The following is a 72,089-nucleotide window of genomic DNA, read 5'->3' on the forward strand; positions in this document are numbered from 1 at the left end:
GTCTGTCTTAGCTTCCCAAGTACAAAACTGTTCTGCTTAAGTAGAGGGGCTTTGATTTTTGCTGTTTTTTCACAACCCATTCAGCCCTCAAGATGGCTAGTCACAAAACAGGTTTATAAAATGTTATCTGTTCAATGGCACTTGTTAACAAGACAGTATCTGTTCTGGAAAGAATATTGGTAACCCCCTTAGTTCATATGTTAAAACTCTAATCCTGGCTGGGTGCAGTGGCTCATGCCTCTAATCCCAGCACTTTGGGAGGCTGAGGGGGATGGATTGCTTAAGGTCAGGAGTTCAAGACCAGCCTGGCCAACATGGTAAAACCCTGTCTCTGCTAAAAATACAAAAATTAGCTGGGCATGGTGGTGGGCACCTGTAATTCCAACTACTTAGGAGGCTGAGGCAGGAGAATTGCTAGAACCACTGCACACCAGCCTGGGAAACAGAGCGAGACTTTGTCTTCAAAAAAAAAAGAAAAAGAAAAAGAAAATAAAGAAAAGAAAACCCTAATCCCAATGTGACTGTATTTGGAGGTTTGGAGGTAGGGCCTCTGGGAGGCAATTAGGTCATGAACGTGGAGCTCTCATAAATGAGATTAGTGCTAGCTCCCTCTCTTTCCACCATGTGAGACACACTGAGAAGTCATCTGCAACCTGAAAGAAGGCCCTCCCCTAACCTGGCCATGCTGGCACCTGGGACTTCCAGCCTCTGGAACCGTAAGAAATAAATGTTTGGTGTGGAAGCCACCCTGTCTATGATAATTTGCAGCTCGCGCTAAGACAGTATCCAAGTACTGTCATATCGTTTTGGCCCACTAAAATAAAATCAGCTCATGATTTCATAGATTATTATTCATAGTTCTGGTGTCCTAATTCAAACAGCTATAACTGTAATAGGGAGACACTTCAGACACATTTATTGCCAAGAGCCTATATATCCTTTTTAATTTTAGCTGAAGAAACACAGTTACGCAGGGAATGTACAGCCAAACAGTAGGTTCCTTAAGGACAGGGGCTATGTCTGTCTTGGCACAGCGTGTGGAAGGTGGTGAGCACTCAATGTTCATGACCAGATGGGTGAATGGTTAGGGGCTACCTGGAGAAAGAACATTACACACAGAAAAATAGCTGCATCGAATTAAGCAATCACTGAGTATTGCTGGGTTGGGGGTCTATTATAGAAAATCTATTTGATTCAACACTCACTGTTTCTTCTTGTTGGATAATGCTGTTATAATTAGTAGATTTTTCAAAGACGATGGCATCTCCACTGTGAAGGAACAGATAATAGAGAAATAATTTTAGTGAGACACCTGTCTCTGAGCAGAAGCATGAAGTTTCTTTTGCAACAAGGTTATTTGTTTGGGGGTATAACTTTTACTGAAAAACCCTCTGCCATGTTTCTATCCACATATGGTAATGATCACATGCCTCAGGCTTTAAAAAATCCGTTTCTGTAACTGGAACAACCACGCATTTATTTTCAAAGGTTTATTCCTTTCAGAAGCAAGAATATGATATCATCACGGGTAGAATTTGCTCTTGTGGGAAAAAAGAAATCATCCTGAACATGAAATCTCATTACTTTCTGATTTTGGTGCATTTTAAATGATCAATACAGAAGTGATAACCTCTGAGTTGATGGACGTAGTAGAACACCTTTACAGGACAAAGAAACTGGTAATTAATAATACAGATGTAAATTTCATTTCACGATGGCTCTTGAATTCATATACGATAATGGAGAAGTTTATGCATAATAGATTTAGTCCTATCCATGTGGTATGGTGCGTTTTTCTTTTAAGTATGGGCATTCAAGAAACTGTGAGCCCAGTCCACTTGCACCAGGGACTGTCCATTCTCAAGAAGCCAGAGGTGGGGGTGTCTCCTCCCACTTCCCTGCCTCTCAGCCCCAGAGTTGTGGCTGAGTTGAGGATAGACATGACATTGGTGGCTCTGTCCTCTCCAAGTCAATGCACATCATGCCTGGTGGTTTCAGCTCTATCTGAACATAAAAAAGGGAAGAGGAAGTCAGCAGCCTCTTGCTGTGCTTCTGGAAGCTGGACAATAGTCATCCAGATGGAAGGACCTGGGAGGAGACGGGAGGCAGAGGGGAGGTGGAGGAAAATGGCTTTCCTTCCACACAGGATGGTTCTATGTAATACCCAGCCTCTTGAAAGCCCTATGGTCTTGCTTCTGAAAGTTTAGGTCAGTCCATTCTCCAAACTAAGTCATAGAAAACTGGCTAGAATGCTTGATACACATCTGATGAATATTTTCACATAATGTTCTATTTCCAAACAGGGCACATAGATTCAGGGTCTGGACACAAACCCACTAGAAAGGCGCTCTTCATCTTTTAATAAGAGTTGTTACCAAAACAGAAATTTTACCTTGGACTTTCCAATGGCTGCAAAACACGGCATCTGTTTCACCTGAAAGAGTATATAGATAAGCCCTGCACATGCACACAGGGTGATGGGCAACACTAGAGGAGCCAAAGCCAAAGAATTTGAAGTGTCTTAGGAATTCCATTTGTCATGTGATGTGGACTGAGTTGCATCCTCCTCAAATTCCTATGTTGACTCCCTAGCCCTCAATGTGACTGTATTTGTAAATAAGATCTTTAAGGGGATAATTACGATTAAGTGAGGTCATAAGAACAGGGCCCTAAACCAGTCCAGGACTGGTGTCCTCAAAAGAAGACACCAGAAACTTGCTATCTTTCTCTCTCTCCGTGGGCACAAACAAAAGTGAAGACAGTGAGAGGGTGGCTGACTACAAGCCGGGAAGAGAGCCCTCACCAGAAACCAAATTTTGGGGCACCCTGATCTTTGGCTTCCAGCCTCCAGAAGTGTAAGAATATAAGTTTCTGTTGTTTAAACCACCCAGTCGGTGGTATTTTGTTCTGACAGCCCAAGGGAATGCATAATATCTCAATATACCTTGGGTAGGTGTGACAATTATGCAGTTTCTTCAGGTAAAATTTATAAACAGCCCATTGCCACAGATCCTGGGACATTATAGCTACAAAAACAACAAATAAATCAAACTTGGAACAAAGACTAGAATGAAATTAGGTGGAAGAAAATATCAGAAGGTGGAAGAAAATATTTCACAAAATAAAGGGCTCATAGAAAAGAAATGTAACCAGAAAAATATCGTCATCACTCTTCAGAGAAGTCTAAAAGTTACATGTGAAGCTTTCTTCAATTAAATTGGAGAAAGGGCAATTTCTCCCAATTCCACATTGTGTCAGCACGCTACTCCTATGTCTTCTTTGGAAAATGAATGCAAGACCACGATATGAATATGCTGAGCTCCATCCATCTATCCATCCATCCATCTATCCATCATCAATCCATCTCTCATTCATTCATTGGATATTTATTGAGTGCCTACTGAATGCCAGGCATTGTGCCAGGCCTTGGTGGATATAGCTGTGATCCAGAGAGACAAGGTCTGTTTTCACAGAGATTATAGCCTATGGGGGAGGAAAAATGTCAAACAAATAGTCACAAAGATGTTGAGTGAGGGTTATGACAGCTGAAGTGTTGGAAAACATATGTCAGGGGGCCACCCTATTCTCTTGTTAGTCCAGCAGTGCACATGTCTGTCCATCGGCAGCTTGATGAGCTCAGGAGAGATGCCTTTGTGACCAGTTAGCCTCATCTGGGTGGTGTTCCTCATATCACCATATGAGGATAGCACTTATTAAACAATTCTGAATGGAGACATTGATCTTCATGGGGCATTCCTGTAGATACTCAGAAACAGATATTTCAAACCTAGAATGTCTGCTTTCAGACTTGAGGAAGGACAAGGAAAACTTTCAGCTTTATCACTCATCCCTCTCCCTCCACCCTGACTCTGGGAGTTATGGAGTAATGAGTAATACTCATTACGACTGAGTAATGCTCTCAATTATTTTGAGTTCCTAAATGATATTCCCAAATTTCTGCCTGTGTTCAACGCAGAATATGGGTTTAATTCAACAGCAATTGAAAGGAAGGTGGCATCACCCTTCTCATCTTTATAGGGAAGCCTGAAGAGAGCTGCCTGCCATAGAGGGGCCCATGTGTAGCAGGAATCCTTATTGGGAGAGCTATGTTACTTTTTAGCATTTAATTGGGGGACTTTCTGCATTAATCTAATGGTGACAAAGAGAAAATATTTCAACCTCATGGAGAGATGGGATCATCTATGAAAAAGTCCTCATCTCTACCTGGCTGGACAAAGACAGCTTGTTTGTTCAAATGAATGGCAAGGCTGTCTCTTACACTTCTGGAATGCCCTAATTTAAGAGATTGGCTCACAACGTGCAGGTCAACATGTAGGTTTAGTGAGATCATATTTATTTTCTAAAATCATCTAGTTTCCGAGGCTTCTGCAAACAAAGATCCACAAAAATATTCAAGTGACAGGGGATTAAGAGGCAACAACATAGCTGGGCTACAAGGCAGGTGAGTAGAGAGTCACTGGAGACTAGCAAGATGGGGATTCATGAGGGTCCACGTTCAGGTCATCAGTACCCTGATGAGCTGGCAGATTCGGAGGAGTGAACACTGCAGGCATTGCCTGGCTGTTATCTGGCAGGTAAGGCTGGGCTAGGCTAGAAAGGGAGGCTGTGGTAGACCAGCGCTCCCCCACAGTGCAGTTCCCCATATGGGGCCACCACCCAAGAGATGCTGCAGGGAGCCTGAGACCAGAGCAGGCCTGTAGGTGATTGTTTCAGACAGAAGCCCTCAGAGTGCCCATTGGGACAGCTTTGTGTCTTTGGGCTTACTGCTCTCTGCGTCATTTCCAGAGTGTGGCTCTGAGTCAGGCCTTCGGGACATTTATCAGGCTGTGATCAAAAGCACAGTCATTGCTAAAATATGGTGCCAGGGAACCCACACACAACATCCACAGTTGGCCTTGTTGTGAAGGAAGGGCTTCCAGTCTAAAAGGCGTCTTCTCCACCTGCTCTCCGAGGCCTGTGATGCTTTAACAGTGCCAGATCACTAAGCCAGAGCAAAACACCAGAGCACAAGGCAGATCGTGACACAGGAGTGATCCCCAGGGGAGCCCATCCTCGGGTCATTTGCATTCCTTGGGAGCTGCCCCCTCAATTGCTGTTCCGCAGGGCCCAAGCCAATATCCTGCCTGGGATGTTAGGATACAATAACCACGAGAGAATAGAACTTGATGCTCATTGAAAATAAAAATAAATAAATAAATAAATAAGTGAATAAATAACCACTAGAGGGAAGGGTGGGGTCAGCTGGGGATGGAGGGAGGGGACCCCAGATGGGGAAGACCTGGGAGGGAGGAGGGCTGAGAAGTTCCCCAGCACAATGGAATGCGCCTGCTTGTTCAGTTCTGCAGCTAGCTGGCAACAATTTCTTTGAACAAGTCACATGAGCACCAGGGCCTCAATTTTGCACCCCTATAAAGGGAAGGATTGGAATTTGTCAGCGCCCCCCAGATCTTTTCCAGCTTCCACTGGAATACGAGGACTCAGAGGTACCCCAGGTCTTAAGCAATGGTCTGAAGGTTCCTTCTGGGCTTCACACAGTGGTAGTGGAGGAGGGCCTGGTTTCTTTTGGGCACCGGCAAATTGTCCAATTCACTCAGTACAGTGAAGACACAGACCGAGAACCGCTTTTTACTTTAATTAATTTTTACGATCGATTTGTCTAAAAAAAGTCAGGCATAAAGAGGACAGAGACATGATTATATGGCACATATCTCATCTTGTTTCTTTAATTTTTCCCATCAAGTCTTTCACATGGAGCATTAGCTTCATGTGCTTCTTGGCCTAACTACAATTTGCATTCACATTCTCAGGTTTTGACATCATTTGTCATTAGCCCAGACTTTCATTGACATCATTTTGGCATCATAACTTGCCCTTGCAAATCACTCTAACCGGTGCTGAAACAACCTGAAGCAATTACAAAGGTAAGAGGATAAAAATGTAATAAAACCTAGTTTACGGACCACACTTGTTCTGTGTCAGATTTCAGAGCAAAGGCACTTCATCTTCCAATTATTAGAGGCTTTCATTGCAATTCTTCCTCAGAGCACATGAAGTAATTATTTTGGTTTTGATTAAGAGAAGATATCTTTGACTTGATGAATATTTTTACATATGTTAAAATAGTAAATATATATATTCACATCGAGACATATGTCATTATGATTTCAAAAAACTAATATAATTTTGATTACACTAATAATATTAATCATTAAAATGTACTCAGCACTTACTCATCCTAAATGTTTTACTTGTTTTACCCTAGTTATCATGAACACCTGTGGGGAAGGTAGATAAGAATTACCCCCAATTTGCAGATGAAGAAGGACAAACAGAACTCCTAGAGCTGGAGACCTAGCGCTGCCTTCTGAGTGGAATATTACCTATTCTATGATTCTGTCTTTTAAGATAGAATCACATGTGTGACCAAGAAAATAATGTACACAAGAAGTAAAAAGGAAGATATCAATTTTTTGAAACGGAAAAGTACCAAGAACAATCTTGCTTTCCAATTTGGTCTTCTGTGTGTTGTGGTTTAGTTGTTTTCTGCATTGGGGCCACTACTGTTAAATCACTTAACTGTATCCTGACCCATTCGACTTTATGAACAACTTAACTGCAAAATGATGGCCTGGGGGAGACCTGTGGAAGTGTGGGAAGAGTAAGTTACCACATTCACCTTCTTGAGGCAAAAGTCAGCCACTGGGGGTCAAGCTTCACCGGCAGAGATCAGCAAGTGAGCGACGCTGTGAACAAATGATACAATTCCTGATGTGAGGGGTATTTGGAGCGGCACCTCCTTTTAAAACCTTCCTCAGCAAGGATGGGTGCCGTCTAGGCTGTTATTCTCCACACACGTATTTTAAGCTGCCAGACAACAACCAGGTAATACATATTTTAACGTTAGCAAGTTTTAAGCAGCCTTGAAAACCACAGGGTGGACAAGGCCAAAAAGCGTGTTGCAACTTGGACACCTTATTAGTACCTGAGAGGGAGGCCCTCTAGGGCTCATCGGAGGCCTTGTGGGGGGGCCCTGGCCCAAGGTAGACTCAGCCCCCACTCTCAGCCCCTCCAGGGGCCTTGGCTGCACACACAGAAGGAAAACAGCCTGCTGCTTGGGGCTGGAGAGACTTCTCTGAAAGAAGCACTGGTGTCTGACATCACCAGGCTGTGGTGTCCATTGCCGCCGGCTCCCTGTGAACCCGCTCGCCCCCAGCGTGATGCAGCCTGGAAGATGAGCCCTCTCCCTCTTTTGCTCCATTGGCAAAGCCAGTTGTGGACCCACGCCCTGCATTCCCCAGGCTTAGGCCCGCCAGGCAGCCCCCTGAGCTCATGGCTGGCAAAAGAACAAAGGCGTGGAAGAACAAAGGCACGGCGTGTTGAAGGCGCAGTTTTAGAAGCTTTTAAAGGCCTTTAATAAGCTGAGTTGAAAAAACTGACAGGGTGAGAGAGGAGAGTGTGTGTGTTTTGGGAGGGATGAGGGCGAGGCTTAGTTTCCACATATCCCCAAGAAAAACCTGAGACTCCCAATGGCTGATTGCAGACTTTACATGTCACAGAATGGGGGTTCATGTTTGAAAAATGACAAAAAATGTATCCTTGAAACAAAACCCAGGGATTTTGCCTAAGAGGTAGAGAATAAAGGTTAATTACACAGAGCTGTTTCTCTAGATGTGATATAATACACACACATATACACATGTACACACACACACACACACACACACACACACACATTCTCCACTCCCCTGCTCCCCTAGACAATAATAAAGTATTTTATACTTTGGCCTGGATTCTTCCGTGAATTTGTAGGCCAGCAATTATACCCAGATCCAAGCCTCAATCTGGTTGCCAACTAAACGGGATGGGAATCTGGGGAGGCCATTCTGCCCTGACGGGGGAGCAGGAAGGGAGGGAGAATGTTCTGGATTTTGTGAGCGATTCCACATAAACTTGCTATGAATGTTTGTATGGCACACACTGCACATTTATGGTCCTTTTCATTTAAAAAAATAGCCTCAAGCTGTTCATTTGTTTTAAAAATTAAACCTTGGTCTCTTCTTGGTGAGGACAGATGCTGCCTCTGCAGTTTTCAGCATGATTCACCACAATCCCCATCTCACCCCAGTGAAAACGAACACCCACACCCGCTGCTCAGCCACTCTTCAGGTGTCCAGTTAAGTGGACCACCAGTGCCCTGGTTCCTGGCTCTGGTCATGACCTCCCTGCTATATCTGTGGGCACTCTCCTCTCCCCTCCTCAGCACACGGGTGTGGAGGGAGGAGTGGGATGTGCAGGTTCAGGGGCCTGGGAATCAGAATCTCTAAACTTATGGGCCTTGGGAGCAATAGGGAGGAAATTAATTAGATTCTATGCTACTTTGGAGTACTTGGTGATAGTGAGAAAAGTCACTCCTTTGCGACAATCCTGGTTCATGGCCAAATCTCTCTACAATGATGCTCTTATTGGTGTTTCCATTTGTTTCCTTAACAAAAGATCGAGAAAGAAGAGGTAAAGACAATGAAATGCCCTTGATCAGCCTGTGCACAGCTCTGTGACTCTGAGTTGCTTTGGGAGAGGAGAGCTTCTATGTTCTACTCTAGGACGCTCCTAGCAAGGCAGCAAGGCACGCTCTTTTTAACCACATCCACTTTTAACCAAAACGAAATTCCAGTTCCTCCCTTAGGCAAATATTAGTAAGAGAGTTTTTGTAAATCAGTCCTCAATTGCTGCACACATAGAGAAATGCCCGCTTCACCCAGGCAGAAAACATTGGGAAAAGACCAACATACGCATCGTTGGTTAGTCGGAGACTTGCTTCTGGGTTTTAAACACAATAGAGATCGCACTCATAAAAGCTTTGTGTGAGAATGCACCCTGAGCACACACAGCTGCACACCATGGGGACTGACACCTCCAGGTGGGCAGTGCTATGGTCCGCTCTTGGCCGCTGGCCTCCCTCTGCTAAGGATCCCTCCTCTGGTTCTGTTAAAGGCAATGATGATGCCTGTGTGACCAGAGGAAAAGCAACTGTATGCATGGGTGAAAATGCCAGGAGAGTGCTTTGAAAGAAAAGAAGGCATTGCCCTCCAATCCTGAGAAGAAAGGATGGGTGTCAGTGAAAGAAACTCTGAGACCTCGGACCCCCCTGAGAAACGGGCAGGGGAGGGCTGTGGGATACTTCATGGGGTCTGCCATGATGTCTTTTCCTGAATTATAGTATTCTGCTTGATTTATTATTTGTAATTGAAATTTTTATGAAGATAATTATAGATTTACATGCAGTTGTAAGAAATAATTTAGGCTGGGTATAGTGGCTCATGCCTGTAATCTCAACAATTTGGGAGGCTGAGGCAGGAGCAGCAGTTGAGCCTAGGAGTTTCCCAGCCTGGGCAACACATAGACTCATCTCTTAGAAAAAATGTTTTAAAAAAAATTAGCCAAGTTCAGTGGCTCACAACTGTTGTCAACTACTTGGGAGGCTGAGGCAGAAGCATTCCTTAAGGCCAGGAGTTCAAGACCAGTGTGGACAACACAACAAGACCCTGTGTCTACAAAAAAATTTTTTTTTATAAATAGCCTAGTACAAGGGTGCAATACTGTGATCTTAACTACTCAGGAGGCTGAGGCAGAAGGATCGTGGGAGCCCAAGTGGTCAAGGCTGCAGTGAGCCATGATCATACCGTCACTGCACTCCAGCCTGGGTGACAGATACTTCAAAAAAAAAGAAAAGAAAAAATAGAAGGGAAGAGAAAAGAAAAGAAGGAAAAAACAAAATCAGAGAGATCCCTTTTACATCCTGCTTAGTTTCCCCCCATGGTTTCCTTTTGCAAAAACTGTGGTGTAATATTACCACCCAGATACTGACATTGAGACACTCCACTGATCTCAAATTTCCCAAGTTTTACTTAAACTCATTTGTGTGTATATTTAGTTCTATACAATTGTATCACCTGTGCAGGTTCACGTGTCCACCACCACAAACAACCACACCCATCTCTAGCTTCTCCCACCCCTAGGTCCCTAACCTCTGGCAACCACTAACCTGTCCTCCATTTCAGAAATGTTGTCATTTCAAAATATTTTACAATGGACTCATATGCTATACAATCTTTTGGGACTGGAGTTTTTCTCACTCAGCAAAGTTCCCTGGAGATTCATTCAAGTCGTTGTGTGTCAATAGTTTGTTACTCTTTTTTTTAATTTTTCATTTTTGTGGGTACATAGTAGGCGTGTATATTTATGGGGTTCATGAGATTTTTGATATAGGTAATGTGTAATAACCACATCGGGATAAATAAGATATCTGTCACCTCAAGCATTTATCCTTTGTGTTACAAACAATCCCCTTCTACTTTTATTTTTAAAATATACTATTAAATTATTAATGACTATTATCAATAATTTAATAATTACTAAATACAACCATTCAATAATTTAATTATTTAATTATTATTCACTATCATCACCTGCTAGAGAATATTAGGTCTCATTCATTCTTATTTATGCTGTTGCAAATGACAGGATCCTCTTCTATTTTATAGCTGAATAGTACTCCACTGTGTATATGTAGCACATTTTCTTTATCTATTCATCTGGTGATGGACACTTAGGTTGCTTCCAAAAAAACACTTCCCCTCTACTGTTGAGTAGTGTTCCACAGTATGGATGGATCATAGTTTATTTACAGTCACCTATTGAAGGACACCTAAGCTGATTCCAGTTTTGGGCGATTCCATATAAACTTGCTATGAATGTTTGTATGTAAGTTTCCATATGGATATCAGTTCTCATGCCTCTGGAATAAATGCCCAAGGTGAAATTGCTGGTTTGGATGGTAAATTGTACATTTCATTTTATAAGAAACTGCCAAACTGTATTTCGGAATTGCTGGACCATTTTACCTTTTCATCTAGTGAGTGACCTAGCCTCTCTGCATCCTTGCCGGCATTGAGTGCTGTCACTGTTTTTTATTTTATTCAATCTGGTAGGTGTGTAGTAATATCTCATTGTGGTTTTATTTTTTATTTATTTGTGTTTTTTGAGACAGAGTTTCACTCTTCTTGCCCAGGCTGAAGTGCAATGGCACGATCTCGGCTCACTGCAAACTCTGCCTCCCAGGTTCAAGTGATTCTCTTGCCTCAGCCTCCCGAGTAGCTGGGATTACAGGCACCTGCCACCATACCTGGCTAATTTTTATATTTTTAGTAGAGACAGGATTTCACCATGTTGGCCAGGCTGGTCTTGAACTCCTGACCTCAGGTGATCCACCCACTTAGGCCTCCCATAGTGCTGGGATTACAGGCGTGAGCTATCGTGCCCCGCCTCATTGGGTTTAATTTGTATTTCCACAGTGACTAACGGACTTAGTGTCCCTTCATATGCTTATTTACAATTGGTATATCATATGTTTATGTCTTTTGCCCATTTTCTAATTGGACTGTTTATTTCTTTTACTGTTGAGTTTTGAGCCTTCTTTCTGTATTCTAGATACTAATCATTGGTCAGCTATGTGGTTTGCAAATATTTTCTTCCAGTCTGTAGCTTGTCTTTCTCTGCTCTTCACGTGGGTTTTCTGAGAGCAAAAGTTTTGATTTTGATGTGGTCCAGCTTAATTAGATTGTGCTTCTGGGGTCCGGTCTGGGACCTTTTAGTGCAAGTCCCAATGATTTTATCCTATGTTTTTAAAGTGTAATATTATGTTTTAAAGTTAAGTCTGCTATCCATTTTGAATTAATTTTCATTATATGTTGTGAAGATTAGATTGAGGTTTATTTATTTATTTTTTTGCCTGTGGTTTTCTAATTGTTCAAGCACCATTTGTTGAAAAGCAGCCCTTTCATTGAATTAATTTTGTACCTTTGTCAAAAATCAGTGGAACATATTTGAGATTATTTTTTTTCTGAAATGGAGTTTCACTCTTCTCACCCAGGCTGGAGGGTAATGGCACAATCTCGGCTCACTGCAACCTCCACCTCCCAGGTTCAAGCAATTTTCCTGTCTCAGCCTCCTGAGTAGCTGGGACTACAGGCACTTGCCACGATATCAGGCTAATTTTTATATTTTTAGTAGAGATGGGGTTTCACCACGTTGACCAGACTGCTCTCGAACTCCTGACTTCAGGTGATCCACCTGCCTTAGCCTCCCAAAGTGCTGGATTACAGGCATGAGCCACTGCGACCAGCTGAGTGGATCTATTTCTGTATCCTCCACTCTGTTCCAAGATCTGTGTGTCCATGCCACACTGTCCTAACTGCTGTGGCTCTACAGTGAGCCTTAATGTAAGGAAGAATGTTCTCCTCCCATTTTATTCCTTTTTGCCAAGTTTGTTTGAGCAATTGCCTTTTCCATATAAATTTTTAGAATAAGCTTGGCTATGTCTATGAGAAAATCTGGCTGGGATTTTTTTTAAAAACTCACTGAGAGATAATTCATATACCATACAATTCACCCATTTAAAGAGTCCAAATCAATGTTTTTTAAAAGCATATCCACAGGGTTACGCAGCTGTGCAGAAAAGAGATAACACTGCAGGCCTGAGACTGCTCTCTGAAGAAAGCTCTGCTGCCAAGTTTGGTCCTTGGCTAGGGTCTGGGAACTTGGCTCTTGGAGTGTTCCCAGTCAAGCGTTAACTGATAAGAGTGGTTCCCTGTGCCTAGACTGTACAAACATCATGGTTTATGCTGAACACCTGCTTTACTTTTAAGAGTCTATCATTTTGGCATGTGCTAGACAGAGGGTGCTTATGTGACCAGCTCTCAGTAAAAACTTTGGATGCCGAGTCTCCAATGGGCTTCCCTGGGCAGAAACCTTAAACACACATTGCTGCATTTCATTGCCGGGGGAGGAGTGCACTTTGTATGATCCCTCATAGGGGGCGGGGAGAGTGCATAGGAAGCCCCAGAAGGGTTCCACCAGACTCTGCCTTTTTTCCATCATGATCCTGGATGTCTTTACTGTGTCACTGTCATAAATCTTAGCCATGAGTACAATTGTATGCTAAGTCCCGTGAGTCCTTCTACTGGATCCCTGAAAGCGGAGGTGGTCTTAGAAATCCCCAGCGCAGTGGTGAGATTTGCTAGAATAACCTGAATTCACTGAAGTAAGGCTACAGCATTACTCTACAAAAAGAAAGGGCAATTTGATTGTTCAGTGTCAACACATATAGGATGGTTGTGTCTTCCTGGTGGACTGATCCTTTCATCATTATGTAATGTCCCTGTCGTGGTTTGAATATTTGTCTCTTCTGAAACTCATGTTGAAATTTAATCCTCAATGTGGCAGTATTGAGAGGTGTTAGGCCTTTAAGAGGTAGGGGATTAGGTCATGAGGGCCCTGCCCTTAAGAAAGTATTAATTCATTCACAGATTCACAGGTTAATGGATTAATGGGCTATCATGGGGATGAGACTGGTGGCTTTGTGAAAGAGGAAGAGACGGGAGCCAGCACACTCAGCCCCCTTGCCATGTGAGGTCCTGGGCCACCTTGGCACTCTGCAGAGGGTCCCCGTCAGCAAGAAGGCCCTCATCAGATGTGGGCCCTTGCACTTGGACTTCTTAGCCTTCACAACTGTAAAAAATTTATAAAGAAATTTCTTTATAAATTTTCTTTTAAAATTACCTAGTTTCAGGTATTCTGGTATAAGCAACAGAAAATGGACTAAGTCAGTCCCTTTTTGTCCCTAATAATTTTCTTTGCTCTGAGGTCTGTTTTATTAGATATGAACATAACCACTCCTGCTACTGCATGTTACATCTTTTCCATCCATTTACTTTCAACCGACCTAAGCCATTAAATTTGAAGTGAGTTTCTTGGCAACAGTATATACTTGAGTCATTTTTTTTCTTTTTCTTTTGAGATTGAGTCTCGCTCTGTAGCCCAGGCTGGATTATAGTAGCACCATCTTGGCTCACTGCAAACTCCACCTCCCAGGTCCCAGTTCAAGCAATTCTGCTGTCTCAGCCTCCCGAGTAGCTGGGACTACAGGCATGCACCCCTGTGCCCAGCTAATTTTTGTATTTTTAGTAGAGACAGCGTTGGCCAGGCTGGTCTTGAACTCCTGACCTTGTGATCCACGCACCTCGGCTTCCCAAAGTGTTGGGATTACAGGCGTGAGCCACAGCATCTGGCCCATTTTTTTTCTTTTTAGGTTCACTCTGCCAGTCTTGTCTTTTGACTGACTATATAAGATAATTTACATTTAAGGTAACTCTTGGCATGTTAGCACTTAAGTCTGCCACTTTTTACTTGTTTTCCATTTGTTACCTTTGGTTCTTATTCTTCTATTCTTGTTTCTTGCCTTTCTGAGGCTTACTTTAAACAGCACTGAGGACTCTATCTTGATTTAATTGTAGTGTTTTGTTTTGAGACGGAGGAGTTTCACTCTTGTTACCCAGGCTGGAGTGCAATGGCACGATCTCGGCTCACCGCAACCTCCGCTTCCTGGGTTCAGGCAATTCTCCTGCCTCAGCCTCCTGAGTAGCTGGGATTACAGGCACGCGCCACCACGCCCAGCTAATTTTTTGTATTTTTAGTAGAGACGGGGTTTCACCATGTTGACCAGGATGGTCTCGATCTCTTGACCTCATGATCCACCCGCCTCGGCCTCCCAAAGTGCTGGGATTACAGGCGTGAGCCACTGCGCCCAGCCCAATTGTAGTGTTTTTGAGTACATCTTTTTGTGTAGTTCTCACAGTGGTTGTATAATATCACAATAGACACATGCGACTTATCAGTCTGTTGTTCTCAGTATTTCACCACTTTGAGCGAGGTGTGGAAATCTTTTTTCCTTTCAGGCCTCTTCACCTTCCCTACTTTTTAAATACTGTTGTCTTAGGTACCAGATGGAGGCATAATTTTTGTTTCATCAAATATGATTGATAGAACTTGTGAGGCAAAGGATAGTGTATTGTGTGTATCCATATTTCTTCTCTTCCCATTGTTTTTTCTTTTCTGTGCTACCACATTCCTTCTTTCATCATTTCCTTTCTCTTTGACAAACTTCCTTTAGCCGATCTCTAAGGGTGAGTCAGCTAGTGGCAAATTCTTTTAGTTTTCCTTTGCCTGAGAATATTTTTATTTCCCTTTCATTCCTGAAAATAAATATGCTGGATGTAAGACATTGTAGTTGACAGTTCTTATCTCAGCCCTTGAAACCCATCACGCCACTTCCTTCTGGCTTTCTTGGTTTCAATGACAAATGTGTTGTCATTCAAATCACGGTCACATGTAATGTGTTACTTTTCTGCCTGCTTCCAGGTTTTCTTTTTCTTTGTTTTTTGTTTTCAGAGCCTTTGTGGTGTTGTTTCAGCCTGCTTGATTTATCTAGTGCCTCTGGGGCTCCCAGCGCTCCCTGCTGGTTCTACCCGAGCAGGGAGAAGGGTTTCCCAGGCTAGATATTAGGACCTCTCTCCTTGAGGGAGATGCTCCTCCTACTGATGCTCCTGGCTGCCTCTGGGGAATGGAAGAGTGTCAGGCTGCAGAAAAAGGCTTTGTGGACCAAGAGGCTTATTGAAGCTGGGTCTCTAGGCAGATTGGCTCACACCCTCAGTATCTTGTGGAAAAGGGGTATCTCAGACCCAGGGAGGAAGGAGAGTATTTTCTCTATTAACCACCCCCAAAATTCTTTTGCCTAACATTATTAGAGGAACTTAAGGAAGAAAGAATGTATCTACCTGGGTTGCCTTTTCTTGCTAGGTCAGGCTTGCGAAACATTGGGTCTGGGGTTCAGGGTGCAGGCAGGGGATGCAAGATGCTTGAGGCAGTGCTGATTGTACAGTCCTGTGGTCCCAAACCAACTCACTCTTTTATTACCACCTCTCAGAGTTTTCCTTTGGTTGCCTCTTGCATTATTTCTAGGGCTTACAGTTGTGCTTAGTGTGGAAGGGCGTGGAGAAATAGGTTCATCTTGTCCCAACCAGAAGTCTCTGCCATTGTATTTTAACTGATCATATTTTGAAGTATTTTTGTCATATTTTGAAATATGAACTGATCATATCTTGATCATATTTTGAAGGCACAATCATATAATTAAGCATTCTGCTCACTAGGAGTATTGGTTCATAATGTATATATGATTTGTTTTCAAAAAGCACCTGTGGTAGCTTATATCACAAATCATATACAAGGACAAGGTGGTACAGATTCACTTTTCCTTGCTCCTGCCTCTAATACAACTAAATATTTGGAAATTATTCTACAGACAATGATAGAAGGGCTCCAAAACCTGGAGAGAAAAACGGACTGGGTAGAGATGACAGGAGTAGAAAAATGACAATGTGGTGGGTTCCCCGGGTTTCTGCTTGTCTTCCACACGGCCCTGGACTAGGCACTGGATAAATGTGTAGTATAGTCTGTTATGTCAATAGGCATAGGCATAAATCCCAAGAAAAGCCTGTACTCTGGCCAAAGGGCTAGGAAAGGGAAGGGAAGCCCAGTGTAGTCCTAGAAGGGAGCTGCAACCCTCTTTCCACAACCAGGGCATGGGTTGGTGACCCATCCGCCCACAGCAGCAGCTTCAGAGTCCCGGTAGACTGACCTCCATGCTCCATATACCCATACCCAGAGCAGTGGCAGGTAAGCTCAGGATCGGGATCAACCTGCCTGCCAGTGCTCTGGGTATGTGCACGTGGGGTCATTACTGTCCACCTGCATGCAGCACAGTAGTGAAGCCTTGGGTTAATTCAATGCCTATCCCACATGTGGAGCACTGAAAGGGCAAGTCATGCTACCCACATGGCAACATTGGCAGAGCCTGATGTCTCCCTCCTGACACCAAGGGGCATAAGGAGACCCAGGGCCAGCCTCTCTGGCTCTCCACACTTTCCACAGAAAGTGGTCCAGGGAAGTAGGCTGAGCTCCTGCAGGTGGCACCAATAAGGATTAATCAGAAGTCTCAGCAGTGCCAGAAGAATGAAGCAGACTAGAATAGTACATAAAGGCTCAGGAAACTGAGCTGGCATTGGACCCACAGCCCACAAAAGTAGGCCAGAACCTACACACTAAACCTAAACAGGGCGACTCCCTTCTGTCTAAAACTGAAGACTTAAATAGAATCAAGAGTCTCCTAACATAACCAAAATTCCCAGGATACAATGGAAACTTACCCGTAATCCCAAAGACAATTAACCCAAGGCTTCACTACTGCACTTCTACGGTGCAGGTAAGCCACCGTTTGAATGAGAAAAAACAATCACTTGATGCCAAGACTGAGGCCAATCACATACTGGATTATCTGACAAGGATTTTCAAGCCGTCATTATAAAAATGCTCCAACAAGTAATTATGAATTCTCTTGAAACAAATGAAAAATTTGAAAACCTCGGCAAAGTAATAGAATTCATACAAAAGAATCAAGTGGAAATTATGCAACTGAAAAATACAATAACTGGAATAAAAATAATATACAAATACCATGAAAAAATCATGCAGGCATGATAAAATAAATACATCAAAGTACAGATCAATATGCTTAGGGGCCCTACTGAATGTTTGCTGTGTGCCAAATACTGCACTAAGCATTTTCCCTGTATTAATTAATGTAATCTTACAGCAGTCCCATGAAGTAGATACTGTTATTCTTACTTAATGGATAAGGAAACTGAGACACAGAGACTGAGTGACCTGCCTAAGATCACACAGCTTACTAGTTAGTGGTAGAGCCAGGCAGTCTGTTTCAGTCTCTTCTCTCATCCACATGCAGTATTGCATAGTGTTCTGCTGCTTCTTGGGAGAATTAAAATTATTTCAGTCACTCATCTCAATGAGCTGTTTCTTCCAGGGCTGCCACAAAAGCCTCTCCCTGGTCTCTCTAACCTCTCACCCACCTCTGCGTTTAGGTTCCTCTCTTCCCACCCTCCTGCTCTCCCACTGAAGTCTACCCTCAGACTTTCTTGCTCCTTGAACTCATCTCTGCCTCAGGCCTTTTGCACTGCCCTTTCCTCTACCTGGAATGCTTGTTCCAGATCTTTACTTGGTTCCTTGACTGGCACTCTGTTCAAATGGTATTGTCTCAGGGAGGCCTCTCCATGACTTCATTGTATTGTGTTCAGATCAGATCTCCCCGTTGTTCTTTTTCTTTTGAGACAGGGTCTTGCTCTGTAGCCCAGGCTGGAGTGCAGTGGTGTGATCATGGCTCACTGCAGCCTTGACCTCCCAGGCTCAGGTGACACTCCCACCTCAGCCTCCTGAATAGCTGGGACCACAAGTGCACCACCATGCCCAGCTAATTGTTTATATTTTTTAGAGAGACATGATCTTGCTATGTTGCCCAGACTGGTCTTGAACTCCTGAACTCAAACAGTCTGCCCATGTTGATGTGTGGCCTGTTGTTCTTGTTTTTGTGTTTTCCTAACTAAGCTTAATAAAAGAAGAGGCCTTGTTTATCTTGTTCCCTGCTGTATCATTGGTAGCCAGAACAAGCCTGACTTACTGTAGGAACTGAAATATTTGTTGAATGAACAAATAAATGGCAGATGAGTTACAGAGTTTTCATTACCTAAAAACTAGAGAGATAAACTTGTTTTGAGATTTAATTTTTAAGAGGAATTTGTCACACGAGTTCTTATATATCATATAACAAAATAGACATTTTCATCAGTACAGCTCATTAACAGTTTACCATTTCTTATACTTCTGCTTTCTAAAATACTCTTTTAGTATATCCAGAAATGTGGCATTGGTAGTGAACTTATTCTTAAATCTTAATGCTTTTTAAAAAATCCCTTAACTGGTCACGATTTTAAAGTTGATTTATTATTTTGTTTGTTTGTGTTTTTTGGTTTTTGGGGTTTTTTTGAGATAGAGTCTCGGTCTGTCGCCCAGGCTGAAGTACAGTGGCGTGATCTCAGCCCACTGCAACCTCCGCCTTCCAGGTTCAAGCAATTCTCCTGCCTCAGCCTCCTGAGTAGCTGGGACTACAGGCGTGTACCACCACACCCAGCTAATTTTTGTATTTTTAGTAGAGACGGGGTTTTGGCATATTGGCCAGGCTGGTCTCGATCTCCTGACCTTGTGATCCATCCGCCTCGGCCTCCCAAAGCACTGGGATTACAGGCGTGAGCCACTGTGCCTGGCCAAGTTGATCAATTATTGAGTATTTGCCAAGCATAGAGTACATGAAAAGTACCTGTTGCTGGGCTTATCTCACGACCCGCCAATGTCACCCTTGCCTTTATCTTTATTCTCTGGCAGTCCTCTACCTCGCTGATGATAAAGTCTATTTTTCTTCCCCCATAAGGGCCACTCCTAGGACCTCTCTGTGATATTGGAAACAGAGTCCCCGGGACACTAATGGTCTCTCCCCTCTGAGTGCCGAATGCTTCCTCGTTAGTTGTTCTCTTGGAGTGTGCAGGGCTCTCCAAATTATCTGTTAGTTAACTGACTGCTAGGTGCCGGAGCACACGGTGGAATGCAGGATCTATACCCAGCCTTCAGGAGCCTATAGTTCAGCAAGTGAGAAAACACATTTGCACCGGGAAGTTCTAACAGTCACTAAAATAAATCTCTCATTATAGCTACTCCTTTTCCTAGCTTCTCTGTTTTTGCCAATGTAACTTTTCCATCCCTGTGACTAAGAGATGAATAAGAGATGTAAGAGGAAGAGCTGGTTGAGACAGAACATGACTTTATTTGAGGTTGAGTTTAGGTGGGATAAGGTTGGCTGAATCATCCCTGCTCCCTTCTACTACACTGACTCAACCAACTGCCAGATCCTGAAGACCCTGCCTCTGAGAGGTGTCTCAGACCTGCCTCCTGTCTGATTCCAGTGCCCTGGGACCATCTCTGGGCCCATCACCCTCTCCTTTCCCATCTATTCTTCTTAACCCCAATGCTGAATTTTCAGTTCTTCAATAGCTATTTCAGTGCCCACTCTGGGAATATGTCCTTGTTCCTGCAACTGTAACAAAATACCTTAGACTGGGTACTTTATAAACAAAAGAAATTTATTTTTCACAGTTCTGGAGGCTGGGAAGTCCAAGATCATGGTGCAGGCAGATTTGGTGTCCGGTGAAGGTTTGCTGTTTGCTTCTTTTTTTTTTTAAACATACTGATTGTACACATTTATGGGGTACATATGATATTGTGATATATGCATCAGGGTGTTTAGCATATCCATTACCTTAAATATTTATTATTTCTTTGTGTTGGGAACATTTCAAATCTTCTAAATATTTTGAAATACACAATATATTGTTAACTATAATCACCCTACTGTGCTATCAAATACTGGAGCTTATTCCTTCTATCTAACTGTATGTTGATATCCATTAATCATTAACCAACCTTTCATTCCTCCCTATTCCCCCCAGCCTCTGGTAATTACCATTCTACTAAAGGAAGCCTCCAAAGAACTTGTGGACACCCCTCACTACCCAGCCTGGCAATCTAGGCTCCCTGAACTTGCCCTCCAGATTTATGTTTTACTAGAGCTCCATGCACACCTGTGCAGGACAAAGCCCTTGCCTTCACAAACCTTTATCTTTGCTCCCCTAAGCCTGGATGTCCTCTGCACTCCTATATCCCTCTCTGACACCACCTGTCAAATTCTAATCTGTCCTTCATTGCTTCACTCAAAGCCCAACGCCCTTGTAGGCCCTTCGTGATCACCCACCCAAAATGTGTGCTCCCCATCTTTGAGTTCTCATGGTATCTTTTGTATGTTTCTGACACATGTCATGTTATACTTGAGGATAAAAGTAAATGGACATCTTAGCTATCAGAAAACAGTCCCTGTCTTACCCATACTGGAGGTTCCTCATCTCTCCACCACAGCGGCTGCCTCACACATAGGATGCTTTATACCAGGGGTGACCATATAATTCATTATAATTTATTGTAACACATTTGCGAGTGAAAGGGACACTCAGTGTTGGGGATGATCCCGTGGAGCAGGTGATCACTGAAAAAGAAAAAGGCAGATTTAAAGTTGTAACTCAAAAACTTAGAAACAAACTTCCAATATTTTATCTTATAATATTTAAAAGATATTTCCTCTTTCCTGATAATAAAAAAATAATGAAAATAAGTATAATAATAAATAAAGGTAACAATAAGGAAAAGAAATGTAAATGAAATTTTTGGGGAAAAAAATCAGACAAGTGTGAAAAAGAAAACATACCACTTGGAGGCAGGCATTGTGGCTCCCGCCTGTAATCCCAGCACTTTGGGAGGCAGAAGCAGGCAGATCACTTGAGGTCAGGAGTTCGAGACCAGCCTGGCCAACATGGTAAAACCCGTTTCTACAACTTGGTCACTACTAAAATACAAAAATCAGCCAGGTGTGGTGGCACATACACTGTAGTCCCATCTACTCCGGAGGGTGAGGCAGGAGAATCACTTAAACACAAGAGGTGGAGGTTGTAGTGAGCCAAGATCATGCCACTGCACTCCAGCCTGGGTGACGGAGCATGACTCTGGTTCCCCCTAAAAAAAAAGAAAAGAAAACATACCACTTGGAGAAAACTGCCATTTAAACCTCAGTGTTGTCTGGGCATGGTGGCTCATGCCTGTAATCCCAGCACTTTGAGTGGCCAAGGTGGGCAGATCACCTGAGGTCAGGAGTTTGAGATCAGCCTGGCCAACATGGTGAAAACTTATCTCTACTAAAAGTACAAAAATTTGCGGGGCATGAATCCTGGAGGCAGAAGTTGTGGTGAGCTGAGAGTGAACTGCACTCTAGCCTGGGCAGCAAGGGTGAAACTCCAACTCAGAAAAACAAAACAAAACTAAAAATCCTCAATGTTATTGATTCCAGTCTTGTTTCCAAAGCCCCAATATGTGTGTGTGTTCTCTGTGCTTCAGTTAATACCCAGCATCACACAATTAGCATGTCTGCAGTTTTGCATTCTACTCTCTTCCCTCAACATTATGCCATGAACATTTCCCCTTGTCATTAAAAATTCTCTGGAAACAGGGAATGATGAACCATAGTCCTAACTGGTCTCACAGTTTGGCATCATAGTCCAACCTGTGAGAAGGCCATAATTTTACTATTGTCCTCTTTTTCTAATGTGATAATCATTTCACACTGTATTATCCATTCGTTTGCCTAATTTTGTTCTCTTTCTGGGTTTGGTTAATGAATGCTATCTTGTTTATCAGCACTTTGTTAGAGAGCCATGACATTACACTTATGACCAACAGAAGTCTGTTCTAGTTTCTGAATCAACGAGATTCATGACAAGCGTGGCATCCACGACATGGTGTTGAGAGCAGAAATCCTGGACCATCATGAAGTTACAAAACACAGAGCAGGGAAGCCAAGGTGTTCAGAGCTGTCAAGTAATTATTTGTATTCACACCCTGTCCATAACCATTCAGCCCTCACTTCTTCTTGGTTTCATGTTGCATCCCTCCTCCTTCTTCTTCTTTTTTTTAAAATTAGCCCCCAAGCAGTGGGATTCTATGGAAATGTGAATCATTTGTCTTGTCTGGCTCCAGGTCCTAGTCTTCCTGCAGGAAGCCTAAACAGGCCAGGGAGTGGGGGAGGCAAGACAAAAGAATAGGATAGGCAAGTCTGACACAATTAATACCTCGATCATGCCTGTAAATGCAGAGGGTCTTTCAGGGAAGGAGAACCAAAATGTACAGGACGAAAATGACAGAAGACAAAAACAAAAGTCAGCCAAATCTAAATGCAGAATTAGTGGCCAGAAATTCCTACTGTCAACCAGAGATTCTGACAATTTCATCTCCTCTAACTTAAGAAAAATCACTGAAAAGTCTTCCTGTATGTTTAGTTGCAAAATAAAATTAAGACGCACAGCTTAAGTACCTAAAGAAATTATGAGAAAGTATGCAGCAGGTGCCGATTCTAGCCCGGGAAATAGCCCGATTCTAGCTCTGGTGTTTGGAAAAGTGGAAGTAAAGTGCCTGGTTGCCTGGCAACATAATACTCCGCACATTTGATGATTCTGAGTCACCCCAACCAGGACTGTCCTGTGATTTCATTCTAATACAGAGAACAAATACAACACAGTTACAATGAAAAAAGCAACTGGGATGATACCTTGCAGAAAATATAATTAAGTTAAAAATTATATCCTGAATATAGAAAGAGCTCAAACAAATCAATAGGAAATATGCCCCAATAGAAAATGGTCTGGTGGTAATATATACACACACAACGTACACAATGACTAAAGGACATCAAAAGTGCTCATCTTACAATCCAATAAATGCAAGTAGAGACAGCTAATCCTAGTTTTTACCAACAAGTTTTCTGGGGTAGAAATAGTATGAATTTGTGTAAGAATACCAAGAATTATCATCAGGGGTGGGAACTGACTATAATTGTTTACAGTTGGTTGGAGAAAGCAATTTGGCAGGCTACATGTGGGGATCTATCCTAGAAAAATGACCAGATATGGATGGGGATTTGTGGTGTTGAAAACAGGAAAATTACAAACAACCTATATTTCCAGTAAAGGATATGGTGAGGCTGGGTGGTGGCTCACACCTGTAATCCCAGCGTTTTGGGAGGCCGAGGCAGGTGCATTGCTTGATCCCAGGGGTCCAAGATCAGACTGGGCAACTTGGCAACTGTCTCTAAAAACAAAACAAAATTATCCAGGTGTGGTGGCACACCTGTAGTCCCAGCTACTTGGGAGGCTGAAGTGGGAGGCTTGCTTGAGCCTAGGAGGCAGAGGTTGCAGTGAGCTGAGATCATGCCACTGTACTTCAGCCCAAGTGACAGAGCAACACTCTGCCTCAAAAAACGGGGGGATATGGTTAATTATGGTACACCCTCCAAAATATTTCACAGATATTATACAAGATGCATTTGAAAATATTTTAATGTGAAAATGTTTATGATACTTGAGGCAAACATAATGACAAAAGTTAATATTTCTTGGGTGCTTTCGGCATGCCAGGACTGTTTTATTCTCTTTACATGTGTTTTTTCATTTCTTTCTTAAAAGAACCTCAAGAAGTAGGTACTATTATTAATATTACTATTAGTAATATCCTCACTTTACATATGATGAAGTGGAAGCAAGATGGTTATCTTACCCAGGGTTAGGATCTAAGTTCCATTCCAGGCTTGGTGCTGTTAAAATGTTACCATATTACCTGATGCCCATTTGTCTGTCTGCCTGGGTATCTGTCAATCTACCTATCTATCTTTATCAATTAGGGTCCCGACAGGAAACAGCACACTCAAGTGAAAAGAATTGAAGAAGTTTGTCAAAAGGAGCCCTTATAATACTTGTGGCCAGGAGGTAAAGCAGCAAAAAGAGGACATGCGGTACTCAAGGCCCAAAGAGGAGACGGAACTCAAATCAGGAAGGAGAAAGTCTTCTGAGGGGTCTTGTTGTCTAATTTTATCTGTTTTGTCCGTCATCCATCCACACATTGATCTTTCAATCCATCCATCCACGCAGCCTCTATATGACTGGATGAGGCAAGAATATAGCAGATAACAGGCAGGAAAGTGAATTGTGAGATGCATACCCTAGGGGACTTGTGTCCTCGGGTGTTTAGCTGAAATGTGGTTACAGAACTCTACAGAAGCCCTTAATATTCATCACCCTCAACAAGCTAGAGAGAAGAGGACACATAAGGGGCTTTCCAGCTTCAAAACCACCCGCATCCCTGTGAAGCATGTGTGGGAGGGGTGTGGGCCCCCTCAGGGGGCCATACTCAAAGAGCGTCCTCAGACTCCTGGTGGGCAGTAAAGGCAGGGCTGGCCAGCGGCTCTGGCAGGACAGCGGAAGAGATGGGTGCAGCTCTGGGTTTCGTAGGCTCACCCAGTCTGTGCAGGCCGAGAATGGCTGCATTGTCTCCATGAAAGAGCTGGTATGTGGGAGGGCCCAGACTCTGCCCTGCAAGGCCCCGGGGATGGGTGGTCAGCCACAGCAGCCCTGGGAGGTAGAACATTGGGTAGGCAGCATGTGACCACTGAAAAGGATCCTTCACCAAGCCTGGCGATGCACACTGGGACAGTCCCAAGGGGGCCCTGAACACCAGCATCAGGAGGTCAGAGTCTGCCTGGCCCCCAGAACCTCCTTCTCCCTCCCAGAGGGGTCAGGCCACACCTGGTGAGCTGCCGGAGGAGGGAGAGGGAGGGAAGAAGCCCCAGGTCTAGTTCTCTGTGGCAAGATACCAAACTGTAGGGGATGGGGAAATGGCTCCACTTTAAACCAAGTTCAGAGTTTTGAAATTATCTGGGACTGGATACTTTAAGCATCAGACTGATGACATTGTTGGGTAATTACAGTGACAATAAGACTTTGTATCATCCAAGAATTTCCAGCAAGGTCATGAGTGAGTGTGCACGTCTGCAAATGAACTACACACACGTGCCTATATCTCTGGACAGGGAAGCTACAGCCGGCATTCATTTTCTTTTTTTTACTCATTCTTCTCTAATTTCCACATTTCCTGCAAAGGGGATGTAGTCCTTTTATAATCAGAAAAACATCACTAAGGCTGGGTGCGGTGGCTCAAGCCTGTAATCCCAGCACTTTGGGAGGCCAAGGCGGGTGGATCACAAGGTCAAGAGATCGAGACCATCCTGGTCAACATGGTGAAAACCGGCCTCTACTAAAAATACAAAAAATTAGCTGTGCATTGTGGTGCGTGCCTATAATCCCAGCTACTCAGGAGGCTGAGGCAGGAGAATTGCCTGAACCCGGGAGGCAGAGGTTGCAATGAGCCGAGATCGTGCCATTGCACTCCAGCCTGGGTAACAAGAGCGAAACTCCGTCTCAAAAAAAAAAAGAAAAACATCACTAAATGTTATTTCAAACGAGGAAGTTGGTCTTCCAGAAATTCCCTAATCCGTATAAAATATCATCACTTGTACCAGGAACGAGCCTTACCCGTCATATGCCCAGTACTGCCACAAAGAGCAAGAAACATTCCAACATCTGCACAGGAACCTGGCAAGAAACCGACTCCATTCCCGGGGCGGAGGGAGGAAGTGAGAATTGTGGATTTTGTTGTTTCTCTTGTAAACACACTGAGGGATCATATCCTTTTCCTTTCCTCTCCCTTCTCCATTTAGTCACAAATTCAGCAGCACAGAGATCCTTCCCAATACTAGCTCAACTGATGTGGCCCATTCTTCAGGCAAATTTCCAATAAGCTGAAAGTTAGTACCTTGGCATCTTGGGGAATTCTAAGGGGATCCTAGAGTATTAAGATTTAAAAATGCCAGTCTGGGTGCGGTGGCTCATGCCTGTAATCCCAGTACTTTGGGAGGCTGAGGCAGGCGGATCATGAGGTCAAGAGATCAAGACCATCCTGGCCAACATGCTGAAACCCCGTCTCTACTACAAATATATAAATTAGCTGAGTGTGGTGGTGCATTCCTGTAGTCCCAGCTACTTGGGAGGCTGAGGCAGGAGAATTGCTTGAACCCAGGAGGCAAAGGTTGCAGTGAGCCGAGATTCATGCCACGGCACTCCAGCCTGGCGACAGAGGAAGACTCCATCTCAAAAAAAAAAAGCCACCTAAGTGCATGTTGTCACACACTGGCATCTCTTTAACATTTTTTTAAATGCTTTACAGTGGAATTACCATGGAGGTGAAACAGCCTTATAATAAGATCTTTAAACAATCTTGAACAAGAGCTTCTGCTATGTTAGTAAAGGAGGTAGGAATCCCATGGAGCTAAAACTCGTCAAGCTAAAGTCACCCCCTTCCCTCTGATATGGGTGGTAGGTAGAGGGCTGATGATGTCTCCCAATATTCAGAGTGATGAAATGGCAAAATAAGAGCTGGATGATAGCAGCTGGGGGAATTCCCAGCTATTGAGAAAACCTGTTACAAGGCTGTTTCACCTCCATGGTCACCTAGCAAGATGACTTGATAAAAGACATACTTTTCAAACATAGCTGCTTCAGCAGGTTGGGAAGACTGGATGAACCACCTGTGATTCAAGAAGATGGTGAGAAATAGAACTGCAGGTCAAAACTGAAGAGGTGGCTGGGGATGGTGACTCACATCTGTAATCACAGCACTTTGGGAGGCTGAGGCGGGCAGATCACGAGGTCAAGAGATTGAGACCATCCTGGCCAGCATGGTGAAACCCTGTCTATACTAAAAAAAAAATGCAAAAAAATTAGCCAGGCATGGTGGCATGTGCCTGTAGTCCCAGCGACTCAGGAGGTTGAGGCAGAAGAATCGCTTGAGCCCAGGAGGCGGAGGCTGCAGTGAGCCGAGATCACGCCACTGCACTCCGGCCTGGCGATAGAGCAAGACTCCATCTCAACAAAACAAGAAACTGGAGAGGTGAAATACAATAGGATAAGAGAATAGCTACTCTTGGGTTCAAATAGTTAATTACATGATGATAACAGTCTGACAACAACACTATTTTTTATTTATATAGAGTATTAATATTTCATGGTTTACAAAACTGTTTTGGGAGGCTTACCTTAATTTCAACTCTTAAGAAAAAAGTACTTCAGGGTTGTTTCTGTTGACTACAAGCTTAAAGTGAAATCAACAGATAGAGAAAAATAAAAGCCAATAGTAGCCAAAAAAAGGTAAGCACTCTTGTCCTTTGAGCACATCCAAAAGAGTGGGTTGCACCCTTGGAGCCACCTTTAAGAGACATATCAATAATTGAAGTCATAATAAAACTTGCGGGCAGGGAGGCAAAGGGGCAGGGAGAGGTGAACAGTTGTTTCAATATGTGAGCAGCTTCCATATTAGAAGATCCTGGGATTATCAGAAGTGCAGAACTTCCACCAATGACCAGAAGTTTCAAAAATGAAGACTGTTGGGAAGAATGGATCTGATCATTTCAATGTTTTGCAAGTAAAATTGAAATCCACAGGACTGCTCGAGGGAGGGTCATAGTGTGGTCACATCCTCTGATGTCACTCAGCCATGCACACCCTAACTCTGCAAGTTCACTCCTGGACATACAAGAGAAAATCTGCACAAGCACACCAGAACACACATACACAAATGTTCACGGGGCAACAACCCAAATGCTCATCAATGGGAGATGGATGACTACATTGTGAAATATTACACAATGGGCCATTGAATTCTGATGAATCTTAAGATACTATTAAGTGAAAAAAGTTCCCAAAGATTGCAAACAACATGATACCCCTTTTAATAAAGTTAACAAAAACATAAAATAGGCCAGGCACAGTGGCTCACGCCTATAATCCCAGTACTTTGGGAGGCCTGGGCAGGTGGATCACCTGAGGTCAGGTTCAAAACTGGCCCGGCCAACATGGTGAAACTCCATCTCTGCAAAAATACAAAAGTTAGCCGGGCATGATGGCGGGTGCCTATAATCCCAGCTACTAAGGAGGCTGAGGTGAGAGAATTGCTTGAACCTGGGAGGTGCAGTGAGCCAAGATCACACCATTGCACTCCAGCCTGAGCAACAGAGTGAGACTCCGTCTCAAAAAAAAAAAAAATTAAAAATAGGCTTTTAAACAATACATTTAAGTGCACTAAATTTCTTTTTCAAAAGGCAAGGTCATCATGAATGGGATGAAGTTTCCAACCAGCAGAAAGGGCCAGGAGATGTGATGTGGGGGACTGGCAATATGGTTCATTTTGGGTGGCAGGTTCATAGACACTTATCACATTGTATAAAGAACCCACTAAAGTACATTCTTAAACCATGCATTCCTCAATGAAGACAGTGTGTCATTAACCAATCCAATTCTGTCCACCTGAGGACCACTGAAAAAGAGGGAAAGAAGGAAGAACGGGAGGGAGGAAATTGAACTGGCAACCTTGTGGCCCAGTGAATAATCTTGTCACCTAGATCACTGAAATCCAAGCCAGATGGCCACCCAAAGGGACATGGCTGTGCAGGTCATGAACTGCTCCAAGGCCCCTGATGAGGAGTTGTACAATTTTTCATCAGCCTGTGTTCTTTGCTATGCCACAAATCCTGGAATGGGGCTGTGTTTTCCCAGAAGGGGAATCATCTTCTTTGCAGAAATGTACCATCCCTTCACCCAGCTCTATGCCCCGACAGCACTGTCTCTGCTTGAAGAGGGCACCTGGTCCTCATAAGAGGCTCCCAGCCAAAGGTGCTTTAGAAGACATCTTCTATCGGGTGGACACTTGGACAAGGTGACCTCCAACATCTCTTTGAGTTCACAAACGTTTTGGGGGAAAACCAGGTAGAAAGAACTCGGAATCACAATTCAAGAAGCTGTATCTGCCACCCACATATTGCAACCAGCTGTGGGACCCTTAGCTTTAATCACTCCAGGTTTGTTTTCTCGACCATGAAATGACATGAATGCTACCTTCCTGGACTAGGTGGCTGTGACAACCAGAAGTTCAGTTAAGGGCAGGAATTTTTATCTGTTTTATTCATTGTATCTTCAGTCTGGCACGCAGCAGTGGCTAAATAAACATTTGTTGAATGCAGAGGGTCTTGGACAATGCTTGTGCTAATGTTGGCTGTACAGTATGTGGTCTTAAACGAAGTTCCAGGATACAGACCTTAACCTCCAGAGGTTAGGCATGGTGGCTCATGCCTGTAATCCCAGCACTTTGGGAGGTTGAGGCAGGTGGATCACCTGAGGTCAGGAGTTCAAGACCAGCCTGGCCAACATGGTGAAACCCATCTCTACTAAAAGTACAAAATTAGCTGAGCGTGGTGGCAGGTGCCTATAATCCCAGCTACTTGAAAGGCTGAGGCAGGAGAATTGCTTGAACCTAGATGGTGGAGGTTACAGTGAGCTGAGATCGTGCCATTGCTCTCCAGCCTGGGAAACAGGACTGAAACTCCATCTCAAAAATAAAAAAAAAAATTCTTAGCCTCCAGAGAAAATCTTTTAAGAGTCAATGAGTTCTCTCAGTACAATCAAACTGTGAGAAATATCAGTTGTCCTATACCACAAAGTGGCTCTCAGAGCTTGTGTGGTGCCAAAGCAGCTCTCAGAGCTTGGCATTCTGTGCAGGGAATAGCAGCCCAGCAAACCCGGCTCCCTGAGGAGTGCTTGGAGCTGCCATAATTACATTCCCTTAGGTGCTACCCCATTCCTCATCCTTCCTGGCCCCTCACTATGAAGTGTGGACAAAGGGAAGTGGCTAACAGAATGGCTCTTCAATAAGCTGAAGGATGTTGACCAGCTAGTGGGAAGGAAGCCAGAGATACCCACTGAAAATCCATTAGACCCGAATACATTTCAACATTTCCTCCATTAACTTGCTTCCCTTTTTTGCACTCAGTGAATAGAGCATTCTTAATCTTCACAACTTACCTTCCCAAAGGTGGCCAGGTTGACTTGGTTCTCAGCATTTTGCCCACAGGACTCCATGTAAATCTCATACATGAGACAGCGAGGTGTACTGTACCCTTCGCGAATGCAGAAGTTGTCGACCAACCTGCAGGAGAGGAGGACAAGGAAGAGGAAACTGGCATTTGTTTTTCTAGAGCTGAATATTTTGACAAAATCAATGGTCAAGACGTATGTGCGGTCCCAATAAATACAACATGTCTGATTTATTAAATTAGACCCTGTGAACCCTGCGAAGGCTCACAGCTGGCATCACCTGTTTGTCTTTAGGCCAGTGTTAAATATGTTGATTGTGGCTTTTAGAAGATCGGAAGTCCATAATGTGTTTCTTTTTTTGTTTACTGGCAGGTTGGCATGCTAAAAAGAAGTTCAAGTTAGGCCTTCAGCAGACACTGTTTCACATACCCTTATAAAGGTTACAGCCAAGAGCTACATAACTAGAAAGTGGAGAATTTATTCCACTTTATGAATAAGACACAGAGCAGTACCCAGGTAGAGCCTATCACCCCTGCAGGTGACCGCAGGAGCCAGCTTAGCTCCCCAGGTCCCGTTTGCCTGTGACTCAGGCCAAGGGTTCACATCCTTCTCTCTCTGATCCCGGTTCCTCTAAAGCAGTTGCTTGCATGGTTCTTCAACTCCTGTGGTTTTAGGGTAGGCCACGATGTTTGAATTCTTTGAATTGCAATGAGGTGTAAAATGCGAGACACCAAGAGACACCAAGAGAGGCAGAGTTCTTTTGCTCTCCTTTCTTCCCCGTTGGGTATACAGCCAAAGCAGCACAGAGGGAATGCAGCACTGCCTGTGAACACACCTGCAATGCCTGTGACCTCTGCTCTAAGTGGGACTTTTAACTACCGAAATGCTCCTGGCCGGGGGGCAGGGTATATTCCTTAGCAATGAGGGGCTCAGCCTGAGGTTCACAGACCACCCCCAGCCCCTGGGGACAGCCAGGTGTCTGTTCCAGCAGCAGTATGTGAGTGTGGGTGTGAGTGGTGAAGGTGACCTAGGTCCGAAAGTGTCCGTAGTGACATCTAGCCAACCTTCCTTTCCTGGTTGGGATAGACCATCATGCTTTTAAAAAAAAAATACACAAAGCAAGCCAGTATAACTCTTAAACAAAGAGAAATATTTATTTAGCAGAGACTTTACAGACAATACATTTCCTATCCAAGCTATGTATAGATAGTATACAGCTTATCTTCTGGAATGAGGCGCACTGAGGCCCAAATTTACTTTCCTTGGGAACTAAAGGACATAGTCACAATTGTTAACCCTGCTGGCTTCCCAGAAAAAAAAGAAACATGAACATAGGAATGGGGGAATCTCTGGCCCTGAAATGCTTCTTTGGGGTAACAAATTACCATAGGCCCAGTGGCCTCAAACGACAGATATGCATTCTCACAGTTTTAGAAGCTGGAAGTCTAAAATCCAAATGCCAGAAAGGTCGGTTCCTTCCAGGGGCTCTAACGGAGACCCTGCTTGATATTTTTCTCCTTGTTTCTGGTGACTGCCGGAAACTCTTGGTGTTCCTCGGCTTCACTCCAGTCTCTGCCAGTGTCTTACACAGCCGTCTTCCTGTGTGTCCGTATCTCTTTGAATTTTATTTTCTTTTTTGTATTTTTTTTTTAGTAGAGACAGGGTTTTGCCATGTTGGCCAGGCTGGTCTCGAACTCCTGGGCTCAAGTGATCCAGCCACCTTGGCCTCCCAAAGTGATAGGATTACAGGTGTGAGCTACCACGCATGACAAGCATCTCTGTGAATTTTCTTATCAAGTTACCAGTGATTAGATTTAGAGCCCATCCTAATTCAATATGACCTCAATTTAACTAATTACATCTGCAAAGATTGTATTTCCAAATAACGTCACTTTCTGAGGTTCTGGGTGGACATGAGTTTTTCTGGGGGGATAAAGTGGAATAAATAAATATCTATTTATTATTAATTATTTACTTACGTATTAGTAATAGATATTTATTTATGAATAAATAAAGTGGAATAAATAAATAATTCAACCCAATACAGGCACCAAGGAAGTAGATTTTCTGGGATACTTCCCAAAATCAATGTGGGAACCTGACACTTATATGAAGCTGCTACTGCATCAGTTATTTGGCTCAAGGTTGAGCACATGGTAATAGCTACAGGTGAGAGGGTGGGGAGTAGGAGTGGCATATTTAGTCAGCATACAGTTATATATATATCTCAAACAAAGAAGAATATTTATTTAGCAAAGACTTTATAGATAATACATTTGCTTATTGGAATTTGTTTTCTATATATATACGGAGAGGGTGACCGGGGAGAGAGAGAAAGAAAGTTTCCCTCTGTTGCCCAGACTGGAATACAGTGGTGCAATGAGCTCAAACTCCTGGGCTCAAGGGATCCTCCTGCCTCAGCCTCTTGAGTAGCTGGGGCTACAGGCACGTGATCATGTCCAGATACTTAAAAAAATTTTTTTTGTAGAGACAGGGTCTCACTATGTTGCCCAAGCTGGTGTTGACCTCCTGTCATCGAGCAATCCTCCCACCTTCGCCTTCCGAAGTGCTGGGATCACAGGCACAAGCCACTGCACCTGGCTTATATTTCTTTTGTTAAGACACTACTTGTTGATATGTGAAAAACTCAATATTGGAAGTATCACATACAAATGTTGGCTAAATCCGGGAAACTGTGGCAAAATGTGATGTGCACTGAATTCAGACTCACTTCTGTTTATTCATAGTTACTCCAGATTTAGTTAGGGAACTATCTCCTTAAAAAAGAAGTGTAAAAAATACAAACTCCTTAAAATGAACTCTAGTTTTCAATGTTTGCGGATTGTTCTTTCTTGTGACAGATGCTCATTTGTTCTGTCTCTACGAATTGCTGTCTTCCAATTCCACAGTGATACTACTGAGCCTGCCTGTTACCTGAGTGGAGTAGGAAGGCCAAATTCTCCTATTCTTAGGAGTCTTCTTAAGAATAACCGTGAAGGTCTGTGGCCAAGAGTCCTTCCTATGCCACACATGGAAAGAAAGGGCCGCCTTTGGATGTGAGCCCTGTGTGGCTGCTTTGATCCTGGCAGTTCCATTCATTCTGTGTCTGACCACGTGTCGGTAATCATTTGCTCAACATTCTAAGCCAAATCACAGAGACTGGCCAGTGGCAGTCAGTCAGCATGCAGTAACTGGACAAACAGGTCTGAAAGTGGACTTTGTCACCCAGTAGTTGCCTCAGCCTTCTGGGTCCGAACAAGTGTGAAATTACCATCATGTCTATTGCCCCAGGGCTTTGAACCTCAAAGACCCAGGTTTCCGTTCTGACTCTGAGACACCTGAGAGTGTTTGTGATTAGAAAACAAGGGCATGAGGTGCCTAGTACCCTAGCATGCACAGAGAAGCTCTTATTACTATCATTTTTATGTCTACCATCAAAATCTGGAACAGAAGCAAGAAAGATGCTGATGTTGGCAGAGTGGCAGCACAGAGCACCTGCGATAGGTGAGCCTGACTTTCAACCAGCTGGGGCTCCAAGAAAGACTGAATAGGGACTGGCAGAACGGCTGGCAGGTGACAGGGGTTAAGGGTTTTATACTCTGCCACCAAAATGTCCTTTGGCAATACACCTAGCAATAAAGCCTGTCTACATTTGAAGTGAATCAGATCACTAGATTCCTTGCTTAGCTGCATAATGACATTGTTTGCCTGGTCTTGCCATCAGACAAGGTGGATTATTAAGATTTTGAGAACATTCATGATGTTTTCCTCGTTTTGAGTGATGAACAATCTGATGATTGCTGACTTCAGAGCACAAATACTTAGCCAGCGCTTCACACATTTTCTGAGTATGCTTTAAAGGAAAATGTCACAAGCAGCTGGGCATGGTGGCTCACTCCTGTAATCCCAGCACTCTGGGAGGCTGAGGCAGGCAGATCACCTGGGGCCAGGAGTTCAAGACCAGTCTGGCCAACATGGTGAAAACCCATCTCTACTAAAAATACAAAAATTAGCTGGGCGTGGTGGCGTGCACCTGTAATCCCAGCTACTTAGGAGGCTGATGTAGGAGAATCGCTTGAACCTGGGAGGTGGAGGTTGTAGTGAACCGAGATTGCTCCACTGTACTGCAGCCTGGGAGACAGAGACTCCATCTCAAAAAAAAAAAAAGAAAAGAAAGAAAGAAGAAATATGTTGTGAGCCCCCCGACACAAGGGAACTACAGGACCTTTTGGTTCTGGCTGATCAAAAGCTACCATGAATTCTGCACCTTTCCAGATAAATTGGTATTTTGAAAATTTCAACAGAGTCTGCAGAAATTTGTAAAAGTCTATGTGGGAGATGGTTATGTAGTCTATAACCAGGGCTCAGCATGTGTTGGGATTAGATAATTCTTAGGTTTTGCCTGGAGTCTGAAGCCAGGGGTCAGACCTGCTGGGTCTGCGCCCCAGCAAGGAAATCAGATCACTGTTCTTCATTCCTTTGTGCTCCCCAGAGCTTTAACCCCATCTCTCCCCATTTCTACAATCCTTCCTGTCTATGAAACAGAAACCTTCAAGACCCCTGAGACTTGGCCAAGCTCTCCTGGAACCTTTCTCCTGGAAGAATTTATCCAGTGTGGATGACAATGGCACTGATGTCTTTAAGACATGTTGGGCACCTACCAAGTGACTGATGAGAAGACAAAACAATGAACTCATGTGGAAAATGGCACGTTTCTTCCACAGGACAACAGTTGGGCCCCTCCCTGGTCTTTCATTCAGATGCTAGCTAACGGAGCCGTCTCTGGGCATCCAGACCCCTCGCCCTGCACTCCCTACTGCGGTTGTTCACAACATCCTCCAGGCTCTGGAATACGGCCCAGAGGCTGTTTTTGATGATGTTAAAACCACTAGTGCCAATGATCTGTTTTATTTTGTTTTTTTTGTTTTGAGATGGAGTTTTGCTCTTATTGCCCAGGCTGGAGCGCAGTGGCATGATCTTGGCTCACTGCAACCTCCACCTCCTAGGTTCAAGCAATTCTCCTGCCTTAGCCTCCTGAGTAGCTGGGATTATAGGCATGTGCCACTACTCCTAGCTAATTTTTTTTTTATTTTTAGTAGAGATGGGGTTTCACCATGTTAGTCAGGCTGGTGTTGAATTCCTGAGCTCAAGTGATCCGCCCATCTCAGCCTCCCAAAGTGCTGGGATTACGGGCATGAGCCACGGCACCTGACACCAACGATCTGTTAAATATACCACCTCATCAACTGGATGCCTAAAGAACAGTCCATTGCCTCCACCCCCAACCTTGAAGAGAGGCCTATAGGAATAGGAACTTGTAATATGGGACTTGAATAGGTCAGGCTCTCTGCTAAAATGGTCTATACTAGGGATATCTAATCTTTTCTTCCCTGGGCCGCACTGGAAGAAGAATTGTCTTGGGTCAAATATAAAATAACTAACACTAATGGTAGCTGATGAGCAAAAGAAAAAAAAAATCTTTTCTTAAAGAAAGTTTACGAAGGCCCTGTGTCGTGACTCACACCTGTAATCCCAGCACTTTGGGAGGCCAAGGCAGGCAGATCACTCGAAGTCAGAACTTCCAGACCAGCCTAACTAACATGGTGAAACCTCGCCTCTATCAAAAATACAAAACTTAGCAGGGCATGGTGGCACAGGCCTGTAATCCCAGTTACTCTGGAAGAATAAGAAAGGAGAATCACTTGAACCCAGGAGGCGGAGGTCACAGTGGGCCAAGATGGTGCCACTGCAGTTCAGACTGGGCAACAGAGCAGAACTCCATCACCAAAAAAAAAAAAAGGTTTATAAATTTGCGTTGGGCCTCATGCAAAGCTATCCTGGGCCTCATGCAGCCCTTAGGCTGCAGGTTGGACAAGCTTGGTCTAGAGCATCATAATAATAGGGCCCCTTGGTTACCATCTGAAGTGAGTTCACAAATGGTTTTAGGAGGATGCTCAGGTATTTTTCTTTTTAAGATGGAGGCTCGCTCTGTCGCCAGACTGGAGTGCAGCGGCATAATCCCAGTTTACTGCAACCTCTGCCTCCTGGGTTCAAGCGATTCTCCTGCCTCAGCCTCCTGTATAGCTGGGATTACAGACGCACACCACTATGCCCGGCTAATTTTTGTATTTTTACTAGAGACGGGGTTTTACCATGTTGGTTAGGCTGGTCTCGAACTCTTGACCTCAAAGGATCCGCCTGCCTCAGCCTCCCAAAGTGCTGAGATTACAGGCGTGAGTTCAGGTATTTTTAAATCAGTCTCATCATTCTTTCAAATCTCTGGAGCATAAGTCAAATCCTGGAAACTCTAATTTACTAAATGGTGACCTGAAGTCATTGAAAGGCATCCTGAGTCCTTTCTTCGAAGAGGAACAATGCGTGAGGGTCCTGAGTCAGTGAGCATAGCAGAAATCCAGCCCGGCTGTGTAACACTGAAAAACGCTGGGTGCTTCAATCTTTATTCGTTTGATATTTTTTTCTCTCAGTGATGACATATCAAAAATGTTCTTTTGGAGGAAAATGGTAACTGTAGGTCTGCCGAAGTTATAATCACAAACACACTCTTCATTTTTGTTTTATTCACATGATTTTTTCAAAAGTCTTTCCTGAGAAATATGCTTTGAAACTTAAAAACAGAAAAATGTAGTCTGTTATATAACAGTTATTCACCTTGTAAAACTAAAGGTCCTAGAACTGGTTTCAATTTTCCTATTTAAGAAGATCTGCAACCCCATGAGTTACTCAGTCCCAAGGGGTAAGGGTATTTTTCTTTCCCTTTCTTTCCTCCTTCGATTTAAATAGCTAGAAGTTAATTTCACAAACAATGTGGAATGCATTGCTAAAACTAAAAACTCCTTGGCGTTAAATTAGGAAAAATCCCTTTCTGGATCTAAAGAGAGAAAGCTTTTCCTCCCCGGCCAATGTCCAGGCGCTTTTGGTTGTAAAAGAAAGCAGGGTCCAATCAACAGGCCCCCCCGTAGGGCGGACAGGACGGCTTCCCGCGGGTAGGGTGACAACGGGGAGCCCACAGATGGGTAGCACGGCCGACTCGGACCCGGGGCTTTTGTGGGTGTGCATGCATGGGAGGTACCTCCGCGCCGGGGGGCGGACATCAGAAGGCGCTGGGCCTGGGGCCCATCCTCGCACCCGGCTTGCACCCGGCGTCCCGAGGAAGCCGCGGCGGGAACGGCCCTTCCCCTCCCCGGCCCCAGGTCCTCTCTCCGAACGTCCCGGGCGCCGGCGGCTCACCACTGGATGATGCAGCTGTGCGGGCCTCGGCTGCCACCGCCGCTCGACGGCGAGGCAGACACCACCTCGGCCATGGCTCGCCCGGGGTCTGCAGCACCTAGGCAGGCAGCGAACGGCGGCCGTGGGCCGCGCTGGGTTGCACCGGTCCGGCCACCGCCTCTCCCAGGTGTTTACTTTAGAAAGGGGCGCGCAGGGCGTGGGGCGGGAGCCCAGTCCTCCAGGCCCGAGCCCGTGGGCACGGAGGGCGCGCGGGGAGCCCGGCAACCCACAGCCCCCCAACCCCCACGCCCCGCCGAGGATGCGCGGACCCCGCCCTGCTCCCTGCGGTGTAGACTGGAGCCGCCTCCCGCCCGCACTCGGCGCCCGTGCCTCCTCCATACCAATCAATCAAACAAGGACGCGAACAACAAACGCCAACTGACACCTTTTCCAATCTGGTCGCGGTGCTGAGTTCGTGAGGGTCCTTGACTTGTTTGAGCGTTGCAGTTTTCAAAAATATTAATGCCCGACTGCTGATCCCCCCGCAACCCCCGCCCCCAAAAGAGGTTCTAATGAATTGGTCTGAGCGGGGGCAGCTGGGGCAAACCGGCTTTTTCCTTTTTCAGGCTCCCCGGGGTGACGCTAATGTGCCCGCGGTTGCCAAAAACTACTGGACCTAGGAGTTCTGAAAAATCTCAGAGCTCATAATTTCTGGCAGGCGGGCGCATCGGGACATCTAGGAGGCTGGCCCTGGTGACTCCAGTGTGCCGCCCCAGGTGAGCAGGGTGAGCAGGGCCACCTCAACGTGAGTCCCCGAGTCTGAAGCCAGGCCCTGCCTCAAGAGCCATTTATGTCAGTGTGATTGCTGTGTGACATGGTGCTGGCCCTCTCCAAACTCACTTCCTTTCTGGGGAACTGTGTGGTTGTTGAGTATTAATTGGCGTTCGCTTGCGACGCTGAGGCGTAGGTCAGAGCTCAGTCATGCAGCCGTTATCGTGGCTGCTAACTGCTTCAGAGTTTCCCGGGTAAAGATTTCTCAGTCTATATCAAAAACACATTTGCCGACTTAACAATAACAGAAACCAAACCGCCCAGTTTAAAAATGAGCAAAGGACTTGAATAGACATTTCTCCAAAGAAGATACATAAATGGCTACAAAGCACATGAAAAGATGCTCAATGTCATTAGTCATTAGGAAATGCAAATCAAAACCATACCCAAGAGGATGGCTATTATTTAAAACCCAGAAACGAACAAGTGTTAGTGAGGATGTAGAGAAATTGAAACCTTTGTTCATTGCACGTGGAAATTTAAAGTGGTGAGGCTGGCTGGGTGTGGTGGCTCACACCTGTAATCCCAGCACTTTGGGAGGCCGAGGTGGGCAGAACACCTAAGGTCATGAGTTTGAAACCAGACTGGCCGACAAGGTGAAACCCAGTCTATACTAAAAATACAAAAAGTAGCTGGGTGTGGTGGTGGCAGGTGCCTGTAATCCTAGCTATTGGGGAGGCTAAGGCAGGAGAATCACTTGAACCTGGGAGGCAGCGGTTGCCATGAGCCAAGATTTCACTGCAGTACTCCAGCCTGGGCAACAGGGTGAGACTCCATCTCAAAAAAACAAAACAAAAAATAATAAGTGGTGCAGCTGCTATGGAAAACAGTATGGCCTTTCCTCAAAAATTAAACCTAGAATTACCTTATGATCCAGCAGTCCAACTTCCGAATGTATGCCCAAAAAGAGTTGAAAGCAGGAATGCAAACAAATATGTACAGCAATGTTCACAGCAGCATTATTCACAATAGCCAAAAGGTAGAAGTAACCCAAGTGTCTACGGACAGATGAATGGATAAACACAATGTGGTACATATACATGCACTAGAACATTATTTACCCTTAAAAAGGAACAAAATTCTGATACATGCTTTACACAGATAACACTGAAAACATTATACTGTCTGAAATAAAGCACACAGAAAAGGATGATTCCACTTACATGAGGCCCCAAGAGAAGTCAAATTCATAGGCGGACTGTAGACTGGGGCTTGCCAGGGGCTGGAGGCTGGGGGATTCGTGTTTTAATGGGGACAGAGTTTCATTTGGGAAGATGAAAAGTTCTGGAAATAGATGTTGATGGTTGCAAAACCATGTGAACGAACTTAATACTACACCACTGAATTGTGTACTTACAAATTGTTAAAACGGTAAATGTTATGTATATTTTACCACAGTTTTTAAAAAAAATATTCTGCTCCCAAAACACGCACACACACACCTGAGAACCACATCTGGAAGCAGGAAAGAGATCGATCGAACAGATTTAAAAAGTGCCAACTGCCTCCTGCGTGCCAGCCCCGGAAGGTATTTGCTGGGGTCCACCAGAGATCTCCAGGGCCAGCATCCTCCCTTCCTCAAGGACACTATCACCAGGGTGAGGATCCAAGGGCAGTTCCAGAGAGAGATAGCAGGACATTCAGAACCTGGGCCCTGAAGTTTGATCAGGTTGCCAGAGCTGACCTGCGATGGCCTCTGACTCTCCTTTGGGGCCCTGCCCCATGACTCAGCCTGGTCGTAAAGCCTGGGGCATTTGGAGTGTAGGGGTGGGATAGGTGAGTAAGTGGGAATGACATTATCAACAAGTGAGTAGGGTCTATTTATCTTCTCAGCTGAGTTTCCTTGTTCAGGGCAGGCTGCTTTAAACCACCACCCAGTAGGGTACAGTTGACTCCATATCATCCTCTCTCAAGTCAGAAGCTGGGGGGAACCTCACCTCGTGCTTCAAGAGCAACCATATCAGGATGGGAGGCCAACTATGTGGGTAACAGAGTCGGGAGACTGATGAATGGCAACCATGATGAAGAACCCACAGGAAGAAAAAAGATGAAACAATGAGGTGAGGCGATGTGGCAGGCTCTCCAAGGCTGCACTCTGCAGGTCAGCCCTCCTTTGGTTGTCTCTAGGAGAGGAACACATCCCTTTGGACTCAGAGAGGGAGCCCCATGAGGTTCCTTCATCTGATTTGCTTTGCCCTGAGTGCGAAATCCTGTCCTCCTGCAGTGGAACAGGCAGATCATTCTCAGTGGTCCGAGCAAACTGAGGGTATGGTTCCTTCCCCTTCTCATACTGGTCCTGCAGCAGCTCCCTTCCACCCAGGAAACTTCCCAAGATGACTGCTCCTGTCCGCAGAGACTGGAAATAACCACGGGAAGAGCCTGCTGTTATTTAGGTAGGGCCTTATTATGTCCCTGCTGGTGCCATAATATTTGCACATTTACTGATGATCAACCAGTACCAGGCACTGGAACAGACTTTTGGAAATACAATGGAGACACCATGACCATCTGGTGGACCTGTGGTCTCTTTGCAGTTATTGCATCGAATGTTAGATGCCATGAAAAGCAAATAACATCTTATCTTGGCTCAGAGCTCTTGAGGCTTGCTGATTAGAGGACTCTAGAAATGAGGCCATGTGGTAAATTTCCCACCCTCCACCCAAAGGGCCTATTAATTTCATCTATTACAGGTGACAGCTGGTGTCCCTAGTCTGACCAGCCATCTTATAGATCAGACTAGATCAGAGTAGTTTTGTGCTAATACAATGACACTCTCAGAAGATTTATTCCCAGTGTGGGCCTTCATAATGTGCTAAATAAATATGCAAAGGACATTTACCTCTGCACATGACTCCGTTACTAGCAGCATAATTAAGGCTTTCAGTTGAGTTGACCATATAGCCACATAATTTGCTCAATAGAATTAGGTAGAAAATCCATTTTCTTTTCAAAGAATGTTTAACTGGAAGTGACGTAACCAAAAACTTCATTCTGCGGCTTTCACTGAGGAGACTGCTAGACCCATGCATGTGCTGTCCTGTACCTGAAAATCCAGTCTCTCTCTAACTCCAAGGTGAGCATCTTTGCTCTAACATCTAAACCATTACAAGGAAAATAAATCCTAAGATTTATATCAAGCGGAATTCCAGTTTTTTATGTCACATTTTACTTACACAAAGCTGGAGAACCACATCTCTTTTATCTAAACAGTAACTTCTTTTACCTACTTCCATCTAATTGGTTTCTAGCTTATCTAATTAGTCTCATTTCACCTAAAAGGGCACCAGCTGTGCCTTCTCCTTGCACAAAACCATCTCTGATCTGGCGTGCTTAATTTCATTCAATTCTTGCAATTATTTACTTTCTGTGGATGTACCCAGGTGTCTTCAGGCAATAGATGTATTTTTAAATAAAGCTAATGAGCATAGTGGATTGGGTCCAAAATGCACAATGCAGCTGCATCTGCACAGGCAGAGCATTACAGAGAACAGACAACTGCATGTTCCGTTTTAGCCTGGAAGAGATTACCTAAGATCCCTGAGCTCTAAACCAGTAAGCTTTGGAGACTTTCAAACTATACTGGAGCAAAGCAGTCTCATTGGAGAGATTCCAAATCACTATCATATGTTGCAAGTTTTCTTGGTCTACGCTCACCTTTTGAGTATCTGGCTTTTACCCCCAGTTGAAATCAATGGGAACATTGCATTCAGGAGAATGTATGTAATGAGAAAACTTAGCTCCAAATATAAAACACTTCTCTGCCATTTCTTTATCTAAAATCCATGATTCAGAGGACCATGATGATATCCCATTGCTACAGATGTTTTTCCCCAATGCAGTTTTCCTTTTTCCCTTTTTGTAGAGAGATGCTGGCCACTTATGGTGTACAAATAGCATTATCTGCAAAGGAACTCTGAGAATGTGTGGAATGAAAAGAAACAATCTTCATTCGTCACAGAGTGCTTGTAAATTGTAATTTGCAAAGTAATGCATTTGAATTCTTTTGTTTCATTAAAAGTGGGACTTTTCTGGAAGCCAAGCAAAAACAAAATGAAAAGTGGTTTCTTTTTCTGCAGATTATTAGTAGGAATTTAATAAGTCATCTTATTAAAGCCATCATTTAAGCAAAGCAGGCACTTTTCCAAATCATAATTGTGAGCAAAATCATAAATCTTACCCCAATTTATTTAAATAATTTTCCAAAAGAATGAGAAAAGGCACACTAAGTCAATTGCTTTGGATTTGTGTAAATACTATTTTAAAGCTTTTTACAGGCATGAAAAAATTATTTTTGAAAAGCAGTTTTAAACAATAGCATTAGCTGATTTGGGGTGTGAAAAACCTTCATCTGCTCTCATGGTTCATATTATTCTTTGGTAAAAACGTACTGGAACAGCTGCCTGCTCCCTGCCGTTCTGCATGGAATTATTTCCTGGTACTGTCCCCACCGTGAAATGAATTTCACTACAGCATCTCTGGACAAAGTACATATTTGACACATCTTTCTAAAGCACAGCAGACTGCCTTTCAATTGGTCATGTGACCCTCCTTCTGCTAATTACCCATTGGAATTTCCCAGCAGAGAGAAGCAGGAAAGATGCTTTACAAAGAGCATCTGCCTGTGAGCTTTGCTGGAGAACAAAGGTAAACACATCTCAATAGATGTGTTTGGGAGGCCGAGTCGGGTGGATCACCAGGTCAAGAGACCAAGACCATCCTGGTCAACATCGTGAAACCCCGTCTCTACTAAAGATACAAAAAATTAGCTGGGCATGGTGGCGCGTGCCTGTAATCCCAGCTACTCAGGAAGCTGAGGCAGGAGAATTGCCTGAACCCAGGAGGCAGAGGTTGCGGTAAGCCGAGATCGTGCCATTGCACTCCAGCCTGGGTAACAAGAGCGAAACTCCATCTCAAAAAAAAAACTGTTAAAGCTTGCTTTATGAAACAAAGCCTGGCTTTAAAAATCACTAATCCTGAGACCCCCAAAGCCAGTCTAAGATGCAAATAGTTATCAAGATGTTCTTTTAAAAATATAATTTTCATATTATTGCTGTGCTGGGATCCTAAACACTTGTCCAGTGCCTCTTAGAGTACCTCTGTACAGGTGAGCTGAGAGGCAGGGACCTCTCCCACCTGCCTCTGCTTGTTCCTCGGTCAGGCCATTCAATTTAACAACGTTAGAGCCTTGCACGGGAAGCAGGCAAGCCGAGAGAAGTGGAGGCGAGAGGCCACAGGCACCCAAGTCTGGAGAGCTGGAGTGGGCAGACTCCTGAGAATTTCCTGGCTCTCAAGGGGCCCAGCAGTCTTTCCTGGAGCTCCTCTGTGTCCTCCGACAAATTATATTTTCCCTAGAGACATTTAGAGGAGGTTTCTTTTTCTTATCACAAGTTCATGAAGTTTATTGGGGCGGGGGGTGTGGACGGAGTCTCACTCTGTCACCCAGGCTGTAGCCCAGTGGTGCGATCTTGTGTCACTGCAACCTTTGCCTCCTGGGTTTGAGTGATCTTCCTGCCTCAGCCTCCCAAGGGATTGCAGGCGCCCACCACCATGCCTGGGTAATTTTGCATGTTTAGTAGAGACGGGGGTTTCTCCATGTTTGCCAGGCTGGTCTCGAATTACTGACCTCTTTTTCATAGGCCCTGGGGCCATCTTGGAGAAAGCTGGGGAGGGAAATAAACCGAGAAATAAGTCATATTTGCCTAAGGAGACTGGGCATGATCTCAGAGGACTGCCTGAGTCATGACACTGGGCTAACTCTAGCAGATCAGAGCAAACCTTAGATCTCCCACCCCTGGGTCCCAGCACATGCAGAAGAACCAATCAGTACCTTCTCAAGATCTGATGCATGAGTTTGTGAATCCAGTAGAATGGACTTATTTCACAGGGAGGAAAAAGAGGCTTGCAAGGAATTGACACTTGAAGTGAGTCTGCACAAAGTTACATAGCCAGTAAGTGACAGAACACATAGGGCCACAGATTTAAGTGACAGAATACACAGGGTCACGCTCTGCCTGGGGGACCTCTGAGGGGCCGGTTCCTGGATAGTCAAGTGCTTCCCACAGAGCATAACTGTGAGAACTGAAAGCAAGCTGATAAAGCTTTTATCCTTGCACATCGTAAGTGCTTAATAAACTTTTGACTGTTGCTGATCTGACAGTTTCCCTTGAGAGAAATACTTAAAACGATTTCAGTTATTTCACAATTGTTCATATAGTGATAGTATTATGGTTATATATTTAAAGAGGATTCACATCCCTTTTAGAGATACATCTTCAAATACTTATAGATGAAATAAAATGATGTCTGGCATTTGCTTCAAAATAACTCAGCTGGCATGAGTGGGGGGTAGGGGGAGCAAGTGAGCCAAGGTTGGCAGGTCCTGATGCCCGCTGAGGTGGGGAGCTCATCGCACTCAACCCTCCACTTTTGTAAGTGTGTGCAACAGACTATAAAAAAATAATTTTATATGTACATTTGAACTGTGTCCTGGGGAGGATGCACACAAGACATCTATACCCACACACAATAGTTTCAGACTTGCCTGAAAGCCTTCTTCAATGTGCAGAACACTCACACACAGTATGTGATTAACAGTATAATTAGCACTAGGTTTTGTTTTGTTTTTTAAAATCAGTATGGCATTATTAGCACTGTGGTTTAGTGTCTTCCAGAACACTCCAGCAACTTTAGCTGGGCATGGTGGCACGTGCCTGTAGTTCCAGCTACTCTGGAGGCTGAGGGGAGGATGGCTTAAGCCTGGGAGGCAGAGGTTGCAGTGAGCCAAGATTGCACCACTGCACTCCAGCCTGGGCGATAGAGCCAGACTTCGTCAAAAAAAAAAAAAAAAAAAAAGTTTCTTTCTTAAAATCTCCCAAGGCCAGGTGAGGTGGCTCATGCCTGCAATCCCAGCATTTTGGGAGGCTGAGGTGGGCAGATTGCTTGAGCCCAGGCATTTGAGACCAGCCTGGCCAACATGGAGAAACCCTGTCTGTCTCCACTAAAAATGTAAAGATTAGCTGAGCGTGGTGGTGCACATAGTCTCAGCTACTCAGGAGGCTGAGGTTGCGTTGAATCACTTGAGCCTGGGAGACAGAGATTGCAGTGAGCCGAGATCACACCACTGCCCTCCAGCCTGGGCAACAGAGTGAGATTCTGTCTTAAAAACGAAACAGAACCAAAAAACAAAGAAACTCCCAAATATTATACCCCTATCTTGGTGATTCAGAGACAAATTATTCTATTAAAACAGTCCTGCAGTAAATAAGGTTGTTTAACTTTATTTAACTTAGTATTTCCAAGTTTAATTGTCTATAGAAACCCACCCCCTCCGTGTGTGTGTGTGTGTGTGTGTGTGTGTGTGTGTGTGTGGTTTTTTAAATAACATTTTTCATTGCTTATAAACATCTTAAAGGATACTAAGGGTCCATTGTTCCCAGTTGAGAAACACTGGTATGAGGACATCACAGAATCAGACTTTGTGGGCTGTTCTGGGAGTTTAGGCTATTGTTAAACAGTGTTTCTAGAGGCTTGACAAAAAGAAAATTTAGTGCCTGCTGGGTGCCTGAATGTGTTCCCTGGAAAATTCATGTTGAAACTTAATCGACACTGTGGTAGTATTAAGAGGTGTGGCCCTCTGGGAATAGATTAAGTCATGAGAGTGGTGCCCTCATGAGTGGATTAGTGCCCCATAAATGTGCTGGAGTGAACTAGCTAAGGCCCTTTGTCCCTTCCACCTTTTGTCCCTTAAGCCATGGAGGACACAGCATTCAAGGGACCATCTTGGAAGCAGAGAGTGGGGCCCTCATCAGACACGAAATCTGGCAGCAGCTTGATCTCCGACATCCCCAGTCTCTACACCTGTGAGAAATAAATTCCTATTACTGATCAATTACTCAGTCTCAGGTAGTTTGTTATAGCAACTGAAACAGATCAAGACAGTGCCTTTGTCTCATGTTCCTTTATTCATTCTCCTTCCCCCTTCTCCTTCCCTATCGGCTCCCACCCATACCTGCCACACACCTTGAGGCACACACAGGCAACCTCGTGAGTATGCCTTGCTCATCTCCCCACAGGAGCAGCGTCTCTGGCTATGGCTATAGAAACTTTTCTGGCTGCTGGGCTCAGGGTGAAGGCTCAGCCCTGCCCTTTCCTCTCCACAATGGTCAGATGTGACTTAAGACAGGTATTCCTGATTTAGGGCTTGGCTCTGTTTAATTGGGGGGTGGCATACACAGTTAAAACTATGTGTTGGCCAGGCATGGTGGCTCACACCTGTAATCCCAGCATTTTGAGAGGCCGAGGCAGGACGATAGCCTGAGGTCAGGAGTTTGAGACCAGCCTGGCCAAAATAGTGAAACACTGTCTGTACCAAAAATACAAAAAAAAAAAGAAAAACTAGCTGGGAGTGGTGGCAAGCACCTGTAATCACAGCTACTCAGGAGAGAATCACATAAACCTGAGAGGCAGAGGTAGCAGTGAGCTGAGATCAAGCCACTGAACTCCAGCCTGGGTGACAAGAGCAAAACTCCTTCTCAAAACACACAAACAAAACAAAACAAAACCTATGTATTTAGCCATGTTTTGCACATTCAGCATTTTGAAATGATGCAAATAGATTGCCTCTGGTTTTCCTTCTAGCTAGCACTTGAACTTGTGCTTTAGTGCATTGAAAAACAGTATGAAACCTGAATACACTTAGCAATTTAGGATTTCCTTGATCCAGAGTTTTATTTTAGAAAAATCAGAAGAGTGTGATCATAATTGAGAGTCATAGAATATTGATTCACAAACACTTATTTTATTTATCTGCCCACTTCAAAACTGGCCACATCTCCTTCCCTTCCCATCTGTAGCCTAGCCAGATGCCTCCCACCTTCCTCCTCTTTCTCCAAGCAGGCTTTCTCCTGTCAATGGTCCCCAGAAACTCTGGGATTCAGGAGCCCTCTGCTCCCTCCCTTCCATTCCTGTCTATTTCTCTATTCTTTCCTTTCCATCTCTCCTCCTCTCCTTGTGCAGAGGGTTGGGAAGAGTTACTAACCTGGCAGTGATGATGCAGATTAGAATGGTGACGGTAACGCTCAACACTAATACAACTGTTATTAGCATTCCATCATGAACGCTCACAAAACTTGTAAAACACTGCTATGGTTATAAACCCATGGAGTCGATATTTTTTATTGTTTTATAGATAGAGAAATGGAGCCCATGAAAAGTTAAGCAGTTTGCTAAAGATCATACAGCTACAATTTGTATCGCAACACAATTTGTATCGCAACACAATTTGTATCGCAACACAATTTGTATCGCAACACAATTTGTGACCTGCCTAAATTTTCACCATCATTCATATTTCTGTCATACTCTGGATCCTCCATTTACCAAAAATGAATACGGTGACATGGCCACACACCTGAGGAATTCTTTTACTTCCCATGGGTATAGGCCTATCATTTCAAATATTTGTACAAAATTAATTTAGGCCAGGTGCAGAGGCTCATGCCTGTAATCCCAGCACTTTGAGAGGCCGGAGTGGATGGATCACTTGTGGTCAGGAGTTTGAGACCAGCCTGGCCAACATGGTGAAACCCTGTTTCTACTAAAAATACAAAAATCAGCTGGGTGTGGTGGCACATGCGTGTAGTCTCAGCTACTTGGGATGCTGAGGCAGGGGGATTGCTTGGGCCCGGGAGGTGGAGGTTGTAGTGAGCTGAGATCCTGCCACTGCCACTCCAGCCTGAGTGATGGGAGTGAAACCTAAAAGAAAGAAAGAAAGAAAGAAAGAAAGAGAAAGAAGGGAAGGAAGAAGGAAGGAAAGAAGGGAGGGAGGGGGAGGGAGACAGGGAGGGAGGGAAGGAAGGAGGGAAGGAAGGAAGGAAGGAAGGAAGGAAGGAAGGAAGGAAGGAAGGAAGGAAGGAAGGAAGGAAGGAAGGAAAGAAATTATTTAGATTTGCACAACTGCTTCTCTAACCTCACATCACTCATCTCCCCTCTAAGCTCCCTGAAGCCCAGGACTTGCAGTTCCTTGAACTGTGTGTTGGCATGCCTCAGTGCCTTTGCACAAGCTGCTCTTTCTGTCTGGAATCTCTAGACTTCTCATCTTCCCCGGCTGAATGCTGCCCAGCCCACTTCAGCTTAGTCATGTTCCCTTTGTCCTGAAGACTTCCTGGACACCCCCCATCTTTTTCAGCCAGCCTAACTGCAGGCTCCCCTGTGTCCTCCCTTGCCCACTGGGCTCACCTCTGTCACAATGTTGCTCTTGCCTGGCTCTACCAGTCGGTGTGCTCGGTTGTCCTTCCTCTGTAAAGTGAGCTCTTTAAAGGGGACACTGACGAGCAGAGTGCTCAGCAGATACTAGGAACTGCTGAGTCAATGTTTGCTGAATGGCTGAAAAAATGAGAACTGTCATCTGAGAAGAGGTCATAGGAACTTGAGTTCTGTGTTTCTCAAAGGCAATTTCTTACACCTTTTGCTCTAGCATAGTAGTTTCCATTTCTTGAGGCGGGGTTGGTGTTTTTGTTTGGACCATCCTAGGAGCCATCACTCGAACTTCCTGCCACACCAGATTCAGCCCACTGTAAAGAGGCCAGCTGCATTTGATTTCCTCTGCAAGGAAGAAAAACAAAGCAAAACAAAAGTCTTGATTTATCACAAAACCCAGCACAGGAAAGCTTAAACAATGGCTACGAAACTCAGCTCTCATGTTGCTAAAAATTATTTGTCTTAATAGGAAGAAGAGTTTCTTAAATTCCACAAAGGCAACTCTTCTTCCTGAAGACAGCAGCTTTGCTAGTAATGAAGGCAACATTCACAACACAGGTTGATAGTCAAGTGACTTTTGTGAACCCACAAGCTAGTCAAGGGAGGAGGGGCTGTCAGGGTATCACTGGGGAGTGGGTCCAATTAGTTTTGAGCTTAAGATGGGCACCAGCTATAAATTACAATCCTCTTTGGACAATACTGCTGGTTAAAAGCACATCATGAAACATCAAATGTTTTGGAGGAAGCTGGGAGCCCATTGAGTGGCACATGACTGTTCAGATGAGGAAACAGAGTCTACCTCTGTTCTCATCTTGCACCTTCCACTGATAATTGCCAGGCAGGAGCAACTGCTTTAACTTGCTCTAATATCGACCTCCTGTCATGAGGTCTGTGTTACTAGTTTCGACGTCTGTTGAGCACTGTCTGATTTTATGATTAACTTTGGTTTGTTTGTTTTTTGAGGCAGGTCCCAGGCAGGAGTGCAGTGGCACGATCTTGGCTCACTGCAACTTCCACCTCCCGGGTTCAAGCAATTCTCCTGCCTCAGGCTCCTGAGTAGCTGGGACTACAGGCACCGGCCATGATGGCCAGATAATTATTGTGATTTTTTTGACTCCTCATTCTTGAACATGGTTATAGTATGCTAAGTTGGCAAGCACACTGAAAACTCATCTTTGGGTCCTGACTTTTGTTGTCTCTGTTGCGAAGTCAGCTGGGTTTTTTTTTTTGTTTTTTTGTTTTTTTTAATAAGCTGTTTTTCATTCTCTGGCTGCTTTTAAGATTTTCTCATTGTCTTTAGTGTTGTTTTTCACTCAGGTGTCTGCCCCTAGATTTTTAAAAATTTACTTTATGTCAAATTGAAAGGACTTCCGAGTTTGAGGGCTGATGTCTTTCATTGCTTTTAGAAGATTTGATTATTTTACTTTCTTTATTTTTATTTACTTATTTATTTATTGAGACAGAGTCTCACTCTGTTGCCCATGCTGAAGTGCAGTGCCTGATCTCAGTTCACTGCAAACTCTGCCTCCCAGGTTCAAGTGATTCTCCTGCCTCAGCCTCCCGAGTAGCTTGGACTGCAGGTGTGTGCCACCATGCCCAGCTAATTTTTTTTGTATTTTTAGTAGAGACGGGGTTTCACCATGTTCACCAGGCTGGTCTCAAACTCCTGACCTCAAGTGATCCACCTGCCTTGGCCTCCCAAAGTGCTGAGATTACAGGCATAAGCAATTTTACTTCAGATGCTAATTTTTCCCTATTACAATTCTCCTTTCTTTCAGGGATGCCAGTTGAATGTAAGACCTTCTGACTCTATTCTTTATGCCACTAATCCTCTCCTTTCGTATTTTTCATCCCTTTCATATTCTATGCTTCATTCAGGTTAGTTTTTTGTTTTTTTTTTTTTTTTTTTTTTTTGATGGAGTTTTGCTCTTGTTACCCAGGCTGGAGTGCAATGGTGCGATCTCGGCTCACCACAACCTCCGCCTCCTGGGTTCAAGCAATTCTCCTGCCTCAGCCTCCTGAGTAGCTGGGATTACAGGCGCGCACCACCACGCCCAGCTAATTGTTGTAATTTTAGTAGAGACGGGGTTTCACCATGTTGACCAGGATGGTCTCAGTCTCTTGACCTTGTGATCCACCTGCCTTGGCCTCCCAAAGTGCTGGGATTATAGGTGTGAGCCACGGTGCCCAGCCGAATTTATTTCTTATAATGATTTTATTTTATTTTCATTTTTTTCTTACCCTGACTTGAGGCTCATGATTTTAGATTTATCAAAAAATTAAGTCAGTAATACAGAATGTTCCCATATGTGCTCCTCCCACACACAGTTTTTTCTATTATTAACATTTTGCATCAGTGTGGCATGTTTATTGCAATTAATGAATCAATATTAATACATTATTACTAACTAAAGTCCCACGATTTACAGTGAGGTTCACTCTTTGTGTTGTACAGTTCTGTGTGTTTTGACAATTGCATAATGTCATGTAGCCATCATTACAGAATTATAGAGAATAGTTTCACTGTCCTAAAATTCTCCTTCGCTTCACCTATTCATCCTTTCACCCACTCCCCCAAACCATGTCAACCACTTGATTTTGCTTTTTTGCAGTTCATATGTTGCCATTGTGATAATATTAAGTGGAGGTGCTTCTAATAAGTGATATTAGAATGATGATTTCTGTTTTAAATATGATGATTTCTGTTTTAAAGTTTCCAATTTTCTGCCAAAATTTTTGAGCTTTTATTTCTTCTTCTTTTTCTTTTCTTTTTTAAAGATGGGGTTTCACCATGATGGCCAGGCTTGAACTCCTGACCTCAGGTGATCCACCCACCTTGGCCTCCCAAAATGCTAGGATTATAGGCGTGAGCCACTGCACCCAGCTGAGCTTTTATTTCTTTGAGCATATTCAGTGTGGTTGTTTGACAGTCTGTGTCTGACATTTTCAATATCTGGAGTCCTTGCTGCTATGATTTTTTTTCCTGCTATTTCTCATTAACATCATCTCTTTTGTATGTCTGGTAGTCTGGTCATTCTTTCAAATATTTTTCAATTTTTTTTTATTCTAGTAAAATACATCCAACATAAATTAACCATTTTAATAATTTTTTAAGTGTACTGTTCAGTGGTATTAAATATATTCATATTGTTGTGGAACATCACCATCATCCATCTTTAGAACTCTTTCTATCTTGCAAAACTTGTACTCTATACCCATTAAATATTAACACATCATTGCACCCGTCCCCCAGCCCCTGGCAACCACCATTCTACTTTCTGTCTCCATGAATTTGACTACTCTAGGTACTTCATATAAGTGAAATCATACAGTATTTGTCTTTTTGTTACTGTATGATTTTTGTCCATCACTTATCATAATGTTTTCTATGTTCCATTTTATGTATATGCCACATTTTGCATGTGCATTTTATGGTCAATGGAAACTTGGGTTGCTTCCATGTTTTCACTGCTGTGAATAATGCTGCTGTGAATATGCTGTAAACACAGGCATAGCTATATCTTTTGGAGAACCTGCTTTCAATTCTTTTGGGGCTATACCCAGAAGTAGAATTGTTGAATCATATAGTAATTCTGTTTTTAATTTTGGGTAGAACCACCATCCTGTTTTCCACAATGGTTGCACCATTTTATATTTTCACTAACAGTGCATAAAGGTCCCAGTTTATCCACATCTTCATCAACATATGTTATTTTCTGTTTGTTTTCATAGGAGCTATCCTAATGAGTTGGAGGTGGTGCCTCGTTATTTTTTATTATGTGCTTGACATCATGTTTGAGAAGTTATTTGTAGGAATAATTTGAAGTTTAGGATAATGTTATTTTCCCCTATAAAAAAATGTTCACTTGTTTATGTCAGGTACTTTGGTGCTGTATCAATAGCGTCACCTTAAACTATCTTCAGGGCTAGAGATTTTCTAAGTAACCAAAAGGTCTCAAATTTGTTTGTAGTCCATGCCAGCACTGATTTCCTTTTTATTTACTCTTACTTCTTAGGATCAGACCTTTGTGTTTCCTGCCTAAGCAGGGGATTAATTAGCAGGGGAGCCAAACTTAGCCTGCCCTGGACTCTGACATTTCACCCGTATTTTCATAAGGCTCTCAAAAGTGCAGTTCAGCCTCTGAACCACTAATCCCATCCCAGATACCCTCATACAAAAGTTACTTCAAATGCATGGTTCATTGCTAGGATGTAAAAGCTTCCCTTTGGCTGGGCATGTGGCTCATGGCTGTAATTCCAGCACTTTGGGAGGCTGAGGTGGGTGGATTACTTGAGCCCAAAAGTTCTAGACCAGTCTGGGTAACATAGTAAAACTCCATCTTTACAAAAAATACAAAAATTAACCAGGCATGGTGACGTGTGCCTATAGTCCAAACTACCCGGGAAGCTGAGGCAAGAGAATCCCTTGGGACCTGGAGGCAGAGGTTGCAGTGAGCCATGATGGAGCCACTGCACACCAGCCGGAATGACAGAGGGAGACCCCTGTCTCAAAGCGAAAAAAAAAAAAAAACTTTCTTTTTAAAATTCAGGTGTTGCCAGTGAAGTGGTGCCTTTAAAAAGGGATCAGACTATGAGGGTTTCAGATTACACGCCCTATAAAACAGGCTTCATACAGCTTTTGGTGGCTTGTCCTTCTACCTTTTACACAGTAGGATACAGTGCATCTCTCCTCCGGAGGATATACAATAAGAGGATATAAATTTCGGCAACATCTTGGAAGCTAAGAGCACCCCTCACTAAACAACCAAAACTGCTGGTTTATTGATCTTAGATTTCCTAGCTTCCAAACTGTAAGAATACAAATTTCTGTTTTTTATAAAATACCCAGTCTGTGGTATTCTGTTATAATAGCACAAAACAGGCAAAGACAGATTAGTACCAGAGAAGTGAGGCACCAAATCACTGGTAACAAATGCCTAAAACTGTGGAAGTAGCCTTGGAACTGGGTAATAGGTAGAACTGGAACAGTTTTGAAGTGAATGCTGTAAAAGACCTGGAGTGCTAAGAATGGAGCATCTAGGGTGACTGGGGGAGGCTCAGAAGAAGAGAGCACAGGGTAAGTCTGGAACTTCTGGGAGATTACTTAAGTGGCTGTATGCAGGATGTTGGTAGAAATATGAACCAGGAAGACCATCCTGAGGAGGTTTCTGATGAGAATGAGAAACAAGGTACTGGACACTAGAGGAAAGGCCATCCTTATTACAAAGTGACAAATAACTTGCTAGAATTATGTCCATGTCCCAGGAGTCTGTGGAAGGCAGAACTCAAGAGCAATGAGCTAGGATATTTGGTGGAAGAAATCTCTAAGCAGCAAAATGTCGAAGGGACTGTAACTCTTCTCTTCACTGCTTACAATAGAGTGCAAAAAGAGAAAAATTATTTAAAGATGGAATTGATAGTTAAAAGGGAAGCAGATGTAAAGATTTAGAAAGCTCTCAGCCTGGCCATGTAAAGAATAAAAAAAGTGTGGCCTGGCAACCTTTGCTAAGGAGATTAGTAGGGAGAGAAGGAAGCCAGATGCTATTCATCAAGATAATAGGAGAACGACCTTGAAGGCATTGTGGAGATCTTCAAGATCACCTGTTCATCATAGGCCCAGAGTGCCAGGCCCTTGAGGGCAGAATGATTTCAAGGGAGGGGCCCAGGGGCCTCAGGGCTCATGACCCAGGGCTACCTTGGGACTCCATGCCCCATGTTTCTGTGAATCATTCTTGAACTGACCCCGTTGTGTTCAAGTGGGCCCAGGTGTGGCTTCAGCCACCGCTCTTGAAGACTGAGGCCATAACCCTTTGCAATATCCACGCGGCACTAACTCCACAAGTGCACAGATGCAAGAGCTGTGGAGGCATGGTTTCTCCCACCAGATTTCAAAGGAGGTCATGGACAGCCTTGGGGACCAAGCTGAAAGTTGCTCCAGGGTGGGCTCACTGCAGAGAATCTCCACTAGAGCAATGCTTAGTGGAGCCAACGGGGGCAGGCTGTCCCCAAGACCCCAGACTTGTAGAGCTGCCAATGTGCAATGCCAGCCTGGAAGAGTCCCAGGTATCCAACTCCAGCTGCTGAGAGCTGCATTATGGGCTGCTCCCAGCAAAGTGTTGAGGGTAGGGTCCTGCAGAGCCTTGTAAGCCCAACACCCACCCCAGTATATCTAGAAGGCACGACATTGAGTCAGACGGGATTGTTCTCAGGCCTCAAGATTTACTATTGTGAGATTGGACGTGGTGGCTCATGCCTGTAATCCAAGCACTTTGGAGGCCAAGGCAGGCAGATCACCTGAAATTGGGAGTTCAAGATTTACTATTGTGGCTGGGTGTGGTGGCTCAAGCCTATAATCCCAGCACTTTGGGAGGCCGAGATGGGCAGATCACCTGAGGTCAGGAGTCCAAGACCAGCCTGGCCAACATGGTGAAACCCTGTCTCTACCAAAAATACAAAAACAAGCCAGGCATGGTAGCAGGCGCCTGTAATCCCAGCTACTCAGGAGGTTGAGGCAGAAGAATTGCTTGCACCCAGGAGGCGGAGGTTGCAGTAAGCCGAGATGGCGCCACTGCACTCCAGCATGGGTGACAAGAGTGAGACTCTGCCGCAGGAAAAAAAAAAAAAAAAAAAGATTTAATGTTGTTTTAATATTCTTTGCCTTATTGGGCTTTGGACTTACTTGGGACCTGTTATGACTTTCTTCTTTCCTATTTCGCCCTTTTGGAATGAAAGCGTCTGTATTGTGCCTGCCCCACCATGATGATTTGGAGACACCTACCTTGTTTGGCTTCTTAGGCACCAGGCTGGAGGGAAAGTTGCCTCAGGATGAATCCTGCCTTGAGTCTCATCCATATTTGATTTTAGACTTGAGTTAATCCTGGGACAAGTTAAAATGCTTGAGGCTAGTGGGAGAGAATGAATGTACAGTATACGACACATAAGGATGATTTAGGTAATGATGGACTACCTATATGACAGTGACCCTATAAGATTTTACAAGGAAAGCTTCCTATTGCCTAGGAACATCATAGCCTTCATAACATCACAGCACAACGCATCACTTCCTTGTCCCAGGTGATGCTGGTGTCAGCAAACCTGCTGTCTAGCACATACAGTTATGTAGAGAACATAATACTGATATAATCAAACATGGATGAGACTCAAGGCAGGATTCATCCTGAGGCAACTTTCCCTCCAGCCTGGTGCCTAAGAAGCCAATAATAAGTGACTATGTTACTGGTTTATGTTTTTTATTATACTATAATTTTTATCATTATTTTAGAGGATACTCCTCCTACTTCTTTTTTTTAAAACATAATCGTAAAGCAACCTTAGGCAGGTCCTTCAGGAGATACCCAGAAGAAGGCACTGTGATCCCAAGAGATGGCAACTCCATGCATGTTACTGCCCCTGAAGCCCTTCTGGTGGGACACGATGAAGGATGTTTGGGTCTTGGGTCTTAGTTTTTGATAAAATAGTTCAAAAAGTTAGAGAAAATTTTAATAATTAAAAACAGAAAGAAGTTTATAGAATAGCAATATAGAGAAAAAGGTATTTTATACAGCTATACAATGTGTTTGTGTTTTAAGCTAAGTGTTACCACAAGAGTCAATTTTATTTATTTTTTTTGACATAGCGTCTCACTGTGTCACCCAGGCTGGAGTGCAGTGGTGTGATCTTGGCTCACTGTAACCACCACCTCCCAGGTTTAAGCCATTCTCCTATCTCAGCCTCCCAAGTAACTGGGACTACAGGTGTGCACCACCACACCCAGCTAATTTTTGTATTTTTAGTAGAGACAGGGTTTCACCATGTTGGCCAGGCTAGTCTTGAAATCCTGACATCAGATGATCCACCTGCCTCAGCCTCCCAAAGTGCTGGGATTACAGGCGTGAGACACCACACCCAGTTGAGTCAAAATTTTTTGTAAAAAAGTTTATAAGGTAAACAGTTACAGTAAGCTAAGGTTAATTTACTATTGAAGAAATAAAAATTTTTAGAATCCATTTAGTATAGCCTAAGTGGACAGTATTTATAAAGTCTACAGTAGTGTACAGCAATGTCCTAGGCCTTCACATTCACTCCCCACTCACTAACTGACTCACCCAGAGCAACTTCCAGCCCTGCAAGCTCTATTCATGGTAAGTGCCTTATGCAGTGTACTATGTTTCCCTCTTTTATCTCATATTTTTACCTTAACTTTTCTACGTTTAGTTGTTTAGATGCACAAATACTTGCCATGGTGTCACAGTTGCCTACAGTATTCAGTACAGTAGCATGTTGTGCAGGATTGTGTCCTAGGAGCAGTCGGCCACACCACGTAGCCTAGATGTGGCAGGCTGTACTATCTAGATTTGTGTGAGCATGCCCTGTGATGCCCGCTCAATGATGACATGGCCTAAGAGTGTGTTTCTCAGAACACATCCCCATCATTACATGACACGTGGTTACGTTTTGTATGTGAGAAGGACACAAATTCTGGGGGGCCAAGGGTGGAATACCATGGTTTGAATATGTTCCCTCCAAAATTCAGGTGTTGCCAATGCAACAGTATTAAGAGGTTGGGCCTTTAAGAGGTGACGGACCATGAGCCATCTTGCTTATGAGATTAGTGCTCTTATAAAGAGGCTTTGCATAGCATACGGTGGCTTGCCTGTCAGCCTCCACTCTGTGAGGACACCGTACTCCTCCTCTCCTGAGGAGGCAACACTAAGGCACCATCTTGGAAGCAGAGAGCAGCCTTCACCAGACCACCAAACCTGCCAGTGCCTTCATCTGGGGCTTCTCAGCCTCCAGCACTTTGAGAAATAAATGTCTGTTTTCTAATAAATTGCTTGGTCTCAGGTATTTTGTCATAGCACCACAAAACCGTCTAAGATACTCAGTTCTCTGGTTCTTAGCCTGGGAACATTTCAGTATCATATTAACTCCCAGATGTTCGTAAGTTTTCTGAAACAACAACAACATTTTATGCATCTTTTTAATTGTTTTCATCAGGCATGTTGGTCTGAATTACGTAGTTACTATCAGCTGTATTTCAATTTGTTTACTTCTCTTTCCTTACCAGATCTGAAGCTTATTAATGTCAAGGACTGCATTGTAATTTTATTTCTTTTTGAGGCAGGTTCTCACTCTGTTGCTCAGGCTGGAGTGCAGTGTCATGATCATGGCTCACTGCAGCCTCAACCTCCCGGGCTCAAGTGATCCTCCCACCTCAGCCTCCTGAGTAGCTATGACTACAGGTGCACACCATCATACCTGGCTATTTTTGTATCCTGTGTAGAGATCGGGGTCTCACCATGTTGCCCAAGCTGGTCTCAAACTCCTGGGCTCAAGTGGTCCTCCCACCTCAGCCAAAGTGTTGGGATTGCAGGTGTGAGCCACAGAGCCTGGCCTATATTCCTTTTTATGTTCTTAGAACTGAGGCCTTATTGTTAGTGCCTGATCTACTTTTTAGGAACTCACTAAATATTGGTTGATGAATGCGTTCTTAGTATGGGGTCCTTCCTCCTGATCTGGGGAAAGATATCCAAAGAACACTCAACATTACACAATGGCAAAATCAAGTCTGTATAGTGCAGCAAATGTAGAGTTTCAGGGACATGGCCAGGGTCAGGTAGCAAAAGAACTGCAAGAAATACCCATATAGAGCAAATGAAAACAAACCACCATGGGCACTCAGACAGGAAGAAGGCATAGGCCGTAAGACCGTAAGGTAGGGTAACATTGGTTGTCCTTCAACTTTCAATGACACGTTTTTGTTGCTTATGATTTTTTAAAATGCTGTGTAATCATTGTTAGAATATTGTTGCCTATGGGATAAATTAGACAGTTAAGAAAAACGCTTGTTGATTCCAGGACACACATGGTTCATTTGAAGATGCATATTAGACTCACTGGTGCCTGCATGGCATGAACTTTGGGAGTCAACTTGGAATTTCGCACCTGACTTGGCCTCTAAATAATTGTGAGCAGACTTCTTAACTCTGTGAGCTTCATTTCCTCCCCTGCAAAGTGAGATGACATAGTTTCTCTTCGGGGCTGTTGGTTCCATGAGATGAGACCCTGCTGGTCAGTGCCTGGCATGAGCAGGGGCTCAGCGCATGTCCACTGTGCCCATTCTCATGATCCCAAGCCATGAGCTCAGCAATGAGCTGAGCCAGCCACCACCACTTTTGGACAGTAGACAGCACAATGTCTTCCAAAAAAAGGCATGTAACATATTTATTAATTGATCTTCTGCTGGCAAGGATGAAAATAAAAAATATCATATTTATTAAATATTTATTTCTTCTTGGGGATTAGAGAAAATAAAGGTGATAGTTTCTCTGCTTCTCTTCCCAGGGCCTATGCACTTGGGTCTAGGGCTGTAGTCTTCAAACTGACCCCCACTTTCCTCACACCCCTCCCAACCAGCCTGCAGTCCCTCTCAATGAGCACCCACTTATCTTAATTACTTATTAAATTTTCAGTTAATTGTTTCATTTGCTATTAATTAATTAATTATTCCAAAGACCCTGATGCCATTTTCTGCATCAGGCTGTTTCCTTATTGGTGCCTAGTGTCTTGAATACATGTATTTCTTTGCTTTTATTTTCTTTTGAGACAGAATCTCACTCTGTCACCAGGCTGGACTGTAGTGGCACAATCTTGGCTCACTGCAACCTCCACCTCTGGGTTCAAGCAATTCTCCTGCTTCAGCCTCCCTAGTAGCTGGAACTACAGATGCATGCCACCACACGAGCTAATTTTTGTATTTTTAGTAGAGACAGCGTTTTACCATGTTGGCCAAGATGGTCAGGACCTTGTGATCCACCTGCCTCGGCCTCCCAAAGTGCTGGGATTACACATGTGAGCCACTGCACCCGGCCAATACATGTTTTTCTTACAGAAAATCACCTAATATTTTTCTTAATAAAAACAAATACCTCTCATCTCATTGCAGAGAGAGGGCCTGTTCTCTATCTTTGGTAAGTGGAAGAAATTTAATCCACTCTGGTGATGGGGAATAGCTGTTTTAGTGATGTAAACAGGGGTGGCCTTGCTGTGAGCAAAGTGTCAGATTCTGACTGGTGAGGTTAAAGACATGATCCCAGATGAATTGCAAAAGGGTTATATTAGATTTTATGTCTGTTAACATCATGGGATGATGCAGGTACAGAATATTTAATGCCACAACTCCCTCCACCCTGCAGAGATATACCCAAGCTATTTCTCTCCAGGCCCTTCTCTTAAGTCTGGAAATATCTGCCTTTCTTCTGCCTGCCTGCCCCCTTTAATCCAGAAAGCTTTTCGAGGCCAGGGCCCTTCACCGACAAAAACCCTGAGAGCCCCCTTTGACCAAGATAATACCAAGAAGGAAGGAGAGTTATCTGAGTAAGTTGGAAGATAACTAGCCACAGGCCACTCTAACTGAAGTTCCCATGGGATGCTAAAAACAAAAGATCAAATTAAAGCTGCTGAGCCTATTGGCTTCACAACATATTGATTGCTATCCCAGATATCAAAATAATTAACAAAAGAACACTTGGAAATGTGTACTCAGATTTAATAAATGTCCAGTAAGAGGAAAACAAGATTTTTAAAAAAGGGTTTTTTTTGAGGCAGAGTCTAGCTCTGTCGCCCATGCTGGAGTCCACTGGCATGATCTCGGTTCACTGCAACCTCCACCTCCTGGATTCAAGTGATTCTCCTGCTTCGGCCTCCCGAGTAACTGGGACTACAGGCAGGCGCCACCAAGCCCAGCTAATTTTTGTATTTTCAGTAGAGACCAGGTTTCACCATGTTGTCCAGGCTGGTCTCAGCCTATTGGGCCTCAAATGATCCACCCACACCTTGGCCTCCCAATGTGCTGGGATTACAATGTGAGCCACTGCGCCCGACTTTAAAAAATTTTTTATATCAAAGTTCAGTGTTCAAAAGGTTAAAAACATGACTTACATACAAACACTAGTGAGAGATTCAACAGGACATTAAAGCTGTTTCAAAGTAGAATTCAAGAATGTATTTAATCAGGAAAAGTTTGCCGAAATGACTTAGCTAAGAGTATTGCTCAGGTTGCCACAAAGTACTGCAGTGAGTGATTTAAACAAGAGATACTTATCTTCTCAAAGTTCTAGAGGCTGGAAGTCTGAGATCATGGTGTTGGCAGAGTTGGTTCTTTCTGAAACTTCTTTCCTTGGTTTATAGATGGCCATCTTTTCCCTTTTTTATTGTTTTGTTTTTATTTTGAGACAGGGTCTTGCCCTGTCACCCAGGCTGGAGTGCAGTGGCACAATCATAGCTCACTGCAGCCTCTACCTCCCGGACTCAAGCAATGCTCCCACCTCAGCCTCCGGGGTAGCTGGGACTATAGGTGCACACCACTACACTTGGGTAATTAAAAAAATTTTTTTTGTAAAGACAGTGTCTCAGGATGCTGCCTCAGCTGATCTTGAACTCCTGGGCTCAAGCAATCCTCCCAAAATGCTGGGATTGCAGGCGTGAGCCACAGCACCTGGCCTCCCTTTTGTCTTCATGTGGTCTTCCCTCTGTGTGTGTCTGTGTCCTAATCTCTTCTTATGAGGACAGCAGTCATATTGGATTAGGGCCCACCTTAATGACTCCATTTTTCCTTAATCACCTCTTCAAAGGCCTTATCTCCAAATGCATCTGAGGAAGTAGGGCTTAGGACTTCAACATATGAATTGTTTTTAGCAGGAGATGGTTAATGTCCAAAATTGGTTAATGTCCTAACAGGACAAGAAAACTGTAAGCTTTGGGGTGACTTTCTTTACCAGAGCGAAATTGTTTTCTAATCTACTTCTGCAGTGAGCTGAGATTGCATAACAGTACTCCAAAAATATAAAATTAAGAATCTAGGCCAGGTGCGGTGGCTCATGCCTGTAATCCTAGCCCTTTGGGAGGCCAAGGCAACTGGATTACTTGAGGTCAGGAGTTCAAGACCAGCCTGACCAACATGGTGAAACCCTGTCTCTACTAAAAATACCAAAATTAGTTACGCATGGTGGCGGGCACCTGTAATCCCAGCTACTCCAGAGGCTGAGGCATGAGAATAGCTGGAACCTGGGAGGCGGAGGTTGCAGTGAGCCAAGATTGCACCACTGCATTCCGGCCTGGGTTACAGAATGTGAAACTCCATCTCCAAAAAAAAAAAGAATTAAAAAAGATTCTGTCTTTTATGACAATAGATCTAACTGAACCTCAGCTTCCTTAGCTATTAACACTGTGCTGACTGAAAGTAATCTTTGTCGTCTGACCTTAATGTTGGCTGGACATGCTCCAGTGCTAAGTCATCTCCAAGTTCCCCAAATAATGTCAAATTCATAAGGTACTAGTGATTTTCTCTATGGCATGTAAAGGGAAAATATTCTATCACCCAAAAATGGAAAACTTCAATCACATCCTTCATGTTTCCCCTTAATAGTAATAGTTTTATCATTCTTCTTATTAAGATATTGTTATTAAACAAACAGGAAATCTTATCCCTTTCCCCTCTGTAAACAAGAGAGCAGTGAATAAAATTCTACAAAGTTCTCTGCACAAGTGGATGGTGATTTTTCTTAGCAAATTTTTCTTTCTTTTCTTTTCTTTCTTTTTTTTTTTTTTTTGAGAGGGTCTCACTCTGTTGCCCAGGCTAGAATGCAGTGGTGTGATCTTAGCTGACTGCAACCTCTACCTCCTGGGTTCAAGTGATTCTCTGGCCTCAGCCTTCCAGTAGCTGGGAGTGCAGGCATGTGCCACCATGCCTGGCTAATTTTTATATTTTTAGTAGAGACAGGGTTTCACAATTTTGGCCAGACTGGTATCAAACTCCTGGCCTCAAGTGATCCACCCGCCTCGGCCTCCCAAAGTGCTGGGAGCCATCACGCCCTGACCACAACAGCTCTTTCTGTAGTAAAGACTGTAATTTGCATATTAACCACCTCAAGTGGATATTTTCCAAATATTTTCCCCTGCTTTTACTTTGATCAATTGATTGTTTTATTTACTTATTCATTCATTACTTGGGTGAACTTTGCCATCTACACATCTTATATTTTATATGTAGTAGTCCTTTAAAATACAGTTTATGATCCTAATACAGGCTAAAACAACTGCATGTTTAAAAAAATAATTTCTTAAAAGATAGGGGCTGATGGTACAACCTTATCTACATTCGGGGAGTTGAATAATTATTAAACAGCAACAAATTTAGATTTGCAAAGAAAAGTCAATTATACTGTAATAAACAATAAGAAAAAAAGAATGACCCTACCAGAGTAATTTCCAAGAAAAAAAGAATGACCCTACCAGAGTAATTTCCAAGAAAGTATTTAGAAGAGAAGTTAAAAAAAAAAAAATCTATGTGCTGCAGTGGGTGGTGGAAGCAACTGTTTTCATTCATTCTGGATTTTTCTGCGAGGGTAATTGATCTTTAAAAAGTTGAAGTCCCTGGAAAAAGAAAGGCTCTGGAAAGTAGGTTAATTTTGTTTAAAAATTCATGAAGCTCTTTGATAATACAGCATGGTTGGGGAAATGCCAGGAATTGAGATCTAGTCACAAGAACAAAGCTAAAGTATTTTATGCCATGAAATGAAATAAAAAAATTTAAAAGGATAATTTCAGCAACTTTATGGCTATTTTCCAAGAGATCACTTACAACCTCAGATCTGCAGCTGTGACCAGAAATTATCTGGGTTCCCCCCGGCATAGGATAAGACAAAGACAGTCCTGAGTTCATACAAATCTGAGTCTATCGCCAAGGATAATTTCTGAGGAAGTGAAGTTGCCATAAAAGGTTAACAATCTGCCGGGCGCTGTGGCCCATGCCTGTAATCCCAGCACTTGGGGAGGCCAGGGCAGGTGGATCACCTGAGGTCAGGAGTTCAAGACCAGCCTGACCAACATAGTGAAACCCCATGACTACTGAAAATACAAAAATTAGCAGCATGGTGGCAGGCGCCTGTAATCCCAGCTACTTGGGAGGCTGAGACAGGAGAATTGCTTGAACCCGGGAGGTAGAGGTTGCAGTGAGCCAGGATCAAGCCATTGCACTCCAGCCTAGGCGACAGAGTAAGACTCCATCTCAAAAAGAAAAAAAGAAAAAAAAAGATTAGCAGTCTGCCTTTAAGAGAGTGTGGCATGAAGTGTGAGTTTGAAGACTTAAAAAAGTAAATCAGCAGAACTGAAAACATAAAATATATTGTCACTGTTGTTGTCATATTTTCCAAAGCCAAGTGAAAATTCTGCAGGCACCTCAAATGTCAGGTGTTCAAACACAGCCTCTGCCTCCCTCCCAAGCCTCCCCCAAGGTCTTATTTTGTTCTAGCTTCACCTGCCTTGATTGCCAAGATAGAAAGCCTCCACATCTGGGATTCCTCCCTCCTTTTCTCCTTGCCTTGACTTTGGTAATAAAAAGTGATTACAGTGGCCTTCCTTTATGTCATTTCTTCCAAGGAAACTTCACAACCTCTGGTAAAGCTGTTCTTTCAACTGTGCTTCTAAAAGGGAGGTGCTTTAAGTGTGTGACTGAGCTTATCATGACCGTTTTGTATTTCTCAGTCCATTCACATTCCTGGCACATAATGGTGCTCACAATAATTTCTTGCATTGAAGTTTTAATCCAGGAAGGCCATTCACTCACATGATGCATTTCTGTAGCTGAAATTAGTCTGGCTGCTGTTTTATCATTGCTACTCCTTAATCCTTGCAGATTCCATTGCTCTAATTTTTATGATGGCTCTACTTCGGACCAGGATTCACGGGGCTTTTTGCAGCTGTTGGTAACTGCCTACAAAATTCTAGACTGTATCCCCAGACTTGAATTAGTCTCTGTAAATTAATAGGCCCCTGTAATCACTTTTTATTACCAAAGTCAAAAAGCCACCTCAGATGCAAGGCATATTGTACTCTTTGGGAAAATATTTCTGAAAGCCATTCTCATGAATCTGTAAATGGCAAAATGAAAATATATATTGCTTTTTTAAAGAGAGATTTCTTATTTTCAGTCTATTTGCAGAAGTAGCATTCACATTATTTCACAAAGGGCATTTCAAATGCTTCTGTGCTACACGTATTGAAATCATGTCAGTTGAGATAAGTTTGAAAATAATCTGCTCGGGCTAGGAGGCTACAGCTGTATGTTAGCTCTCAAGAAAACGTGTCTAATTCAGTGATCATAGCCAAATAGTCAGGCTTGTGGTCAGGTGGATGGTAAGCTGATCTTGCAGTCATGGTTATGGAAAAGCTGAATAGACAGGTGGTGATGACAGACCCACAGCCCAGCTCACATAGTTTCTAAGGGACAGGGATTTGATCCTAGCCACCATATTATTCCAGAACATTACCCACAAAAGGCCCTTGGAGCAGTTTAATGCTTTAGAACATTATGCAAAAACCCCCCTTCGAACAGAGGCTGTTCTATGTTTGTTTCCCTGGGAATGGACTTGATCAGGCAACAGGAGACAAAAAGTGTCCTGGTTTTGGGCACAGACAAAACACTTGAGTAAAATAGAAAGAATGAGAATAGGCTTCTGTTGCCTCAAGGCTATGAGAAGCTCCAGCTCCCAGAGGTGTTGAGAGGTCAAGGGTCTAGCAGTGGGGAGGAAGGATGTTAGGAAGCTCTGCTAAAGGCCTGAGATTCTGCCCACACCCAGGAGCAGCCATGGAGGACTCTGCTCACTGCAACCTGTATTCCCAGTACCCCTCCAGCCCAGCCTGCCAACCATGCCACAGGCTATCTGGCACACCTTCAGGCATAGCTGAGTACCAAACCATGTTGCCCCATGTGTAAATCCCTCTTATTCCCGCCCTTCAGACAGGCCACCAAATACCTGTAAGCCCAGGGGAAAAGAAGCTAGGGCTTTGAAAAAGAAAGTGTCCCGGGACTCCATGTTTGGATCCCCTTCCATGAACACTCTCATGCTCGTGGAAGCTATTTTTCTCTATCCTGGATTTTCCCTCTGGAGTCCCCTTCCACGAACACTCCCTTCATGGAAGCCTGTCTTCTCCTCCTAAACTCCATCTCTCTCTATTCCCTACCACTCACTGTGGAAGCTGCTTTCCTCTTCTGGATTCCATCTTTCTGGATTCTCTCACTCAAAAAAAAAAAAAAGAAAAGAAAGAAAGAAAGTGTCCCCCTCCTACCACCCTATACTGTTAGCTCACTGGAACCAGCCCCGGTCTCCACCCTCAGGTGGTCAGTTACTTTCTGCTGAAGACATATTGGATGGAAGCAGAAGAGTGAAGAAGGGAAAGGAAGTCAGCTGGCCATCCTGGTTACAAATATTTAAGAGCACCTGCTATATCTTAGGTATTCTGTTAGATGTTGAGAATAGCACAGGGATTTCCTGCCCTGAAAGAGAAGAGAGACAGGAAGGCCAGCAAGTAGGCAGGCAGGGTCAAGTGTGGTCTTCAAAATAACAAGCAATGGGTTTATCCATGTGATAGAATACTACTCAGCGATACAAAGGAATGGAGCGCTGAGGCGTGCTACATTTTTGATGAACCTTGGAAACATTAAACCAAATAAAATAAGCCAGATACAAAAGGGCACATATTGTATGCTTCCTTGTAGATGATATATTCGGAAGAGATAAATCCATAGAGATGGAAAGTAGATGAATGGCTGTCAGAGGCTGGCAAACGAGGGAATGGGAGAAACTATTTACCAAGTAAGTTTTACTTTGGAAAACGTTTTAGAACTAGAGATGGTGGTTGCATTGTGAATGTACTGAGTATCATGGAATTGTGAATGTACTGAATACCGTGGAATTGTATACTTTTTTTTTCTGAGAGAGAGTCTCACTCTGTTGCCTGGCTGGAGTGCAATGGTGCAATCTTGGCTCACTGCAGCCTCCACCTCCTGGTTCAAGTGATTCTCCTGCCTCGGCCTCCTGAGTAGCTGGGACTATAGATGTGTGCCACCATGCCCGGCTAATTTTTATATTTTTAGTAAAGACAGGGTTTCACCATGTTGGCCGGGCTGGTCTTGAACTCCTGACCTCAGGTAATCCACCCACCTCAGCCTCCCAAAGTGCTGGGATTACAGGCATGAATCACCACACTCAGCAGAATTGTACACTTTTAAGGTGTACAATTCTAAGTGTACATTTTAAGTGATTAAAATGGCACATTGTGTTATTTTACTATAATACAAGTGCTCAAAGCTTATATATGGTTTGAATCTTCAGCATTTAGTGCAAACCATATAAAGCTTTGATGGGCAACTGCAACATTTTTATTATGAATGAGCTTCCTCCTCCAAGAAAATAAATGCTGAACTAATGCTTGTTGCCCAGAGTGAAGTTCTCAACCTGCCTGACCCCCACCCCAAGAGCAGGTGGAGAAAAAGGGTGCTGTTCTCATCACTCCTCGAGATGCCCGGGAGAAAAGCCATGGAGATGAGTGGGGAGGTTCACATGGGTGATACGATGGGGACCAGGCGAAACAGGTCCACTGGCAACTGTGAGGTTGGGGAGCTGCAACATGGGTTTCAAAGTTTGCTCTTCATACCAGCAGCATGAATATCACCAGGGACTTAAAAATGCACATTCTCAGGCCTTAGAAATGCACATTCTCAGGCTCTATCTACCCCAGCTGGACTGGGACCCAGCTATACCTGAGTTCAAAATTCTGGGGGCTATCTGGACACTGTGGCTCACGCCTGTAATCCCAGCACTTTGGGAGGCCGAGGTGGGCAGATCACCTGAGGTCAGGAGTTCAAGACCAGGCTGGCCAACATGGTGAAACCCCATCTCTACTAAAAATACAAAAAGAATTTAGCTGAGCATGATGGCGCATGCCTGTAATCCCAGCTACTTGGGACACTTGGGAGGCTGAAACAGGAGAATCACTTGAACCCGGGAGGTAGAGGTTGCAGTGAGCCAAGATTGCGCCATTGCACTCCAGCCTGTACAACAAGAGTGAAACTCTGTCTTGAAAAAAAATTCTGGGGGTGGGGCCCAGCTCACCGTGTTCCAACAAACCCTCGCAGTGATTCTGATGCATGCTGAAGTGGGAGAAGCCCTGAATAGGAGGATTCCTGGTTTAGGCTGGGGCTGGGCTGGAAGCCCCAGTTCCTGGGTCTGAGGTAGCCGTGTTCACCCAGGGGAGGCCCCACTGGGCCCGCTGATGCCCCACAGAGTGAGCCCTGCTAGGCCCACTGCCACCATCAGGCACTCTGCTCCTCTCAGTAGCAGGCAGCAGAGGCTTTTCCCTCTCTCCTATGTGGCCAGGGTCGCTCTGTATTTCTCCTTGTTTCTCCTCCCACCTCCTCACCTCCTTTTAATCCAAGGGAAAGCCTTCCTGTTCCCTTTTCTCATTTCCCTTTATTTCCTTCCTTCTGCAACATCCTCAGACAATGAAGCTAGTGGCCTGAAGGGAAGCAGAAAGACTTGTGGTCCATCCTCCCCGAGATGAAGATGAAGAGCCTAGGGTACTATACTTCCTCCTCCAAAAATCAGTAAGTGCTCAACAATGAACAGCCTAGAGTACTACAGTGGCCCTGGGAGTTCCACACCCACCACGTCTCATCTCCAGACCCTTTACAAATGAACAGCTCATCTAGCATCCTTTTTTCTTTTTCTTTTTCTTTTTTTTTTTGAGACAGAGTCTCCTTCTTTCTGGCTGGAGTGCAGTTGCACAATCCCTATTCATTGCATTGGGGTCAAGCAATCCTCTCACTTCAGCCTCCTGAGTAGCTGGGACCACAGTTGTGCGCCATCATGCCCGGCTAATTGTTTCTTAATTTTTCTAGTGATGGGGTCTTGATATATTGCCTGGGCTGGTCTCAGATTCCTGGGCTCAAGCAATCCTCCCACCTTGGCCTCCCAAATTTCTGGGATTATAGGCATGAACCACCATACCCAGCCTAGCATTTTTAAAATGCAATTAAAAAAGGCACAGAGATGTTGGGGGAGTTTAAAGTAAGTAAGATATAAGTTAAAATAAGTATAATAAATAAGTTTGCAAATAAATCTACCTCTGAACTCATTTGACAAAGCTCTCTCAACAGCAACCAAATGAAATCCAGCAATAAAGAAATGAATAAGTGCCAAGATTCTTTGTGGCCGTTTAGACCCACAGGAAAGGGGACTCAGAAGCTGTTGTTTAAGGCCAGGTGCCTCTATTTGACCCTTGCTGTGTACTTTGGCAAAGGTGGGATAATGGAGCTCACCCCAGAATACAGGTGGGCTCTGCCTCAAAGAGCAAATACAGACATAACGTCCAAGTCATCTGGGGCCCTCCAGAGATGACGACTTTCAGGAAAGGAGATAGAGCAATGTCCTTCCAGGTATAGGAACCATCAAAACATGTCATTTTCATCTGATCTGGGGCCTCTTTTATCACTGGGAGGGTGAAAGAGGAGGAAGGGGAAGGAAGGCCTGTGGGCTCAGCTGGGCGTCCTTCCCAGCACCCACTCGGCTTCACTCTGCCCCTGTCAGGGGAGAGACACAGAAGAGGGAGGCAAGGCCCTCCTGGCCCTCCTGGCCGTCATGAGGGAGGCAGATGTGCGCAAAAGCACAGACAGTCCCCCAACATCTGCACGGAGCCCCCAGGCCCTCCAATAGCTACCTGAGACACCATTTCCCCATCCAAGTGTCAATTCGCTCGAACTGGGTTCCCAGCTTTCAGTGGCACTCAGTTCAGCCGTCTGGTTTTTATCACAAACATTGAGGGGGAGAAGTGGGATGGGGAAAATTCTTTTATTTAAGGCACTATAAATTTGAACCCTTTCCCCTCATCTGTCTCAAATTCTTCTTATGATACAGATGTTTTCTGCATCATTATCTGCTCAAATCTTGACTGGAACCTCCATCTACAGGAACAGATGCTTTTAACGACTTTGGCCTGAAAGAAGACAGGGCCAAGGCAAAATTCATCATTTACTTTGTTTGCAGCAAAACAAATAGCACACTCACGATTAGGGGCAAGGAGGTTTTGGTTTGCAACCAAGGGGAAAATGAGGCAGCCACTGATGTTCTTTTCGGGCGATCTCGACACAAGGCTGAAGCCTTCAAACAGGTGTGTTCCTTGTCATTCAGTGGACATTGAGTAGACACCCTCCATGTGCCAGCCACTGTGCACAGGGGTGCAGTGGTAAATTAGACTTGGGTCCTAGACTCCAGGGGCTGAAGTGGGGGCCCAGATAAGTGAAGAAGCAGTGAAATAACCACAAAGGGGAAACCCCCATCCACCTCATATTTGCTCTTGCAGGCATCCATGCATCATTCAATACTTATGGCGCCAGGCACTGTGTGACAGCCCAGCCAGGATTGGGGAGACCGGTAGGCAAGAGCAGTGGGATGTGAGAGGCAGGGAGCATGACAAGAGTACCCACAGGGTGCCCTAGGGACCAGGGAGGGGGGCTTTCATAAAGCAGTATTTTATTAGTTTGTTTTGTTTTGTTTTTGAGATGGAGTCTTGCTGTGTCACCCAGACTGGAGTGCAGTGGTGCAATCTCAACTCACTGCAACCTCCACTTCCTGGGTTCAAGTGATTCTCCTGCCTCAGGCTCCCTAGTAGCTGGAATTACAGGTGTGTGCCACCACACCCAACTAATTTTTGTATTTTTAGTAGAGACAAGGTTTAGCCACGTTGACCAGGCTGGTCTCGAACTCCTGACCTCAGGTAATCCACCTACCTGAGCGTCCCAAAGTGCTGGGATTACAGGTGTGAGCCACCACACCCATTATTAGAATTCAAATCACTTAGGGCTTAGCCTATTTAAAGAAGGCAAACCGATTAAATTTCGATCTCCCTTTTTCTTCCCTAAGGGAATTCAATCTTTGCCTGCTCAGCTTCTACTCTGCTCTTCACTCCCTTATTTATTTCTTACAGGCAGCGCCTGGCTCTGTTGCCCTGGCTGGAGTACAGTGGCGTCATCACAGCTCACTGCAGCCTCTAACTCATGAGCTCAAGGCATCCTCCCACCTCAGCCTCCTAACTGGGACTACAGATGTGCACCACTGCACCCAGTTAATCTTTTTTTTTTAATTTTTTTTTTGTGGAGACAGGGTCTCACTAGGTGCCCAAGCTGGTCTCAGGCTCTCAAAGTGTTGGGATTATAGGTGAGCACCACCACATCCAACATCTCCTCTCCTTTAAATAAAGAACTGCCTTTTCCACCCAGTTTGTGGACTTTCTGTGACACCGAATGGGAGAAAAGATTAAGAGGAGAGGATAGGAGAAGTGGATGGAACTGGAAAAGACTGGGTGGTCGAAGAAGCACCGAAAATAAAGAGAAAGAAAGAAAGAAAGAAAAGAAAAAGGCTAAGTAGAGCTACTTGGTGCAGAGAGTATGGGAGGAGAGAGAGACATGGGAAAATATTGCCCCACTGGCTGTTGGATTGATGGAAGCATGGTCTCACACTGAGATCCCCAGAGCAGTTTCAGAGGAGAAAGAATCAGAAAGAAAAGGAAAAGGCATTTGAAGAGAGACTGGGTCAGTGGTTTTCAAGATGTGTTGGGGATTGTGTGTCCTTGGGACCCTTCAGGGCACCTGCATGCCTGAAAGTATTTTCACCATAACATGAAGCTATTATCTGCCTTTTTCACTCACTCCCTCTCAGTCGTACAGTGGAGTGCACTAGAAGCTCGCCGATGTGTGATATTGCCACTGGCGGAGTACAGAAGCAGCTCTGAGAACCCAGCTGTCTTCTATTAAGCCAGACATTAAAAAGAATTGCCAAATGTAAAACAATTCTACTCTTCCGGTTAAAGTTTTTTTAATACAGCTTTTTTCAATAAAAATGTGTTACTTATCTTAACCAATGGATTTATTATTTTTAAAGAGAATTAAGAAAGATAATTTTTAAATTCACAGATCTAATTTCTAACAGAGTGTACTAGTCTGTTATTATGCTGCTGATAAAGACATAGCTGAGACTAGGTAATGCATAAAGCAAAAGAGGTTTAATGGACTCACAGTTCCACGTGGCTAAGGAGGCCTCACAATCATGGCAGAAGGTAAAAGGCACATCTTACATGGCAGCAGGCAAGAGAGAGTGAGTGCCAAGTGAAAGGGGAAACCCCCTTATAAAACCATCAGATCTCATGAGACTTATCACTATCATGAGAACAGCATGGGGGAAACTGCCCCTATGATTAAATTATCTCCCACTGGGTCCCTCCCATAATTCCAACACATGGGAATTATGAGAGCTACAATTCAAGATGAGATTTGGGTGGGGACAAAGCCAAACCACATCACAAAGTAAATAGCATTAGAGGGAAGGCACATACACAAAAGCTCTCAAGTTCCTCAATTTTATTTTATTTTCAGAAATCTAGTCTTATTTATTGGTTACTCAAAAAGTCCTATTTTTGCCTAGACACAAAAGTAGAAGCTCACAGAGGACAGTGTGCATCCCTTGGTGATCTGTTCTTGGTGTTTCTCTTTGACCTCCTTCATTCTCTTGGCTAAATGTTCAGTGTATTTTGCAACCTCTTCCACATTTTTCTTAGTACACTGTTTCTTCAGAGCAATACCTCAGCATTTGTGTTGCAAGACACTTGGAGTAGCAAGAAGCTGAATCTTGGGTGCTTTTGTCCCAGGCTTCT

General features: G+C 44.0%; 1 protein-coding gene and 1 pseudogene across 1 annotated transcript; both read right to left on the reverse strand.

Moving 5' to 3' along the window:
- Nucleotides 1–19,942: 19,942 nt before the first annotated feature.
- RFX8 (regulatory factor X8) lies at nucleotides 19,943–37,856 on the reverse strand. The gene is made up of 3 exons (XM_078350058.1): nucleotides 37,321–37,856; nucleotides 30,219–30,342; nucleotides 19,943–20,917 (listed from the first exon to the last, which is right to left on the reverse strand). The coding sequence occupies exons 1-3, from the start codon at nucleotides 37,854–37,856 to the stop codon at nucleotides 20,915–20,917; spliced, it is 663 nt and encodes a 220-aa protein (XP_078206184.1). The 3' UTR covers nucleotides 19,943–20,914.
- A 34,000-nt stretch (nucleotides 37,857–71,856) lies between these two features.
- LOC144579379 (small ribosomal subunit protein eS6 pseudogene) overlaps nucleotides 71,857–72,089 on the reverse strand; it is a 747-nt pseudogene continuing 514 nt past the window's right edge.

Source organism: Callithrix jacchus, chromosome 14 (assembly GCF_049354715.1).
Source record: "Callithrix jacchus isolate 240 chromosome 14, calJac240_pri, whole genome shotgun sequence".
In the NCBI taxonomy this organism is placed as follows: Eukaryota; Metazoa; Chordata; class Mammalia; order Primates; family Cebidae; genus Callithrix; species Callithrix jacchus.

What these genes read in the sequence shown, in the direction of transcription:
- RFX8 (XM_078350058.1), bottom strand. Translation starts at nt 37,856, where the DNA reads ATGGAGGAGGCACGGGCGCCGAGTGCGGGCGGGAGGCGGCTCCAGTCT. An exon ending in GTCCGCCCCCCGGCGCGGAG is followed by an intron (nt 30,343 to 37,320) that starts GTACCTCCCATG and finishes CCTCTCCTGCAG; the next exon opens with GTTGGTCGACAACTTCTGCA.